The sequence below is a fragment of the Thamnophis sirtalis genome, unplaced genomic scaffold, assembly GCF_051295495.1.
Source record: "Thamnophis sirtalis isolate CommonGarterSnake01/CBP01778 unplaced genomic scaffold, rThaSir2_p1.2 scaffold_12, whole genome shotgun sequence".
Lineage (NCBI taxonomy): Eukaryota > Metazoa > Chordata > Lepidosauria > Squamata > Natricidae > Thamnophis > Thamnophis sirtalis.
Window position 1 is genome coordinate 60,456,675 of NW_028261392.1, and position 60,948 is coordinate 60,517,622.

General features: G+C 41.6%; 2 protein-coding genes and 2 long non-coding RNA genes across 7 annotated transcripts in view; 3 read left to right on the top strand and 1 right to left on the bottom strand.

The window, feature by feature from the left end:
- Positions 1–7,589, bottom strand: part of LOC106539546 (torsin-1A-interacting protein 2) — a 9,254-nt gene extending 1,665 nt beyond the window's left edge. Inside the window, exons 1-4 of the mRNA XM_087726851.1 lie at positions 7,361–7,589; positions 4,565–5,058; positions 1,942–2,079; positions 1–245 (exon numbers count right to left, since the gene is read on the bottom strand). The exon at positions 1–245 is cut by the window's left edge and continues 1,665 nt beyond it. Coding sequence (XP_087582977.1) covers positions 1–245; positions 1,942–2,079; positions 4,565–5,030 — 849 coding nt within the window. The 5' untranslated portion in view covers positions 5,031–5,058; positions 7,361–7,589. The remainder of the gene's footprint in view (positions 246–1,941; positions 2,080–4,564; positions 5,059–7,360) is intronic.
- A 1,780-nt stretch (positions 7,590–9,369) lies between these two features.
- LOC106539545 (uncharacterized) lies at positions 9,370–23,403 on the top strand. 2 transcript variants are annotated; one of them, XM_087726856.1, is made up of 8 exons: positions 9,371–9,512; positions 9,973–10,587; positions 14,149–14,220; positions 15,475–15,543; positions 17,935–17,982; positions 20,056–20,109; positions 20,679–20,771; positions 22,122–23,403. In XM_087726856.1, the coding sequence occupies exons 2-8, from the start codon at positions 10,125–10,127 to the stop codon at positions 22,916–22,918; spliced, it is 1,596 nt and encodes a 531-aa protein (XP_087582982.1). In that variant the 5' UTR covers positions 9,371–9,512; positions 9,973–10,124; the 3' UTR covers positions 22,919–23,403. The 2 variants fall into 2 exon arrangements, with proteins under 2 accessions (XP_087582983.1, XP_087582982.1); XM_087726857.1 differs by lacking the exon at positions 15,475–15,543 and having other exon boundaries at positions 9,370–9,512.
- Positions 23,404–27,645: 4,242 nt separating this feature from the next.
- On the top strand, positions 27,646–44,116 carry LOC148043376 (uncharacterized). Its single transcript, XR_015698219.1, has 4 exons — positions 27,646–27,696; positions 32,027–32,071; positions 32,451–32,592; positions 43,933–44,116. It is a non-coding gene; the product is annotated as an uncharacterized LOC148043376 (long non-coding RNA).
- A 9,498-nt stretch (positions 44,117–53,614) lies between these two features.
- LOC148043377 (uncharacterized) lies at positions 53,615–60,138 on the top strand. Of its 3 annotated transcripts, none has more exons than XR_015698243.1 (5): positions 53,615–53,630; positions 55,812–56,167; positions 59,079–59,219; positions 59,465–59,585; positions 59,924–60,138. It is a non-coding gene; the product is annotated as an uncharacterized LOC148043377 (long non-coding RNA). The 3 variants fall into 3 exon arrangements; XR_015698242.1 differs by lacking the exon at positions 53,615–53,630 and adding an exon at positions 54,949–55,456; XR_015698244.1 differs by lacking the exon at positions 53,615–53,630 and adding an exon at positions 55,154–55,456 and having other exon boundaries at positions 56,090–56,167.
- The last annotated feature ends 810 nt before the right edge of the window (positions 60,139–60,948 follow it).

The following is a 60,948-nucleotide window of genomic DNA, read 5'->3' on the forward strand; positions in this document are numbered from 1 at the left end:
GATCGCTGGTTCAGTGTGGTAGGATGCGTTAAGGTGCTTCTGCAATATTTTCCGTACTCGTCCCCACAGGTAAGGACTCTGACCTGGGAAGACGTCCTTCAGCGGATTGAACTTTGATAGGAAGACCTCCACCACTGGGTTTTTCGGCATACTTGGAGCGTGTGAAGGATAGTAACGACAGCAACTTGCGAAAATCGCGATCAACGCCACCATTATGGCTAGGAAAACTCCACGGCGGAGAAAGCCTGATAATTAAGGGCAGAGAGTGGAGAGGGAAGAAAGAGAAAACTATTCAGAAAACATCACACGAGGACAAAAGTCACACGCCAAAGACTTAAGTAATTTATTATTAATGGAAATATTTCATATCTCTGGCGCCCCCCCCCAGGGGGGAGGGCCTTCTCTGTAGCTGCGCCAGCCCTGTGGAACGATCTACCCGTAGAGATCCGGACCCTTACCACTCTCCCGGCCTTCCGTAAAGCCACCAAGACCTGGCTGTTCCGGCAGGCCTGGGGCTGTTGATCAATGTCCAGCCCCACTTAAGACTGAATGGATGGTGTGTAATTTTAACAATTGTATTTTTACTTTTAAATTCTTAAATGCTTTTTTATCTGTCTGTAAGCCGCCCAATAGCAATAGCAATAGCAGTTAGACTTATACACCGCTTCATAGGGCTTTCAGTCCTCTCTAAGCGGTTTACAGAGTCAGCATATTGCCCCCACAATCTGGGTCCTCATTTCACCCACCTCGGAAGGATGGAAGGCTGAGTCAACCTTGAGCCGGTGAGATTAGAACCGCTGAACTGCAGAACTGCAGTCAGCTGAAGTAGCCTGCAGTGCTGCATTTAACCACTGCGCCACCTCGGCTCTGTCCCAAGGGAGTGGGCGGCAGTCCCAAGGGGGTCCCAAGGGAGTGGGCGCCCAGAGTCCCAAGGGAGTGGGCGGCATACAAATTTTATTAAATTGAAATTGAAAAATCTCAAAGACAAAGTATCAATATCGAAACAGTAGTAGGAACCAATTCCCACCGCCAGGCATCAGGTCACCCCCCCCCCAATTATATCTGTCTGTCTGTTTATTATATAGATATAATAGATATAGATAGATACATAAATACAGTTCAGGTTCAATTCCCCCCTTATAGCATTAATATTCTTTTGTTTGGCTTTAAGACATTTTTTCCCACCAAACCCCTTAGTTTGTTATGTGAAGCCAGCCTTACTATCTTCTAAGAGAGCCGAGGTGGCGCAGTGGTTAGGGTGCAGTACTGCAGGCCACTTCAGCTGACTGTTATCTGCGGTTCTAATCTCACCGGCTCAAGGTTGACTCAGCCTTCCATCCTTCCGAGGTGGGTAAAATGAGGACCCGGATTGTTGTTGGGGGCAATATGCTGACTCTCTGTAAACCGCTTAGAGAGGGCTGAAAGCCCTATGAAGCGGTATATAAGTCTAACTGCTATTGCTATTGCTATAGTGGTGGCGAACTGGGAGTACTATTATGTGCCCCAGTCTTATTATCTTCTATAGTGGTGGCAAACTGGGAGCGTGTACACGTGGGAGGCCCATGTGTACAATGAAAGAGCAGTTAAGCTTCCGGTTTCCAGTATACACAACATGCACAATTTCATCAAAACAGCAGAGTAAATGAAGTATTGCTTTGTCTTACGATATTCCACAAAGAAGTTCTTTATACATTTGGACTACAAAGCTTCTAAGGTATTAAAATACGATGTTTAAGTGCAGATTTCATGTTCCCTTGTTACAGCAAGATATTGGTGTTTGTTTTTTCTTCATTTTACTTGATTTAGCAATAACATCCTTTTTTTACCCAGTAAAATAAGTCTATATAAGGGTTACTACAAATATTATCGGGACTTGAATTTCATTAATTATTGTATGATTTAGTTGATCAGTTTCATAAAAAAAATCAAGAATATTCTTACCATTATCTTGCGAAGACTGAGAATTATTTATTACCAGCTTTTTCACGGAGTTCTGTTGATTTACTTCTGATGTAAAGTATTCACTTGTCTTCCGAGAATAGATTTCGGGCACTAGTTTGGATGTCGTATGTTGTACATCTTTTAAGAAAAAAAGCATAGCAGTATTATGAGAAACAACCTGTCCAGTTATAAGAAGTCTAATTATACAATTTTACTAATCAGTACAGCAAGCTTTTTCAACCATTGGTCCCAGATCTCCTCACTAGCATGTCAATGGATATGAGTTATGAATATTACAGTCTAATAACTGAGGAATCAAAACCCAGAAACTTGGCCTAATCCAGAGTTCCCCAATCTTTCGGATATGGGGGGAGAGGAGGAAAGGGGGGATGGTTCTGTGTGAGTAGTCAGCAAGTGCATGCATGCAACTCCATTTGCACAAGCAGTGCGCATGCGCCAGAGGTGGGGTCCTACCAGTTCGCACCTATTCGGTAGAACCGGTTCGTCAAATCTACCGAACCAGTTAGAAGAAGTTCCACCAGTGGACCCGGAAAGCAGGCCACACCTACAGAAGAGGTTGCAAAATTTTATGAAACCCACCACTGGTCCTTGGATATGATTATTCTACACTATCATGCTCCTATTTATAAAACTCAGTGCCTCTGTGAAAGGGAAGGATGACTACTGCGTTTGTGGTGCAATCAGAACATTGCCTGTGTTGAAGTTGTTTTAACGCAAACCAAAGATGCCTTTTAAAAAACAAGTTTACATCCTATTCTTATGCATGCCAGTGCTGTATGAGAGGTAATTTAAGGTGGTTCTGACAAGTGTCGTTGGCATCTTCATATCCGCGGCAAGCCACTCCCATCCGGTCACATGGGCAGCAAGCCACTCCCACAAAGGAGGCCACACCCACAGAGTAGGTTCGAACAATTTTTGAAACCCACCACTGGCGTGCGCACAGGCCACTCACACAGATGGAAGCACACATGGGCGCGCCTGCTGCTTGTACAAATGGAAATGCGCATATGCGCCCTTGCCAGCTGCTTCTGTGGCCTGGTTCTCAACAGCTCATTGCCCAGTACTGGGCCACAGCCCAGAGGTTGGGGACCCCTGCCCTGCCTGTAAGTAATCAGTGGAAGTTCAGCAATAGATCAACCTTCTCATGCCTTGTGGCAATTCTATGTTCCTAGTTGAAACATCATACCAAACCATTCTATAATTTCTTTGGATTTGCTCCTAACTTTGTTGTGTGAAACCAGTCACCATAATTTATTTAGCAAGTCACAGCTTTGCAAATTATCTCGGTCTCCCAGTCTTACTGTTTTCTATAGATATGCAGCAGTTAAGAAGGCCAACATAGACGATTCCATTGAAAACAGCAGATGTAAGTGGAATCTTATGGTGTTTTACAATATTTCAATTTAGACATTTCCTGGATTGCAAAGTCTCTATTAAAATACCATTTTTAAATGAAGATTTTATGGTCCCTAGTTATATTAAAATAATGATTTTTTTTCCATTTTATTTGATTTAGGTGTAACACCCTTTGTTTTACACCACTGTTTCTCAACCTTGGCAACTTGAAGATGTCTGGACTTCAACTCCCAGAATTCCCCAGCCAGCGAATGCATTCGCTGGCTGGGGAATTCTGGGAGTTGAAGTCCAGACATCTTCAAGTTGCCAAGGTTGAGAAACACTGTTTTACACAGTAAATAAACAGTTATGATTACTACAAATGATATTATCAAGAATTTCATTAATTACTGTATGGTTTATTTGATCAGCTTGGTTTTGATTTTATAGTAAGTGTACCAGGGGTGGGTTCCTGCCAGTTCTAACCTCTTCTATAGAAGAGGTTACACAAATCTACAGTGCCGTTTAGAACCGGTTCCAGCTCCCTCCCCCCTACCCATCCGAACATCGTCAAGATGAAGAGTGGGAGGAGGAATTCTGGGAGTTGAAGTCCACAAGTCTTAAAGCTGTCAAGTTTGAACACCCCTGGGGTTTTTTTTTTCTAAAGGGTTAGGGATGCAAGGGTCTTGTAACTTGAGAGCTTTAAGACTTGCGTGCTTCAATGCCAGAGTTCCTGAGCCAATATTTTGGTTGCTAAGCAAGAGTGTTGTTAGGTGAGTTTCACCACGTTTTACAAGTTGGCCACACCCATCCAGTCACATGACTGCTGAGCCACTCCCACCGTCACGTGGCCATCAAGCCACTCCCACATAGCAGCCACACCTACAGAAGAGGTTCTAAAAAGTTTTGGAACCCACCACTGAAGTGTACAGAACTAAATAGGACAGTGATATGTCTTTCCTTAAAACGTGTGCTACCATAAAAGAGGGATTTTAGCAACTTTTACTCTTTATAGTTTATAAATCTTAGCAAAGTTCTCATCTGAAGAAACACTGCAACGAAAGTTTACTTATTTGCACCAACTGTAACTAGAAAAATGTAATCAGAATCATGTTTATGAAACTTGTACCAATGTCAAATATTTTATTCCACTTGTGTAACTTGACATGGGAGTTTGTCAACCCCATTTGTCTTATATGTTTACAGTTAAATATATATTTGATACATTTAATATAGAATATGTTGTTGTATTTTCTCATTGTTTTACCTGTAACCGGGTATGTCTTCTCTATGTCTTCAAGATTTTGAACTGTTTCACTTTCTTGGTCCAAATCACCTTCTTTTGTTTCTTCAGTATGTTTCGGAGAGTTCTGGCCCTGTGAATTGATTTCATCTTCTGGAACAGTCTCTGTTAAAGATGTTTCCTCTTTCTGAGAATCTAGGAGGTCAGCATGGGTGGAACATTCTGTCTTTTCATGTAAAGAATTCAACAAATTTGTATCTACACAACTATCAGGGAAATCAGCAGAATCAGATGGAAGTCTTACAATGCACCCCGTAGCGTCACTATCCTCTGTAGCGTCACTATCCTCTGTTCCGAGTGGGAGTCCATCGGAATCTGACAGTTTTTCTGCCAAAGAATCCTCTTTTCTTTCTTCGGCCTCATCCTGTTGAAGGCTGGCTGAGATATTTTCTACATTGGGGGGCTGAAGAGTCATCTGCCTTTCTGACATAAGACTTCTTTTTCTTCTTCAGGGGAGTCTGTCCGGGGGCAACATATAAAATATGGTTTCAGTAACTTTTAAGTTGTTATGTGCTCAAAACGATTTGCTTTCGATGGATTGACTATGCTCAAAATAAATATGGGACTAAGAAATTCCAGATAGTTTATGACTGAAGAAACAAGGAATGATATAATCTGCTTAGAGCTAGCCTAGCAAAGAGGAGTTAAAGCTCAAATGAAAGATCAGAACAATTAACTATGTTATATAGTTTATGGGCAGCCCAAAACCATTCCTCTTCAGTCAGCGCAGCCCAGGTAAGGTTGGAAAACTATGAACTAGATTATCACTATAATATAGAGAATAACACAGTTAATCCTGACCAGGCAGTTCCCCTGCAATTCTTTGCCCCAGGATGCAGGAAGCCTTCGTTATGTCCCTAGGTTATTCCCCTATTATGCAGAAGCCACACTTATTTGAAATTGGGGTGTGGCTTGTTTCTAGAGACGAAGACAGGATAATTAAAACAGTGTTGGAAGAAATGTCCTTCTGGGTTCGGCTCCAAGTGGGGAAAAAGACACTGGAGACATGGAGGCTGCTTGGAAAGATGGTTTTAATGGTGGACAGGACCACATGGCTTGAGCCCTGAACAGAAAAGGGGATCGCATGCTTCAATGTTGGTGGAGAAGAGAAGGGAAGCTGAGTCCCTGGTTTTATGCCCTCTCTGGCCTTTGATTTTGAGCTTGTATTCTGATTGGTTGTCGGACTCCCATGGGCCCATGCAGGGGCAACTCTCTAGGCTGCGTTTTGAATCCAAGTTTGGTTGATGCCATGTGGCGAGTTGGGTAAAGGGCCAATATTATTATGCCTTAATCCCATCACTCTGGAGCTGAAGGGGAGAACTCTTTATTATGTAAAGTGGACTAGCTCAGGCTTTAATGGCCCATTGACAAAGTGGGGATGGGCAGGAAGGGGCAGGCAGCTATTCTGTCTTTTAAAGCATGTTTCTTCCTTTTTCACACCCAGAGAAATATTCTGCCTTTTCAATATTTCCTAGGATATTTCATTTTTCTGGGAGAGGGCTGGGTTGATAACTTCCTACAACAGGATAACTATTACGGAAAGCAAGAGCAACATAGTTGGACACAGCATTTTAGGTTTGTCCAGTGATAAGTACTTGAATGGAAAAGAGAATGGTCTTCTCTTAGTTTTGGGAAATTAACCTGAAACAGGAATATAGGAATATAGGAATATAGGAATATATATAATCTATATCCCATAGATTAGGCCTCCTCCGAGTTCCATCAGCCGGTCAGTGTCGACTGGCAACCACGCGGAGGAGAGCCTTCTCGGTGGCAGCTCCGACCCTATGGAACGATCTCCCCGTGGAGATTCGTACCCTCACCACCCTTCAGACCTTCCGCATAGCCCTTAAAACCTGGCTGTCCCGACAGGCCTGGGGCTAAAGACCTCAACCCCACCCGAATTGTATGAATGTTGTGCTTTTAACGATGTATTGTCTTATGTGTTTAATCTGGTTTGTCCTCCCTTCCCTCTGAACTGTGAGCCGCCCTGAGTCCCCCCAGGGAAAAGGGCGGCATACAAATAAAGCACCTATACCTATACCTATACCTATACCTATATATATACATACATACATACATACATACATACATACATACATGTGTGTGTGTGTGTGTTTTTATTTGTGCTGATAAATAAAGGGAGACTAGTATAGATCTATTTCAAGCTAGCTGATGAGAGCTAAATAGCTTGAAATAGATCTATACTAGTCTCCCTTTATTTATTTATCAGCACAAATAAAAACACACACACACACATATGTATGTATGTATGTATGTATGTATATATGTGTATAGGTATAGGTATCAGCACAAATACAACATATATATATGCACTTTATATATATATATAAAGTGTCTTCCACGTATTATCGCCCAGGAACCCTCCAGGAAATCGCCTCCAATTCTCCCCTTGGACTCGCCCTGGCCACGTTAGCTTCTCGCCCTTCGGCGGGCGCTAAGTCCAAAACGCCTCTCTTACTGTCCGCTTCCTGGATCCGCTGATCTGCAGAGGATCCCAGTACTTTCGGTGCTACTTTTTCAGCTTTTAACTACTTGGAACTTAGGACTTACTAGTAGTCTAAGACTTGGAGCAGAAAAGCATCACGGCAAAGGCCATTCTTTTGCAACTGATCGTTAGATCATCGCAAGCAAATCTCTCCCTTGAACACAGCGGTGGGAATTTGGAAGCGCGTCCCTTCCTTCCCCTCCCCAACAACCATCACAACAACAACGAAAGTTAAAACAACCGAGACTTGCCTTTCCGCAAAAAGTTAATCATGCACGTTGTTCCGTCCGTCCGTCCGTCGTGTGAAAGGAGACAAGGATTAGGTTCAGATCCTCTCTTCCTAAAACTAAACCGAAACTCCTCCGATAACTTCCTAGAAGCCGAACATGCAACTATCCCAGAATCCGTAATTCCTACTAACGTCCGAATGATTTGTTCCGCAGTACAAGGCCTTGCAGAGGGATGCTGGGAGGTGTAGTTTCCTCCTCCTCCCCTTCTTCCATGACTATGAGAGAAAGCAATACAGCTGTGCAAAACAGCTGATTCGGTGACGTTTCTTTGTAAGGTTGTCGCCTCGGCCAATGTTCATTCCACTGTGGAAGGTCCTCTTTTATGGAGGGTTTTTCTCCTCGCTCAGCAGCTGTGCCTTATCTCTCGAGCTATAAAGTGCTGATGATAGCTTTCTTTGAAAAGACAACATATTGACTTAAAAATGATAAAGAGCAAAAAAAAAATAAAAGGTCTCCTGCCTTTTTAATACTTATTAAAATCAAAATGTTGCTGATTTTGGATGAATTAGAACTGTAGGGTTTTGAAAGCAAATATATTGCTAATTCTTTGTCCCAAGGTGATTCCTGTCCATAAAGAAAGGCGTGTTTGCAAGAGAAGTGAAATAAACTTTTGGATTTAGAATTCTGAATGATGATGGGACTTTGTACTCAGTTATGATGGGTCATAATTAAGGTCACCAAGATTTTCAGATTGGTAAAGAGGGACACCTTTGACCGGTGTGTGTGTGTGTGTGTGTGGATTAAAAATTTTATACGGAGCAACAAAAATTTTCATACAGTGCAAAAATAGTATTGTAATTTTTTTTTTAATTTCAACATAACTACAATTTACAAATATAAATTGTAACTGTTGCCAAACATCAAAATTTTGATCGCGTGACCATGAGGATGCTGCAATGGTCGCGAAGTGTGAAAATGGTCGCTAAGTGTGAAAAATGGTCATCAGTCACTTTTTTCAATGCCATTGTAACTTTGGTCACTATACCACCTTTCTGGCCACAGTTCTTAAGTGAATAACTGCAGCTGATAAGTTAGTAACATAAGTGAATCTGGTTTCCCCATTTGACTTTGTCAAAAGGTGATTATCTGAACAGAAGAGGTGATCACATGCTTCAATGTTGGTGGAGAAGAAGAGAAGGGCTGAGGGAGGGGCTTGCTAGGCTTTTTATAACCTGTTCAGTCCCACCTCTCTGTTTCCTGTTCCTGTGTAAGAAATGTATTCTGATTGGTTGTCAGACTCCCATAGGGCCATGCGGGGGCAACTCTCTAGGCTGCATTTTGAATCCAGGTTTGGTTGAGTTCTCAGATGCCATGTGGTCACTTGGGGCCAATATTATCATGCTTTAATCACACACACCCCCTGGAGCTGAAGTGGAGAAGCCTTTATTATGTAAAGTGGACTAGCTTGCCCTTCTTAACGGCCCATTGACAAAGTGGGGATGGGCAGGAAGCTGCAGGCAGCTATTCTGTCTTTTAAAACATGTTTCTTCCCTTTTCACATCCATCCGCCTTTTCAATATTTCCTAGGATATTTCATTTTTTCTGGGAGAGGGCTGGATGATAACTTTCCTACATTTGGAAATTGCAGCAATCTTCCAAAAGATTGTTATCTTTTGTTATCATATATACAAAGATGCAGAATTAAAGTTTATTTATTTATTTATTTGGTTTGGCTGAATCAATTGGGAGGTTTACTTTAAAAGAAACCTCCCCAGAAGGTTAAAAAAAAAAGTAAATAGGTCACTCCCGGTGACCTATTTACTTTTTTTAATCAGAAGCTGGGCTGAGCCAAATACTCTTTACTTGGCGATTGTGGACTAGGTACAGTGTGTGATACTTAATCTGGGCTAAATTTTCGGGGCAACCCATAAGAGGAGGAAGGGGGGGGGAATAAAATGTAGCTTATTATTTCTTGGTCTTATTCTTTTTTTGTTGCTGTCCTGTCTGTTCTCGGAAAAGGAAAAAAAAAAAAGGACAGATGAGCGAGCCAGGAGCGGCTGTCCGTCAAAAATTAAAGGACCTTGAAGAGGATCAAGTTAACTTCCACCAAGGGAAAGGATTAAATCGACTGCTTTGCTCCTGCTAAAGGGAAGAGGACGGCAAATTAAGAGGGGTAGGAAAAAAAAACACGTGGAAGAGTTGAGAAGGAACAAATGCAAAGGATTAAAAGCGCTACAATATAGAAATAGCAGTGACTTGTACTAATTAGGAAATTTTGAAATGTCATAACTTCCATATAAACTGTTAATTTCCATCAAGCTCATCATCGTCTGCTTGTTTTATGCTCTTTGTATTTGGTGATGGTGACCTAAATCTCTAGAGCAGTGTTTCTCAACCTTGTCAACTTGAAGATGTCCGGACTTCAACTCCCAGAATTCCCCAGCCAGCATTCGCTGGCTGGGGAATTCTGGGAGTTGAAGTCCAGACATCTTCAAGTTGACAAGGTTGAGAAACACTGCTCTAGAAACATCATATTGAGGTTGTTTATCGCTGGGATATGAATAATAAACCTAGTATTTCCAGGAAAAGAAAAAAAAGCGCTACAATATAGGCTTTCGTTTTCTCTTTGGCAGCCTGCGGCCTAGAATGAAAAGTTGGCCGGTGGAAATCGACGAAAAAAGAAAGACGGCGACGCTGACGGGAATAAAGCCCCGCGCGCATCGGCGATAGAAACAACCGGCCGGAAAAGATCGGCGAGGTGAGAAGGGAACGGAGACGACCACCAATGCCCGAAGGGAAGTTGGCGGCCTCCCCGGACTCCCCCCGCCGGAGCGAGGCCGAAGAGAGGCCGCCCCCGTGGCACGTGACGCCCAGGCGGCCTCTGAGGAGGACGGCCTCACAAAATGGCGGCGGCGGCGGCGGCGGCTTTCGAATTCGCGCCTCCTCCTCCTCCATCTCCCGGGGCGGCAGCGGCGGTCGTCGTCGGGAAGTGAGGTTTTCTGAGGAAGTCGTCGAGCACTCGATGTCGGGGGCTTCGCCGAGGCCTCACGGCTTGGATATGTCGGGAAGGCGGCTTACCAGGAAGGCTGCGAAAGATGAGAGAGATGCGGCGGCGGCGGCGGCTGCAGAAGAAGGGGAAGAAGGAGAAGGTAGCGTGGGGTTCCAACCGGAATGGCTGGCCGAGAAGGAAGCAAGGACCGAACAGCAGCAGCAGCCCAGAGAGGAGCTACTAGCTGGATCTTTTAGAGGTAAGAAATCAGCACTGGCTTCTTACACGCTCATTGATGCCAGTCCAGACCAGTCTCCTTCCAGTCAGTCTGGACTGCTGGTTTATTTAGCTGCTGTCTTAATTTTTATTTTATTTAGCTGCTGTCTTAATTTTTTATTATTATTTAGCTGCTGTCTTAATTTTTTTTTTATTTAGCTGCTGTCTTAATTTTTTTTTTATTTAGCTGCTGTCTTAATTTTTTTTTTATTTAGCTGCTGTCTTAATTTTTTATTTATTTAGCTGCTGTCTTAATTTTTTTTTATTTAGCTGCTGTCTTAATTTTTTATTTATTTAGCTGCTGTCTTAATTTTTTTTTATTTAGCTGCTGTCTTAATTTTTTATTTATTTAGCTGCTGTCTTAATTTTTTATTTATTTAGCTGCTGTCTTAATTTTTTATTTATTTAGCTGCTGTCTTAATTTTTTATTTATTTAGCTGCTGTCTTAATTTTTTATTTATTTAGCTGCTGTCTTAATTTTTTTTTATTTAGCTGCTGTCTTAATTTTTTATTTATTTAGCTGCTGTCTTAATTTTTTATTTATTTAGCTGCTGTCTTAATTTTTTATTTATTTAGCTGCTGTCTTAATTTTTATTTATTTAGCTGCTGTCTTAATTTTTTATTTATTTAGCTGTTGTCTTAATTTTTTATTTATTTAGCTGCTGTCTTAATTTTTATTTATTTAGCTGCTGTCTTAATTTTTTATTTATTTAGCTGCTGTCTTAATTTTTTTTTTTAGCTGCTGTCTTAATTTTTTTTTTTATTTAGCTGCTGTCTTAATTTTTTATTTATTTAGCTGCTGTCTTAATTTTTTATTTATTTAGCTGCTGTCTTAATTTTTTTTTATTTAGCTGCTGTCTTAATTTTTTTTTATTTAGCTGCTGTCTTAATTTTTTATTTATTTAGCTGCTGTCTTAATTTTTTATTTATTTAGCTGCTGTCTTAATTTTTTATTTATTTAGCTGCTGTCTTAATTTTTTATTTATTTAGCTGCTGTCTTAATTTTTTATTTATTTAGCTGCTGTCTTAATTTTTTTTTATTTAGCTGCTGTCTTAATTTTTTTTTATTTAGCTGCTGTCTTAATTTTTTATTTATTTAGCTGCTGTCTTAATTTTTTATTTATTTAGCTGCTGTCTTAATTTTTTATTTATTTAGCTGCTGTCTTAATTTTTTATTTATTTAGCTGCTGTCTTAATTTTTTTTTTAATTTAGCTGCTGTCTTAATTTTTTTTTAGCTGCTGTCTTAATTTTTTTTTATTTAGCTGCTGTCTTAATTTTTTTTTTTTAGCTGCTGTCTTAATTTTTTTTTTATTTAGCTGCTGTCTTAATTTTTTTTTTTTTATTTAGCTGCTGTCTTAATTTTAGGGGGGAAAAAATCTATTTCCCAGTCTGCTGCGCTCTACCAGGTAGTCCTCGACTTACGACCAATGTTGAAACCCCCCCTCCCCGTTTATGTTGCTAAGTGAGACAGTTAAGTGAATCGTTAGGTTAGTGGACACAGTTGTTAAGTGAATCTGGCTCCCCCCGGATTAGTCAGATCGTCTCAAAAGATGATCTCACAGGACCCCGCAACACTACAACCGTCATAAATGTTGAGTCGGTGACCAAATAGCTGATCGGGGGACTTCAAGAATGCTGCAGTGGTCGTAAGAGTGGGAAACGGTTGTGCCTTTTTTTCCCAATGCTGTTGTAACTGTAGGAAGTTATTAACCCAGCCCTCTCCCAGAAAAAAATGAAATATCCTAGGAAATAATTGAAAAGGCAGAATATTTCTCTGGATGGGAAAAGGAAGAAACGTGTTTTAAAAGACGGAATAGCTGCCTGCAGCTTCCTGCCCATCCCCACTTTGTCAATGGGCCATTAAAGCCTGAGCTAGTCCACTTTACATAATAAAGAGTTCTCCCCTTCAGGTCCAGAGTGATGGGATTAAGGCATGATAACATTGGCCCTTTTACCCAACTCGCCACATGGCATCTGAGAACTCAACCAAACCTGGATTCAAAACGCAGAGTTGCCCCTGCATGGGCCCATGGGAGTCTGACAACCAATCAGAATACAAGCTCAAAATCAAAGGCCAGAGAGGGCATAAAACCAGGGATTCAGCTTCTCTTCTCCCTTTTCCTTCTCTTCTTCTCCACCAACATTGAAGCATGTGATCACCTTTTCTGTTCAGGGCTCAAGCCATGTGGTCCTGTCCACCATTAAAACAATCTTTCCAAGCAGCCTCCATGTCTCCAGTGTCTTTTCCCCCACTTGGAGCCGAACCCAGAAGGACATTTCTTCCAACATCACTTTGAACAGTCAATAAATGAACTGTTGTAAGTTGAGGATTACCTGTATTTTCTGGGTGACCTCCCATTCAAGTAATGCAGGCCAAACAGCCTTAAAAAGGCATCCCTGACAGATGCTGCCATCTGCTGAAAACAGTGATGCTCAATTTCCGGTATATTAAAAGCTTGTGTTTTAACAGTGTGACATAATAGGCTACAGAGAACTGTGGGGCAGTTCTCCCTACAGTTAACTCCGTCCTTCTCCCTTTATGGGAATAGAAAATGCAAGCTAATTCTTTTGACTCCGTTTATTGCAGAACTGATATATAATAGTTCTGCTTTTTAGACATCCGCTCTAAGAATCTTGCATTGGTTTGAGAAAAATGTAAAAATAGCATTCTACTCATCTATATGAACTGTCCTATAGAATTCATATCTCCCATACAATAGTATGCATTGTTTAATTGTTCAAGTAGAAGAGACTTGATTTTTTAGTTGAATTACTTTACTTGAGAAAAAGCAGGTGACTAAGAAATATCTTTCTATTGTTTTTTTTTAACACATCCTAATTGTTAAAATGAAAAAATATCCCTGAAATGATATGGTGTAGGTTGCATTTTGCTAAATTGGTAAGATTTGGTGCAATGCAATTTGCGAAAAAGCCTGGAGAAACAGTTTAACTTTCCTTTGGGTTATCTTTTCAATTTTCATCATCACTTTTTGTCCGTGCAAAAGAATGAACTATTATTTTGAATCAGAATTAAATACCTAATAAGAAAAGGACATGTGAGAGAAGTTATTGTGAGGAAACCATTATTTTGTTTTAAGAAACATTTTTGAAGTATAGAAGCTATGCTTTATATTGTGAACCACGAACTAATTTTTCCCAGAGTCCCACAAACTTTTTAAGAGCCTGTTCAAAGATTTTGTAAGAGGCTTAGTTGTATATAAAATGGTTACTTTGGACATATTGGCACTCATTCAGAACGCAAAATACCAAGAATTTGGAGCCCTTTACTTCATATCACACTTATATGCAGGTTCTCTTTTAAACATTTCTGAAATATAAAAAAGTGAGGCATTGGTAGTAAGAATTGCAAGAGGAGTCCCAGAAATACTTTAGCACCTATTCATACAGCATTTCATAGGACTAGGAGTGATATAACAGTCACTTCTAGAAGAGATGGGTGGCACACAAATCAAATAAATAATACCTGGATGTTTGCTTGTTTATGCTGTATTTATTAAGGACTTTTCCCTCTTTATTTGGAAGATTGTTCCTCAACTGAAGCCAGAAACAGAGCGTCCAGCAAAAATTTTAATGGCAAAATGCAAACACAGACAGGTAATCTTGGATTTTCTTTATAATAATGAACATTTTGTTAATGATATCTCACTTAACAAACATCTCACTTAGGAAGATAAACTTTGGGCTCAAATGTGGTCGTAGCTCAAGAATTATCTGTACAAAGATCAGTTTTCATTTTCTAATATTAAACCTACTGAGTTTTTTTTTTCAATATATGTTTTATTTCATTTTCATTTTCAATTTATACAATCACTTATATACTGTGCGATTAAAGAAACAATAAACACAACTCTTCTTATATTCCAAAATACAAAACCAACATAACACTTCAACCCTCCATACACCCTTTCTTTCTCCCCCTCCAACTTTCGTTTCTCCCCTTCAGCATTCCCCTCCTCTACTTCCCCTCCCCCTCTAACGTTCCTTTCTCCCCCTCCCTCCATCTCACCCTCCTTCCATTCCCCTCTCACTCCCTCTCTACTCCTCCCTCTTCTTTCCCTCTACTCCTCGCTTTGGTGTATTTCTGCTATTCATTAGTATACTGAGTATACTTAGTATACCTACTGAGTTTTGAGGACAAAGATGTGCTATGAGTAAAATCTTTAAAAATGTTATTTATCTTACACATGTTGCATATCATTTAAAAGAGGCAATTTAAATGTTTTTTTACTGTTATTGATGGGAAGAGATACAAGTTTAATGCTAATAAAAGCTACTGGATGTTTTTTTTTTCTGATGGTATCTTCAGTCTGACTTGTTCTTACATTTTTTTAGATTTTTAAAAACATCTTTATTATTTTATAAGTGGTTCAGGATTGTAAACATTCATAATAGTTCTTCCTCTTAAACAAGCAGACTTAATATACAGGTAATCCTTGGCCTACAGCCATTCATTCTGTCTAGCCACCCTGATATAAAGCCCAGTTTGGGAGAAAGCTGCAGTGATAGTTGTCCTTCTGGAACTCCGTCCCATTTCCACACAGATCTCTTGAGCTCAGAGTGAACATCAGGTTCTTGGTCACCTCTCTTACTCAGGCCTTTCTCCCTTGATTGCTCCGTTTGTAAGCAAATATAACACACAAAAACACATGTACTATTTTTTTTTTACGTATGCACAAATTTGTAGGAAAAAGCACATTACAAAAAAGCCTAATGATTTTTTAATATATAAATACGTATATACTATTTATTTCTCATTTTGTCAAGTGGGAGCTAGAACTGTAGGTTGTTTTGTCAAATAGGTCTATCTGTAACCATTTTTTATTTCATTTATTCCTCTTTCTTTGACAGAAAATACAGATAACATCAAAATGTCGGGTGTCATACTCACTCGACCGCCTATTAGGACTTCAAGAGAAGGTAAATAAAACCTGTGGCAATTTAACAAAAAAACTCTGTCATTTAAAGGGTACAATTATTTAGGTTCTGTTTTGATTTGATAAATGCTTCCAAAGGTAATTCTGGAATATTTTAAAATATATATATCTATATCATATTGAATAAACTAAGCTGCACAGAATCATTGACTAAGATGGTGGGCATAGAAATTGAACAAATAAAATAAATAAAAAATATTGTAAAAGAAGAAAAACATGGTACAAATATGTTTAACCGTGTTATTAAAAGTTTTTTATTCAAGTTTCCACCAACCTTGTTTTATATTGCTCTATTTAAATAGTTTGAGAATTTGACTTTCATTTCACTCCCAGATACAAAATTCCCTAAAATGATGCCTTGAAATATTTTAGATTTCAACGTTTTTTCTTCAACAAGCAGTTTAATAATCCTGACATAATTCTTACATATATCAGACTTGTAAAATTCCATTCTAACTACAAAAGCTTCATTAAGTTTAAGTCTTTATAGCATAAAATCTTTTCTCTGGAATGTCTATCAAGTCTTTTTTTACCAAAGATTTCTCGACCTTGTTAGTATCCATTCAAAAAATTCCTCTTGAAAATTGTGGATTTGCTTAGAGCTCTTGTTTCAATTGTACTGAGATGATTATGTTTAATCCATCATCATAATAAAGATTGGTTAATTTTACATGTAACAGCAGCGAGAATTGTCTATGCACAAAATTGGAAAAGTGAAAATATACCTATAGAGGATAATATTAAAGAAAATACTAGAATGTGCTGAAATGGGTAGATTAATATTGAACATTAAGGATAAGGAAACAGAATACTTTTAAACTTGGGAATTATTCTATCAATGGTTAGAAAATAGAAGTCGAAGTTAGAAATTTAGAATTAAGGAGGGCAAGTAATTAAAAATGAAGTAAATGTGTAATTAAATAATGAATATTGAATAATGAATATAAGCAAACACTATGATTAATAGACCTGGATGATAATGATTACAAATGTGATATTTATATGATTTATAATGCTTGATATTATTAGCTAAATATAGATAAAGCCAAACAGAGCATTTAATTAAATAACGGAAAATGTTTTAATAAAGATAAGTGAAGATTATGGTGAATAGATTTTGAGAATAATTATAGTTATTGTGTGCATAAGATTTATTATTTGTATTTAAAAGAGATTGTACCCAGTCAGTACACTGCCCTTGTGGATATGGAAATTTTATATATACCAATGGAAATTGTATAATAAAAATAATAATAATAATAATAAAGATTGGTGTCAGGTTTGTATTCCAAAGTTGCAGTTAAGTCCTTTACATTGTCAGATATTTGTGAAATTGCCTCAGTGGTTTGATAACCTTCTACACATCATTGCATCACTTGCTCTTATTTTATATCATTTATAATATTCATGTCTTCAAATTCCATGCTTCCTTATTTTAGCTTGCTTCCTCTTTCTTGTCATTTAACTACAAAGTCTCAAAAATGGTGTAGAGCTTCAAAAAGGAATGACAGGCTGTGGCTAAAAAGAATCTCTTTTAGCCATTACAGATAATAATCCCATAAATTGATTAAGAAATGAAAAGCACAACCTATTTCCTGTTTGAAACATAAATTCCAAAATATCTGCTTTATCAACAATGAAATAATTGCAACGCCTCACCTGTTATAAGGACAAAAAAAATATTGTCCTTAAAGATGAAAGTAACTTTTATCACCTCATTATTTATTGGTCTATTAGTGGTCATAAATGCATAACAATTTCCCAATACAGGTAGGTCTCAGTGAGGTTAATGATTTCCATGAAATGGTGATGTTATTCAAATTCACACCCTTCATACCAGTATTTCTATGGAAAATATGGTAATTGGTTTCAGCTTGAGAAAAATAAATAATGAAAACTTTTTAAACATAATTTTTATATTAATATTAGTGAAATGTTACAGTAAAGGATAAAAAATAATATACCTAAAATTTAAATTTGTGGTTCACAAAATCACATAATAGTTATAGTAAACAAAGTTTTAAAAAAATCTACTGTAGATTCAGGCATTCCAACTTCTTCTCTTTTAAACTTTCTGTGACAATATTCATGTCATTCAATTACATCAAATTTTTTGCTCTAATGTAATAATGAGCCTCTTTTTTAAAACTTGTACTTGTTTTCCTCTAACAGGAATTTTCTTTTCTCCATTTTGCACAAATAAAGATTAGCTGCATCTAAAAATGTCACTATGCATGCACAAATGCACAAACACTAGACTCCCATTAACTGAAGTTGTTATCACATTAAATGTGACGATATCAATTTACAATTGTCCCTAAATCGAATTTTGTGGGGTTTTTTGAACTTGCACTAACTGTGACTTATTATCTAGGTAATCTTTCCCCGCCCCAAACTCCTGAGCTCAAGAGAACTTCGAGAGGTAAGCAAAAAAGAGGGCCTGGTGGGATGGGAAGCAGGCCTAAGGTCTGTGGGAACCCAGTGGGAAGAGGAACGTGCTCAAAGGTTGTGGGGATCCTGTCTTCCGGTGGCACCGTAGGCATTGAAGGACGTTCCTGTGGGAACGCCAGCCCCGTGATCGCGTTAAGCTGCTAGAACAGCGTAAATCAGCTGTCAAGCGGCTTGAAAGCACTCCCCTCGGGAAAAGAGGGGGAGGTGAGCAGCCGGGCAAGGGTAGAGCTCCCCATAGACCCCCAGGACCAAATCTGGGGCTCGAAGGGTGAAATGTTTATACTCTCTATTTTGCTCTGGGAAGCTGGGGGGAGGGAGGGGTGGCAGGGTTGGGTTGGAGGGAGGGAAGGGGAAGGGATGGCGCAGTGGTTAGGGTGCAGTACTGCAGGCCACTTCAGCTGACTGTTATCTGCAGTTCAGCGGTTCAAATCTCACCGGCTCAAAGGTTGACTCAGCCTTCCATCCTTCCGAGGTGGGTGAAATGAGGACCCAGACTGTGGGGGTGATATGCTGACTCTGTAAACCGCTTAGAGAGGGCTGAAAGCCCTATGAAGCGGTATATAAGTCTAACTGCTATTGCTACTGTAAAATTTATTAAAACTTTTCAGTAAAAAAAAAAGTTGTGGGGATCCTGCACAACAGGGGAAGTGAAGCACAGAAGAGCCTCAGGATGGGGAAGGCCTGGAGCAGAGGCTCCACATGTCCTGCTTAATGACTTGCGCAGTCATTTAACAACTGCATTGTTAAGAGAGCAGGGAGTGGTAGTTGTTAATCAGGTTCCATTATGGCCATCGGTCAAGGACTACCTCTACAGCCCATGTAATACTGCAATAGATGTAGAAATAATGCATCTCCCAGTATCTGTTTTAATCAGTGTGTATTTTATGAGATTGAAATTGGGTGACTTTGCAGTTACTTATTGAACTGATAACAAAGGTTGGTAATTTGCCTTTGATGCATAGTGGTGGGCTCTAGGAGATAGACAAATGGAGGAATCTATGGTTATATCAATAGTCTCTTGGCAACTGTTCCCAATTCCTCTCTGTTCCATGATCTTAATGCTGTTTTGGACCTGCCAATCAATACTCATGTCTCATAGCACAGCCTTTTTTTACTAACTCCATTTTCTTTTGTAAGCAAAGTATTGCTCAGGTTTTCCCCTTTAACGTCCTCTCATATACATAATTCATTTTACATCATATTTCTATTTCCAATTTCAGCCATATTTTCTTCCGTATTTTTCATCTTAAATTTAATTTCTTCTTAATAGGTAAACAATACCATTATTTGCCCCTTCCAAGTTAAACCTAATTATCATTTCATTTTCCATCTGTTATTCGATTTTGCTATAGGTAACATAACATCCTCAAACTCAATTTTGAATAACGTGGAAGGGAGAGGGATTGTAAAAGAAAACATTTAGATGATTTCACTGGGATTTACAGTGGCATACAAAAAGCAGACAAGGGGGAACGTCCCCCCAAAAAGAAAAAAACTAAACAGTAAAGGGAATAGTGGGGAAAGATTGGGAGAAACCCTGAATAAATTTACCATAGCAAAATTAAAAGGGAGAAAAAGGATTTTGAAGAAAAGATATAGTCATTATAAAAATAAGAAAAAGAAGAAGCCAGGAGAATGGGTGGAAAGAAGAGAATCTAAAAGTGGAAAATGTTTAGAAAAGGAGGCAGGGAAAGAAGGGATATATTAGTCGATTAAAGTGAAATGTGTTAACATTGTTAATGGTATGTAGCTAACTAAGATGTGAGGGAATTATAATAGCATTATTAATTGTGGATAATTAAGTTAAATGCTTATTATGTAAAGATATTTTTCATATCTTAAGAAAGCTGTTTTAAGTATCCATGGTTGTTATGTTTTGTCTTATTTTTTTCTGGTTTAATTAATTAGTGAATTAATTTTGGATGGAATTTTGTAATTGGTGAATAAATATTTGTTAATCAGTATCTATTCTTGCATTTAGACATACTGTAGTAATGAAGAGATGGATTATATCTCTAATATGATCATTTGTTCTCCTATTGAGGTTCTTTTTCAGATTCAGTGCAGAATTTGGAAGAATTAAGCCACAGAAAACAAGGTATTTATTAATGTTGTGCTCTGTCACATGTAGAATTATGTTATTTGGTTTAATGTTTCATATTTATATTAACTATGTGTTGTTTTATGATCTGCCATTATAAATGATAGCAGATATATAGCCAGATCATGCTGACTGTTGGATTATTTATGTAAAGCAGAGAGGAAAACATGGGATAAGGTCTGACAGGGATCTAGCACAGTCTTACAGAAGTCCAGCAATTCTCGTGGCATGTACAGTCAAAACTGGATAGTTTCTTTCCTGCTAGACAAAGTGGCAGCAAAATTTAGATTTTTCTAAAATTGCTGCTATAAAGAGCAAATATTAGCACAAAATATATGTGGAACCCAAAAGTAGAAGTGTCTGTCTAAGAATTAAAACACAGATTTTATAAATTATGTAAAAATGAACTCAAATTGCTTCAAATTAAAGTTACTACTGCTTGTTTGCAATGAAAACTTTTTACAGTATAAAGTTGCAAAGTTCTCTCATTTTGATATATAAATTAAAAGATAATTACTGAAAGTGATGTATTTATTTCTTGCTCTACCCAAATCCCGAATTATTAGCAAAGGCTGACATAATATTAGAGAATCACAGAATCATAAAGCGTGAAAAGTTTGATGCTCTACAGAAGAAGAAACTACAGACTCCTTTAAAAAGTAAGACTTATTTTTAATCATTTAGAACTATGTATGGTGGTAACCAATATAGTCTACTACACATGCACTCATGTCTGAAATATCTGAGGAATCTGGAACTCTCTGTAATAAGACAAATCCAGATGTGCTCGGTTATGCAGAATGACAACTTCCTTTTTTCTGTTTTGAAGACTAGAGATACAATCTAATAACTAGATTTCAACTGCCAGAGAGGCACCCAGTGACAAAATGAAGTACATATGGGAAAGCAAGGAGCATAAAAGAATGCAATTTCCAGTTAGCTCTTACTTGGCTTCTGGATGTAATTTTGGGTGGTTATCACCTATAAAGCCCTTTAATGGTATAGACTAGGGGTAGTCAACCTTTTTATACCTACCGCCCACTTTTGTATCTCTGTTAGTAGTAAAATTTTCTAACCGCCCACCGGTTCCACAATAATGGTGATTTATAAAGTAGGGAAGTAACTTTACTTTATAAAATTTATAAAGCAGAGTTACAGCAAACCCCTACTGCCCACCATGAGAGCTGGAACGCCCACTAGTGGGTGGTAGGAACCAGGTTGACTATCACTGGTATAGACCCTAAGGGAGGGGTTGTCTGATTGCCTGTAGTGTCCATCTGCTTTGTGTGCTCCCAACAGCATTGACCTGCTTCAGGTCCCATTGCCAAACTGTCATTAAGAGGAAACCGGGAACAATTTTTTCTGTTGCTCCATTTATGCTGTGGGATAACATCTCTCCCTCTCCGAGATCAAGATGTTCTCCATCATCCCATTTTCTTTAAAATCCCAGCTTTTTCCTAGGCCTTGGTTTAAGAGGGATTGGTAGGCTCTTTTGAACTGAAGAGAGACGATTTTGTTCTCTTGGGTAGCTATTTTATGAATGTTGCTTTTATGGAGTTGTTATTTTAACTTTGTGAAGCCACTTTGTTTATAGGGTTGGGTAATCTAGAAATTTAATAAATAATAAAACTGTATTTTCATATATTAATATTGTACATTGATTGTGGAGAGTATAGGTTTGAGTCACTTCATGACAGGTTCTTTGGTCAATATATTAGCAACAACCTAATATATAGTGATAAATAATGGGCTACATTCTAAATCAGTTTGGTTATTTGTGTAGGGTGTTAAAATATTCATTTAAAAATACATATATTTTGATTGAAATGTTTAGTTGACACTTTCCTAATGAATTAGAGTTCTTTGCAATCTGTTTTTGGAACACTTGAGTCCTTAAGTTCTTAGGGTAAATGTTTAGAAAGACTCAAGTAAGGATATACACTTAATGTAATAAAATATGAGTGCATTACTGATTTTTTCCCCCTTCCCTTCTTACATGTACGTACCAGTTTCTAAACCTGAAAGAAGATACTCACTTACAGCTATTGTGATATTTGTGGCAACTTGCATTGCTGCTGGTGGATGGTATGTATTTCGGCATTCATCAATTCACGTTTCGGAAATCGATTATAAAGTTCTACAAGCTTTTAAAAACCAAATGAAAGAGCTCAGGAACACCTACCCAAGTCAAGACACAATAGTGTGGAACAGAATCCAAAGTACTTTTGAGAAACGTCTAAATTCTTCTCACCCTCATTTGGAACCAGCTATCTTATTACTCACCGCTTCAAAAGAAGCTGAAGATGTGTTGAAGTGTTTAAGCAACCAGATTGCGGATGCTTTCTCCTCTTCTCAAGGTGCACTTACAATTAAAATTGATGGGGCCAGCACAAGAGCTGAAGATAGCGATGTTGTCAAACTTACTGTCGATGAGAAGCTGAGCTCTGGTTTTGAGAATGGTAACAAAGCAGCGGTAGTCCATCGGTTTGACTCATTACCCGCAGGTTCCACCCTGATTTTTTACAAGTACTGTGACCATGAAAATGCAGCATTTAAAGATGTGGCTTTACTATTGACCGTTCTTCTGGATGGGGAGTCCCTGAATAAGAGCTTTTCCTTGTTGGAAGTTGAGGAGAGAGTGAAAGATTTCCTCTGGGCTAAATTTACTAACACGGACGCACCAAAGTCTTATAATTACATGGATACAGATAAGTTGAGTGGTTTGTGGAGTCGCATAGCCCATCTAGTCTTACCTATATGGCCAGAAAATTTCCTCCCTCAGGAGAAATGCTTGCAGATGAAATAACTTAAGGTAAGGGAGCAAGAAGAAAATACAACACAACACAAATGCAACGCAACATGTATAAGTCTGTTAATGTTTATATAATGAGAAAATTGCAATTTACTAATCAGAATTACTGAAGTTATAGGTCATTCAATATCAATAAGAGTTCTCCTTTATAAGGAAGCTGGTAATTTATAAGAACTTTTAGACCTTTAACACAATTCTAGTGATTTATTGGAAATCAAGATTCTATACTAAGGGGAAAATATCTTATTGCTCGGGCTCAACCAACTTTGTGTAATATGATTTTTTTAAAGTATCAAAATCCTTTTGGAAAGTACTGTGAATGTGGGCAACAAGGTAAGGAATTGTAGTACTAGATTCTATCTTTCTGCTTGAAGTTTAATGGGACTGCAAAGTTGAAGTTGAGACCAGGTGTTTTTATAGCCTAAGAATAATTCTGTCTTACTCCATTTCCCAAAACTGCATTTTTTTAAAAAAATTGTAACCGTAGATTCTGTAAGGTGTAAGCCTATGTCAATTCAATGATAGACTGTTTTTCTCCTTTGAAAATGGCCTGTAGCTATGTAATGCAGTCTGTATGTTTTCAAATAATTATAATTGCATCAATCCAAAAACACAAGCCTCTTCAGTTTGTTCAGTTAGACTATCACTATTAGACAACCAAAGACTTCCTTCAGATTTATGAGAAATTTATGAGATTAATGAGAAACAGCAAAAGGAAATACAATCAGGATCAAGAAAGAAAAATAGATGCATTATATATTAGCAATTATAAAGGAAATCAAATATCATATACTTTGTAAACACTTTATTACAATAATACCCCGTTTATCTAACACTGGTAAAAGTGAGGGGTCCTTGGTGTTAACATCAGTACTACTGATGATGTTACCTAGTTAAGATAATGAAACATCTGCAAGAAAACAAGGAAGCTCAGAGAGTACCAAGGACCCCTCCTTTCAACCCTGAGATACAATAATTTTCCTTTATTAGTGCTGATAAAAGTAATACTGGTAGTCCTCAACTTTACTTACTGTTCAAAGTTACAATGGCACTGAAAAAAGGGACTTAAGATTGTTTTTCACTTATGACTATTGCAGCATCCCCATGGTCACCTGATCAAATTTGGAATGCTTGGCAACCGACTCATACTAATGACAGTTGCAGTGTCCTGTGGTCATGTGATCACCCTTTGTAACCTCCTCGTAAGCAAAGTCAATGGGAAAGCCAGATTCACTGCTGCTACTAATTTAATTACTAACGTGAGTCACTTAACAAATGTGGAAAGAAAAGGCATAACATGGGACAAAATTCAGTTAGCAACATAAATTTGGGACTCCATTGTGGTCAAATGTTAAGACCTACCTGTATAATAAAACTATACATTAAAATACATGTTCTCTAAAAATTACCAAAAAATAACTGAACAATGTATTAATAATAATAAGGATCTTTAGTGTTTTAACCAGTTTTTCCTTATCATTGCAGCAGTGCAAAAATTTGCTACTGCACCATTTGCTACTGAAGAAGTGGTTTGCAAAGAAATTATTTGATTTCCCTAGAAATCTCTCTATTAGGGGGAGAATGTACATTGATGTCCCTGTAAAATGTGCCCTAGCACATGTGATATATCAACTTCCCCGTTGTCACATGTACATACTCACTCAGCTATTGGGGCTGTATGCAAAGCAGAGAGGAAAACATGGTTTGACAAGGATCTAAGTCTTAAAGCAGTCCAACAATCCTCATGGCATGTACTGTACAGTCAAAACTGGATCATTTTTTTTCCTGCTAAACTGGTAGCAACATTGAGATTTTCTACAATTGCTGCTATAAATAGCAAGTATTAATACAAAATATAGATTGCAATAACCTTCTTTGTGAAGCTACTTTTTCATAGAGTTGGGCGATCAAGAAATTTAATAATACAACTATTTTAGATATTAACACTGTACATTGTGGAGAATATAGGCTCGAGTCACTTCATGAAAAGTTCTTTAGTCAATTCAAAGACTTTTTAATTTTTTTTAGCAAAAACCTAATAATATAGTGATAAATAATGGGCTACATATTTAATCAGTCTGGTTATTTATGTACATGTGCTAAAATCTTCATTAAAAATTACTATATTTTGACTGAAAATGTTTCGTTGTAATAAAGTTGACAATTTCCTAATGAGAGTTCTTTGCCGTCTGTTTTTTGGAATATTTAAGTACTTAGGATAAATGTTTAGAAAGACTCCAACTAAATAAAGCTATACACTTAATATAATGAAATGTGAGTGCGTTACCGAAACGTTTGTTTCTTCCTTACATGCATGTACCAGTTTTTACAGCAAGTGTGATATCTGCCAATTCTAACATCCAATTTCTTCGCTGCCAAGTTTGGGCCGATAGATCTGTGTGCTGTTGAATGGCTCACAGATGCTCCAAATTGGAAGCGGATAGTCTTGTCCTTTGAGCAGTCTACATTAAACCCACTAACATAATCATTCCCAAGGTCGCTGCTTCTTCACTCCCAATCTTAAGAGAGCAAGAGTGTGTGAGTCTGTCAGCCTTACTTGAGAAGATTTCTCAAGACTTCAGAAGCTGGCCTCATTAACGCTTTTGGCTCTTCAGCACGAAGAGAATAAGACAATATAGTGTTAAAGCTAGAAAATCTGAAGAAAACCTTGGCCACAATCACAACGAAGCCGCTTATAGACCTTGTATCAATGGTACAGAGTCAAATGCAGCATGATCTAACATCTCTGGAGGAGACCCCTCCCTCCCACAAGGCAAGTCCCTCAAGACTGGACTACTGCAATGCGCTCTACATGGAGCAGCCCTTGTAGAGTATTCGGAGACTTCAACTCATCCAGAACGCAGCCACGCGAGCGATTGTGGGTGCACCTCGCTTCAAGGTGCTAGTCGTAACTTATAAAGCCCTTCATGGTATTGGATCTGGGTACTTGAGAGACCGCCTGCTGCAAATTACCTGCCACAGACCCATTAGATCTCACAGGGTTGGCCTCCTCCGGGTGCCATCTACCAGCCAATGCCACCTGGCTATTACCCGGGGGAGGGCCTTCTCTGTGGCAGCTCCGGCCCTCTGGAATGAACTCCCCGCAGGGATTCGGACCCTCACCTCTCTCCAGGCCTTCCGAAAAGCCGTCAAAACCTGGCTTTGCCGGCAGGCCTGGGGGTGATGAGTTCCCTCCCCTCTCGACATGTATGGTTGTGCAACTGTTGCTTATTTTTATTATTTGTATTTCGTTTTTATGTTCCCCTTTCTCCCCTTTTGAATTGTTCGCTGCCCTGAGTCCTCCCGGAGAAGGGCGGCATATAAATAATAAAATTCCATTCCATTCCAAGTGTTGTTAAATGGTGTCAATGTCATCCATTCAGAACAAGACCCTCCCAGGAACTGGTGTAGGACTTATATGAGTCATCCCTTGGAGGAGGCTGTCATGGCTGCTGACGACCCCCCTGCCCAATGTAATAACCTCAGCTTCCTCTTAATCAAAACCATACCTGCTGACAGGCCTCAAATGACTCCATTTTGCCTTCTAATCTGGAATATCACTGGCTGGTCAGTCCCATCAAAAGACTCAAATTGTTTTAACTATATATCACAATTTGAATGTACTCTTCATGCAAGAATCCTGGGTGTCTTCAAAGGTGGAATTAGATGGCTACTGAATGAACTCTTATCCCGACTGCCCCAAGGAAAGGCGGATGAGAGATCCAAAGGTTGTATTGTGACCCCAGCTAGCGGAGCCTTCCAATTCAAATGTATTCATTGCCTTCTCTACAGCCTTGCTCTCACTCAAATAACTGGAGATTTAACTTTTTAACATTGATATTCCCCCTCTCAATAAGAACAATCATAACAATATTTGGGAGCATATAGAAAATGTCATCCGTAGCTGTTTAGATAAATATCCCGCAGCTGCAATAATTAAAGATGAGGATTTAAATGCTAGCATGGGATAAAATGACCACGCACTACTTAACCAATTTAAGATCCATTAGGAGGAGAACATACTAGAGGAAACCTTGTTTACTAAAGAATTAAAAAACTTAAAAGCTTACTGGGCAGGTCTATATGCAAGACAAATGATTGCACGTCTGGATCTATGAATTCTTAACGGCTCCATAAGCAGGGATCCAACAGACTATAACTATCATATTGGAATGCAGGAAGAAAATCTCCAGTTGATTATGGGATAAGTATCATTTGATCTTTTGAATTTTGTACGGAAGACGAAAGTAGCCTCACGACTAAAAATTGACCACTTTCCAGAAATTCTGACATTCCACTGGCAAATTCTGAGAGCTACGATAACTCAATCTGTCCACCAAAGCTTGATAACTAATACCCAGGTGAGAATTAAATGGACTGAGAAAAATGCAATTACGGTCACTAAATGGATGGAAGACTCGGAAACACCAGAATTGTATGCAAATCTCCTAGAAAGTAAATTTCAAGGATCATATCTAGATGATCCTTCTTAGAAACGTTAAGTTCTCACCAATGGAGCGCTGCCTCAGTCCAGAAAGCAGGTTATAAACAATAAGTGGTTTGATGGAGATTGTGTACAACTGAAGAGGGCATATAATGAGTACAGAAAAAGTAACAACTCCCCTTCTGAAGATCAAATTCATTACCTAAGGTGTAGAACTTCGCAAGATCTTTTTCTTTCATGAGAAGTTGGAATTGATTGGACTTTTTTTTTTAGCCCCAAACTCATTTCCCTGCACCCAATGGCGAGAAACAATGGAGCTGGAAATCAGGTAGGCAAAGAAATGCATGGGAATTTGGAGAAAGCGAGGGCACCTGAGCGGTGGTGGTGGTGGTGGTGGGAAACCTCTTCCCACAAAGAGAAGAGGGAAGAGAAGAGAAGCAGGAGGAGCTCCGTTTCGCTCCACGCATCCCAATGAGAGGCAGCGGCAGCCCAGCTGTTTCCCTTCCCTGCAAAGAAAGCAGGCAAGCATGGCGGGGCCATGTGCTGTGTGGAAGGGAGTAGGGAAGCACGTGGGCGGGGGGAAAGCTAGCTAGGCCGCCACTCACAGGCTTACTTACCAGGCAGGCAGATCAGGGCCAGTTTGGCTACAGACACTGTGGGAAGGCAGGCAAGCCGCAGAGACTGGTCAATGCAACCAAGGAGCCACACAGTGTGCTATGCTGGGGAGGAGTGACTAGGTGGGGCAAGGTGGGCTCGTGATCCGACAAAAGCGCGCACAACAAAACTGCGCCGACAAAACCACATCGCTAAAACCATGACATCATCAACACGCCGACAACAGCGCGTCAACAGAAGGGCGATTTACAACAGCGCGTCGACAGAAGGGTGATTTAAGTTAAGGTTAGGGTTAGGTTTAGGGTTAGCGTTACATTTAGTTTTAGGATTAGCGTTACGTTTAGGGTTAGGTTTACAGCGCGTTTCTGTCGCCGCGCTGTTGTCAGCGCGATTCAGTGCTCATTCGTCGGCGCGGTTTAGAACTTGCGGTTTTGTCACCGGAGTTTAGTCGGGCGCGGTTTTGTCGGTCGCCCTTTTGTCGGTGAACCAGGTGGGCTGGGCAAGCGGCCAGCCGGGGCTGCGCCAGCCAGAGGTCATATTTACCAGTTCTCCAAGCTACTCAAAATTTCTACTAACAGTTCACCCAAAGCGGTCCGAACTGGCTGAATGCCACCTCCGCTTGTGAATACTATAATAGGATCATATCATCACCATAGAGCAAGGTGTTACAATATCTATTTAGGGTTGTTGGCATGTGCATCATAAGGTCTTTCATTAATCCTGGCAAATCATTGATGTATAAATTAGTGAGGGGCTAAAAATGAACCTTACCTTACCTCTTTGCTTGTGTGAATCCTGTTAGGGCCCCATTAACCCCATACCACACTAAGAAAGTAAAAAAAAAAATATCCCATGATTGTGCGGCACAGCTGATTGTCACACAGCTGATCATTGGAACTTTAAAAAACTTTTTAAAGCATTTTTTACTACCGGTTCAGTCGAACTGGCCCAAACCGATAGCATCTCATCCCTGGCCTGCTGCTAGTGCTACTGCGCAATCCTCCCACGAGCCCCCCGAGGGAAAAAGCAAAGCAGTTGGCCATGGAGCTGCCAGCTTTGGAGAAGCGGCTCAAGAAGCAGAAGCCCCGTGCCCAGACAGAGTAGGGCAAAAGTCATGCTGCCAGCTGTGCAGTTTCTTCCATTGCCCCTCAGATGTGGATCTCAGCCAGGAAGGTTGAGGGCAGAGCTGTGTGCAGTGCCCTCAAAACCTTTCCCACCTCTCACTAGGTTAACATGCAGCTCCTTGCCTTTGCTCTTGCCCCCCACCCCACTTGCCGAGCCCTCGCTGCTCCCTCCCACCTGGTCCTCTGGAATGCTGTTGAGTCTGTGACAGTCATAAATTCATACCCACCATGAATCTGTTACAAGTAGCTGAGAGCCCACTACATATGAGCAATTGCCAAGTAAATCTGGATTTGATCCTGGGGCAGTTTCTATATTACTATCTATTTCATAAAATAATCTACTCCCTTAAGAAGAACCAAAGCATTTCGAGACTGCAACAAGGCCACCCTATAAGCATCAAGAAAATGTAGAGATCACTGAGCTCCCAGCCAAAGAAGAGTCCGAGCATTCAAAGAAAACGAGATTGCACAGTAAAGGTGACGATGCTAAAGCTGTCACATGATGTTGTGAATAATTAATTTATTACCCAGGGATGAAATGGCATCAATTTGACAACATAATGTGTGACGGAAAGACCAGGTCCACACGTAAAGGTCCAATTAAACTAATTTATTGCTAAACAGTCTATGCACAGAATCTTCTCCACCAACAATTAGCACTTGCTTGGAGTTAGACAATAGACAACAGAATTCAAGGCAGGTTGGACTTACAGCTTGAGCAGGCTACTCTGGCACTGCATAAGAGGGAACGTACGTATCTTATTCAGGGACAGTTGCATACGTGTTCCTTTTATAAAGCAGCAAATGTTAACATTCCACAGGTCAGCAGCCACTTGAGAACATTAACCAGTGTTGCGTTCCTGGCACAGATGTGTCCCAAGGATTTATTTGCTTATCTTTTTATGTTACTTGTGTTCAACACTTGTCCCAAAGGATCAGATTAGAGGAATTGGAAGGCAAATATAATGAACAAATCATGTGCTATTCTAGACATTGTCTCTCAAGTCTACATTGCAATTTTTAAAATAAAAATGTCAAAGCTATTCTGCATTATCACCTATTACTTTATCTTCTAGTTTCCATCACTGATTTTGTGGTGGAATCTCCATAGATCCGCTTTAATCCATTCTTTATATAAAGAGAACACGTGCAAACCAAAGGGGTAGATCAATTTTAGATGTACTTTTCAAAATTCTTCATCCAATTTTGCTGAGAAAGAAAATCAATGTTAAATTTACTTAGATGACTTAAGATGCCACAAAATGATTAGCAGGCTGTTCCCTTCTCCAACCCATCAGGCTCTAAAAGGTAGAGGTGAAAAGAGCCAAGACACGTTATGCCAGCAAAGACTGCAGTTACACCAGGGGTGGGTTCTAACCTCTTCTATCGAAGAGGTTCCACAAATCTACAGTGCTGTTTAGAACGGGTTCCAGCTCCCTCCCCCCAGCCCATCCGCATAGCATCAAGATGAAGAGCGAGAGGAGGAATTCTGGGAGTTGAAGTCCACAAGTCTGAAAGCTGTCAAGTTTGAACAATGGGGTTTTTTTTTCTAAAGAGTTAGGGCTGCAAGGGTCTTGTAACTTGACAGCTTCAAGACTTGCACACTTCAATGCCAGAGTTCCTGAGCCAACATGACTGGAGGAGGAATTCTGGGAGTTGAAGTCCACAAGTGTTAAAGCCGTCAAGTTTGAACACCCCTGGGGTTTTTTTCCTAAAGGGTTAGGGGTGCAAGAGTCTTGTAACTTGACAGCTTTAAGACTTACGTGCTTCAAATGCCAGAGTTTCTGAGCCAACGTTTTGGTTGCTAAGCAAGAGCGTTGTTAAGTGAGTTTCACTACATTTTACATGTTGGCTACTCCCACCCAGTCACATGGCTGGCAAGCCACTCCTACCCGGTCACATGGCCAGCAAGCCACTCCCACAAAGCAGGCCACACCTACAGAAGAGGTTCTAAAAAAATTTGAAACCCACCACTGAGTTACACTGTTTACCGCATATTAAATGCTGATATTACAGATAGAGGAATATCAAAATCTTCTTTTATTCAGTAGTGTGAACTTCTAGGCAAGGGTGCAAAGTTTAGATGCCAGTTGGCACCTAAGATTTGACGATGAAGAAACCATGTCACTTAAAGTGGTTAGAAAAATTAGTGTCTTTAATCACTGACAATGTCTTTTTAAAATAGGGCATATTGTTAATGCAGAAGAACGAACTAGATTTCCTCCTCTGTAATATACTACAGAATAACGGAGATGAGCTGATGTATATAATGTATAGTTTTTCACAATTGGTAATTGTTAATAATTCAAGTGCAGCATATTTTATAGAGAATATACGTTCCCTTTAAGTTTCTATTACACATATGAGATCCATACACACATATCTATTCAATGCAAACTAAATTCTATTAAAAATGGCAATTATCACAATTCATGCTAATTCTCGATTAGTTCCTCCTTTGCCACATAAGCTAGTTTCTTTTGCCACATGAAGTACCAGTAAGTGAAATTAAATTTAGATGGTTCATATCTTCTTTGAACCACCGTGTTTTACATTTCCTAAACGAATTAACTAAAATCAGGTCTTTCTTTTTCTATCCCAGCGTGAATACTCTTTATGCCTGTATTGATTATCTACAGCAATAAATTGGGAGTTGCACGTTTGTGCTCATCTTGACATGCATAATTTTAATATGCACAAATATGCTTGTCTAAACCCCACACTCTTTTCCTAAAGAAGACGTTTCAACTAATATCTTCTTTACACTGACATAGCAGAGAATTTATGGAAAACAAATTCATGTAATTCTTCTCATGATCATGAAATGTATCTCCTTGAAGAAATTTTCTTAATGAAAAAAATTATCAAGCAAACATCTGCAATTAATTTTCTGTTTTTCATTCTTCACGGAACTGCCAGGTTTCCAGGCGTCCAGATTTAAGTTTAAAGATACGTTCCCATCAGGTAAGCAATCATGTGAAGAATCTTTTGAGTGTACATTGCTGAGAAATAGTTCACATCATATTAAGAAGTAAAGAAGCCCAGTGTGAGTGATGAGATAGTGGAGGTAGTGAGTGTCAAAAACTTTGACTGAAAAAGAGGAGCTGGAATTAAAAAAATCAAGAGCTTGTGAATAAAAATCTCCAACTGGCCAAAAAAAAAAAAAGACGAACTCTGCGAAGAGTATGAAGAAAACTGAGCAGATGAGAAAATTTTAGATAGCAACCCGGAATTTCTCTTCCTTTCTCAGCTATTTTAATTAGTTTTAATTTTAAACAAGTTTTATCATTCAAATAAAAAAACCTAAGGGGGATAATTACACTTTGCTCTTCATATTTTACAGAAAAAAATAGTTCAGATGAGCATGGACGGCTAGAGAAACAGAGACGAGAGAATGAGAGTCTCAGCTGCAAGTTTCAGAAACATGCTGGAGAAAAAGCAGAGCTCCTACGAGAGAATAATGACCTTAAAGAAGCACTTTATAGGTGAGAAATATTTAGATAGCGATCTTGATTTTTCATTTCAAATTCAAATATATTTATTAGATCCCTTAGGCCAGATATACTGCATAAAAGAAGCATTCCATTCTTTCATATATATGTATAAGTGAATAAGAGAAGAGCAAGAGGTATAATGGAATGCAAAAATAATTAGGAATGTAGTTATGCTTAGTAATTCAAGTAACAAATTAAAAGGGCTAATATCTCTCTGGTCCTCATAATTTACAAAAAGATAGCAGTGATGTCGAAACTGACAGTAGAAAATGAAGAGCTGCGAAACAGAGATCCTGACATTCAAAAACATTGAACTAACTGATGAGAATGGGGTGTTGGTTCTTACCTGATACGCCCCTTCTCTGGGCAGGTGGAGACAGCGGTCATGCATGGGTTAACTCAGTCAGTAACCAAAATCATGTCTCGCCTCTGAGGAGCATGCTCCCGCTTTTCTTGATGAAGGAGATAAGTAGATTGCTGTGTGGTGAACAATCGCTTTCTGTCCCGTGACTACACAACATGCTCCCAGATCACCCCTGCGAGGTAGGCCAGGATCCCAAGGGTGGGGATGACTGCTGTCTCCACCTGCCCAGAGAAGGGGTGTATCAGGTAAGAACCAATGCCCCATTCTCCAAAGTTGGTGGAGACAGCGGTCATACATGGGATGCACCAAAGCTGGTGTGTCCCCAGGAGGGCAGGAGACTGGCCTAGGAGCTGGAAGAAGGGAGAACCTGTTGGAGGACTCGCCGTCCGAAAGCTGCATCTGCCGATGCATATCGATCCACCTTGTAATGTTGTATAAATGAATTAGGAGTAGACCAGGTCGCTGCCTTGCAGATCTCTTCCACCGAAGCCCGCCACGACCACGCCGCTGACGTAGCCGCGCTGCGCGTGGAATGAGCCATAATGTTGGGTGGAGGAGTGAGATGATGCGTGATGCAAGTTTGAGCAATGGCAGACCTGATCCATCGTCCAATCATGGATGGAGAAGCTTTCAGTCCTTTGTTGGTAGGGTGGAAAGAGACGAAGAGGGCTTCGCTGAGTCTGAAGACTGCCGTCTTGGCGATGTAGGTTTTAAGAGCACGCCTGAGGTCTAGCTTGTGCCATTTGCGCTCCAGACTGTGAGATGGAGTGGGTCAGAAATTTGGAAGAGAGATCCAGAGAGCGATGGAATGCTGAATTCACTTTCGGGACAAAAGTGGGGTCGATGCAAAGGACCACCCGGTTTGGGTGGAACATACACAGGTCAGACCGGATGGAAAGGGCCGCCAGCTCTGAAACTGGCGGCCCGTGCAGATGTTATGGCCACCAGAAAGGCAGTCTTGAGCGTGAGGTGATGCAAGGTTGCCGACCTGAGGGGTTCAAAGGACGGTTCAGTAAGGAAGTTGAGGACCTTGGTCAGATCCCAGGAGGGGAATCAGTGCATAACAGGAGGGCAGAGATTGGATGCCCCCTTAAGGAATCTGCAGATGTGAGGGTGCAATGAGAGAGGCTCATCTCAGTGAAGAGAGAGAACTGAGGAGAGAGCCGCCACCTGCCGCCACAAGGTATTCGGAGATAGTCCCTTATCAAGACCCTGTTGTAAAAAGTCCAGAAGCTGGGATATCGCAGCCTTCAGAGGATCCTCCCCTCGAGCCAGGCACCAAGCTACAAAGGTCTGCCACGTAGATTCATATATCCTGTTAGTAGCTGGGCGGCAGGAGGCCTGAATGGTATGGATTACAGTCTTGGAAAGGTTATCCGCTCTCAGGACTACCCGCTCAGCCTCCAAGCGGTTAGGCGTAGCCAGCGCAGGTCAGGGTAGTGAATGGAGCCCTGATGAAGGAGGGACAGAATCATTGGTAGAAGCCACGGAGGTTCCACAGAAAGATTGATCAGGTCTGCGTACCATGGACGGCACAGCCAATGGGGTGCGATTAGGATGAGCTTGGCCTCTTCCTCTATCACTTTCCGAATCACCCTCTGTATTAGGTGGAAGGGAGGGAAGGTGTACAGGAGACCGCGAGGCCACCTGTACCTTGGTGCGTCCGTCCCTTCCACGCCTGGTGTCGTGTATTGAGACAGGTACTTGGGCAGCTGGTTGTTGGATGATGTTGCGAAGAGATCCAGGATTGGAGTCCCGTACCTGGATGACAGCTGATGAAATATGCAGCGATTCAAGTTCCACTCCACAGGGTTGATCGTTGTACGGCTCAACCAGTCTGCTCTGGTGTTGTCTGACCCTGAGATGTGTTCGGCGTGTAGGGAGAGAAGGTTGGCTTCCACCCAAGTTCCTAGGCGAAAGGCAGACTCCATGAGAGACACCGCTCTCGTCCCCGTCCCCCCCGGCAGTTGACATGCACCTTGGTCGTAGTGTTGTCTGTCCAGATCAGCACGTGTGTTTTGAAGAGAGGACTGGAAATGAAGGAGGGCCAGATGGATGGCCCTCAACTCTAGCCAATTCATACTGTGGGATAGGCCCCTGAACTACCTGATCCTCCAGGTGAGCTCCCCAATCCATCAGACTCACATCCGTTGTTACTACGAGACGTGGAGGTTCCCTGAAAAGAGAGCCCTGAGCTATGGCTGAGGAGATCCACCAGTCCAGGGATAGCAGGACCTCTGGGGTCAGGCTGACCTTCACTAGGAAACAGGTGTTTTTGGTCTTCTGGAAAGGTAAAAGAAACCACTGGAGGCAGTGGCTGTGAAGCTGTGCCCAAGGGACGATGGAGAAGCAGGAGACAGCTGAAGAAGAGGGACCCGCTGTCTCCCTCATACCTCCTTGGGTAACTCCCTAAGACTGCTCTGGCGGTCCTGAGACAGGAAGACTTTCCCCTGGGAGGAATCTATGAAGGCTCCCAGGTGCACCAGGCAAGAAGTGGGGGTGAAGTGACTCTTCTCCACTGTTCCCTCTAAGATGCGCGCTTGCGTGGCCGCGCACATGGCTGCAATACGCCACGCAGTAGTTTCTAATTGCCGCACAGAGTCACGTTACGTATCTGGACACGAACTACAGAGCGGCTACGGAATTGCAATCAAAACCTCCTCCAGCTAAACCTTTTCTACTGCAGTACATTGCCGCCCGACTTCAGGATTCTCTAATCAGTGTAGGTCGAAAAGAAAAAAGGGAAAGGGGAGCTTAAAGGTTCAAAACACTGGAGCAAATGCTTCAGAGGCAACAGTTTTCACGGGGAATTAGAACAGAGAGACCTGGACTTTTGCTGCCCCCCCCCCCCGTCAGCCCTCGCTTTCCGCGCGTGCTGCATCATCGGCTAATTTGCTACTGCCTGGGCTGGCTCTTCCCAGTTACATTTTTTCTGGGAGGGGAAGCTCCTTGGTCTCCATCTCTTTTTCTCCCTCCTCAGCCCTGCCCGACTTCAGGATTCTCCCTAATCAGTGTGGGTCGAAAAGAAAAAAAAGAAAGGGGAGCTTAAAGGTTCAAAACACTGGAGCAAATGCTTCAGAGGCAACAGTTTTCACGGGGAATTAGAACAGTCAGAGAGCCCTGGAGTTTTGCTCCCCCCCCCTCAGACCTCGCTTTCCGCGCGTGTTGCGAGATCGGCTAATTTGCTATTGCCTGGGCTGGCTCTCCCCGGTTACATTTGTGCGTGACCCGTCAAAATCGCGCTCGACTAAACCGCGCCCGATTAAACCGCGTCGCTGATGTCATCAACAGGGCGACAACAGCCAGCGCGGAGAAAGAAGGGCGCTTTAAATAGCGCTTTGAAAGCAAGCCGATTCAACTTAAGGTAAGGGTTAGGTTTAGGGTTAGGTTAAGGGTTAGGGTTAGGTTTAGGATTAGGTTTAAGGTTAGGTTAAGGGTTAGGTTTAGGGTTAGGTTAAGGGTTAGGTTTAGGGTTAGGTTTGGGGGGTTAGGTTTAGGGGTTAATTTTAGTTTTAGGGTTTACAGCGTGCTTCTGTCTCCGCGCTGTTGTCGCCTTGTTGATGACGTCAGCGACGTGATGTCGAAACGTCAAGCTGGAGTAAATGTTGTTACGAAGAAAAAGTGCAGGTGGAAGTTTAAACCAGAATGGTTGGGAGAGACTGAACTGCCAACTTCGTCTAGAAAACAGTTAACAAAACTGGGTGACATCTTCACTTATCGTGAAATTAGTGACGACATTGTTTGCCAAATATGCCAAGAAGCTTGTACAGGTGGCACATTCGCCACTGGAAAACGATGGAACGATTGGAAAATTGATTATTTGAAGCGTCATATCAATCAGAAGATTCACCTGGATTCGATCACTAAACTATGATGCCAGAAATCTGGAGGGCTGCCAAGGCTACTGACTGAAAGTGCAGAAGACAAAGCGAACAGAAAAGAAGTTTCACTGCGCAGAAATGCTAATGCTGATGAAGTCAAAATTTTGATTGATAATGTGTTGCTGGCCATAAACATGAATGTGTCAATATTATCAGTCAAAGCCATACATGGCCATATAGGCAAGTATGTGTCCATTCCGGATAGCTGGCGCAGCAAGAATTATGGCTTTGAGTTTGTGGAGTGCATCAATGCAGTTGTTCAGAAAGAAGTCATGCATGATCTATGTAATGCCAGTTGTCATACTCTTATTGCTGATGAAAGCACCGATGTATCAGTCACCAAAATGTTGATTTTGTATGCGACATTCCGCCCGTCTAATGCTGCGATTTATAAGACCGTGTTTGCAGGAATTTTACAGTTGTCAACATGCGACAGCACAGCAATCACAGCAGCCATAAAAGCGTTCTATGCTACAAACAACATCAATCTTCAAAAGATGGTCATGTTTACGTCAGACGGTGCGTCTGTGATGCTGGGTAAGCATAATGGTGTGGCTGCTCAGCTTCGTCAAGATGTATCTCATTTGGTTGAACAGCACCGCGTGGCACATCGAGAAGACCTGGAGATTGATGATGCATGTAAGCAAGTCTCACTGATGAAAGACATTGAGACTTTACTGCGCACTGTGTACACTCTGTTCTGCCACTCTTCTGTGAAGAAAACAGCATTTGCAGAACTAGCAGAAGTTCTTGAGTGTGAAGCGGTAGCCTTCAGACCGTTGAATGAAGTACGATGGCTTTCCAGACATTTTGCATTGCGAGCATTAATGAAAAACATTAGTTTTGGTTGAGTACCGTATTTTCACGCATATATCCCGCCCACGCAAATAACCCGCCCACGCAAATAACCCACAGGTTTTCAAGATGTATGCAAAAAAGTTTTTATACACCCCGCCTTCTTATATAACCCGCAACGATTAAGCCATCGGACCTCCCCATTATAACCAATCGACGTTATATGTAAACTTTATTGCTAATTACAATGGTATTACGCGTTACCTTTACCAATATTTATCTTCAATAAACGTGAAATCTTTTTAAAATATAGGCCGTACTGGGAACAATCACGCTGTAGTGTGACACTAAGCCATCCAAATAAACCAAAGATCGAGACCGAGACTGGAACATTGTCGATCGAGTTTAGTTTGTTGTTTTTCAAAACCATTCGCGAATTTGTCTCTTATTGCCGATTGCGTTCAAGAAGTTCTTCGCAGAGCCACTGACTTCTAACAGGTATGTTTAGCATTCAGATTACTGTAAGTTCTAAGTTCACATTTTTTAGATCCGTTGCACTTGAATAAATAAAAATTCTAATGACAAATAATTTTGTCTTTATAGAACCATGCCTAAGCGAAAGTCATACACCGCCGATTAGAAAATTAACGTAGTAACACGTGCTGAAGCAACCAGCAACAGATCTGCTGCCCGAGAATTTGAAGTTGACGAAAAGTCAATAAGAGAATGGAGAAAAGGCTGCATTAGCTAAAATGAATCCTAGGAAACGCGCCAGACGAGATCCTAGAGCGAAATGGCCGCATTTAGAGGTAGACCTTAAGGACCGGGTTTTAGACAGGCGGGCGAATAACCAAGGAGTTTCTACATTGGCCATCCAAATGAAAGCTAGGCTTATTGCCGTTGAACGAAAAATATCCGATTTCAAATGTGGCTTAACCTGGGTGGGCAAATTTATGAAACGGAACAATTTATCCGTGCGTATGCGCACAACAGTTGGACAACGTTTACCGAATGATTGGGAGCAACTAGTCGCTAATTTTAGAGATTTCACCATTGAGAACATTAGAGAACGCGGAATTTTGCATTCTGAAATAATTAATATGGATGAAGTTCCGATGGCCTTTGACATTCCTGCTACGAGGTCAGTCGCTGAAAAAGGAATTAAAACGGTGGCCATATCGACTACCGGTCATTAGCGGACCTGCTTTACTGTGGTTCTGGCATGTACAGCAAATGGAATAAAACTTAAACCAATGGTTATATTTAAACGAATCACGATGCCCCGCGAAAAATTTCCACCCGGTGTCTTCGTACACTGCAACAAAAAAGGTTGGATGGACAATGAAGTCATGCTGTTATGGATAGATAAATGTTTCCGAACCCGACCAGGCGGATTTTTCTCAAAGAAATCGTTGGTAATATTTGACAGCATGGCTGCACATAAGTGCGAAAACGTTAAAAAGAAACTGAATGGCCTTGGGGCCCATGTTTCTGTTATCCCTGGTGGTTTAACTTCCAAACTTCAGCCACTTGATATTGCAGTAAATCATCCGTTTAAAACTTATGTTCGCGCTGAATGGGACGAATGGATGCAGTCTGGGACTCATACTTTTACACCTGGTCGTTTGCGTCGTGCAACCCATGGAGAAGCCTGCAATTGGGTGCTTAATGCGTGGAACAAAATCTCTCCTGATACTATCCTGAATGGATTTAAAAAGGCAGGCATCATTGCTGACGAAAAAGAAGGCGCTTCAGACCTAAGCGACAACTCGGCAGACGAAGATGACGATCTGCGACAAGACGCTGTCACCTCCGAACGCCTAGAGGCCGTTTTAGCGGCATTTAATGATTCGGGTGACGATGCCTTTGAGGGTTTTTCTTCATCTAGTGAAGAAGAGGACAATTAAAGTCTTTTAATTAATTTATAGTAATAGGACAAATATGTTTTAAAGTTTAATTTGGGTTGTATAGGGCTCTTTTATATTGATGTGAAAATATGGTAACTTTGTTTTAATAAATAAAAAATTCAAATAACGCAACAGGTTAGTTTATTCAAGTTTGTTTACTGCTATACTGGTATGTCTCCCTTTAGTTAATCTGTTAGTCGCTGTCGTGTAAAATATTTTCCGTATACCCCGCCCACTTTTATACCCCGCGGGGGGCATGCGGGGTAGGTAAAAACGCACATTGCCCGCGGGTTATATGCGTGAAAATATGGTACTGTAAAGAGCAAGCAGAATCACACAGTGACCCAGTTTGTAAATATTGTTACAAAAAGTTGACGGATCCACAGATTCGTGCTGCATTGATTGTGTTTGATGACGTTGTTCGAGAATTAGCCGAGTTGAACAAGCTTTTGCAGAGAAGCAACCTGACACCAATAGAAGCCGTTCAGTTTGTGAAGGCCAGAATAATAAAGCTTCGCCTGCAACATTTAGGTGAAATGGTTTACTGGAATAACGAAGCTCCGAATATATGGAGAGCAACGCAGACATTGACACGGCTCCTATACTCAGATTTATTGAACGTTTGTGCTTGCATCTTGACAGTCGTTTTCCAGATAATGAGCTGACAGATTGGAATATATTCAAAACTGCTGCTCTGTCGAATGTGAATTCTTTTAATTTTGGGAAAACTGAGATTGCAACTCTGGTTGGAAAATACCAGCATTTCTTTGACGATTTGGATGAAGTCAGCATCACATCAGCTGTACAGTCACAATATCATGACTTCAGATTTCTGGTGTCAGAGAAATTCAAGCCTGGATTAATGCACTCATTTGATGATGTAGTTCAGTTTGTACTAAGAGAGCAACAGTTTGGATTGCTGTCACGTCTGCTGGACATCTGCGTAACATTCCAAGCATCAAGCACCAATTGTGAGCGAGGTTTCAGCCTGATGAATGCCATCAAGACCAAAGCTCGCAATCAGCTACAAACTGAGCACTTGGATATGCTGATGCGAATCCTATCTTACCAGACTTCAGCGGCGCAGATTGATCTTGACAAAGTGTACTCGGAATGGTTGTTAAAGAAAGACAGACGTGAGAAACTTTAAGATGAGATAGACTTTCAGTGAATAACTGTACATTACTGTAAACACTATACATAATTTTAATATTTTAATAATATTATAAGTGATACTGATATATAACACTTTTAATTAAATGTGTATCTTGAATAAATATAACTTTGACTTTCAAATAACACTGATTTCGTTGTTGTCTTGGGTGACATCTGTGAAAAAAATTCAGGTGCTCAGGCATGAAAATGTCCCGCTCAAACACTATACTTTTTTGCCCACGCTGAAAAAAAATTAGAGGGAACGTTGCTCTTCTCCTGATTGATGGAGAACCACACTTCCTCTAACATACGAAGGGTGTCCTGGAGGTCCCTGAGGGCCTGGATGCGTGACCTGGACAACAAAAGGATGTCATCCAGGTAGCAGAAGATCCGAATGGGCCTGGCCCGCAGATGGGCTGCTACGACCGACAGAAGCTTCGTGAAAACCCTCAGGGCTGAGGACAGCTCGAAGGGAAGGGCCCAATATTGGAAGTGGAAGCCCGCTTGTACATAGCGTAGAAACCGCCTGTGCCGACTGTGAATTGGTACGTGGAGGTAAGCCTCCGTAAGGTCCACTAATGTGAGATTGTGTCTGCAAACACTCTCCAGAATTGATAGGAGAGAGTGCATCTTGAATCTCCTGTATCTGATGAATTGATTTAAACATTTTAGATTGAGGAATGCCCTCCAGCCCCCCGAAGACTTTGGCACGATAAAAAGATGAGAATAAAACCCTCATCCTTCCTGGCCTGGAGGCCCAGGTTGAATGGCCCGAATTTGGAGTAGATGGTGAATGGCCTGCTCTACCAGGAGCCTTTTTTGAAGGTCCCTGGAGATCGGATACATGACAAAGTGGTTCGGAGGGCTGGAGTGCAAATCCAGGAGAAGGCCGAATCTGATTGTGGACCTGACCCATGCATCATTGGTGATGTCATCCCAACGATCCACAAAGGCTGCCAGACGCCCCCCTATTGGGAGAATCTCCAGGCAGTCAAGAGCTGCTGAGGCCGTGTTGGGAGAGGAAAGGGCAATTATAGGCAAATCAATAGAAGGTACCTCCAAAGCCTTGGCAAGGTCAGGAGCGACATTATACAGGCACTTGTCCGAGGTATTGGGGAAGGTTCCGGTACCTGGAGAAGCCCATTGATTCTGGACAACATCTATGAAGAACCGTGGTGATGGGATCACCTCCTTTTCCACCATAGGCTGGATGAAGAGCAGATCAGTGGTGTCTGCTTCCAAACTCTGAGTCATCTTAGGAGAAGAAATGCCTGCGATCTTCTTGGCTTTAAAAAGGAGAGCGAAAACAGCAGGTTTAAATAAACCGACAAAGGGAGGCGGATCGGGAGGAAGACCCTCATCCTCCGAGAGATCTGAGTCTCTTGCAGGGCGTTCCTCTTCCCCAAAGACTGACGATTGATTGGAAGTGCTGGGTAGCTCGTGCAACGAAGAAGCCGAGAGATCACCATCCCTGCACCTGGAACTAGAGGAAGAAGCAGACCTGCGAGAAGCAGAACGATTAGAAGACCTGTGTTTAAGGCTGGCCGCAATACCACATTCTATGGCCTCAGAGATCATATCAGCCATGCCCGGTGAGTAAGAACGGTGTCAGCGGGGAGTGGGAGAAATATCTTCCTGGTACAGGGGATCCTCATCAGGAGTGATGCTCCTGCCACAATCTGAATCATCCCCACTTTTGGCCATCTGTGCCCCTAGCATCCTCGGGCTGCAGGATTGATGCAGCAGGGGAGAGGTCATCCTCCGAATCCGAAGATAAGTCAGGAGGGGGACTGGAATGAATAGGCATCTGGGCCTGGAATATAGGAGGCTCAGCGTGCTTGGTCTTGGACCTGGCCTTCTTAGCCGGGGCCTGAGGGGCCCTGTCATCCTCCTGAGAGGATGGATCCTCTACGGCCCCCTGACTAGGCCTTGGATCCCTCGGAGGGGGCTCGATGTTATCATCTGGAGCAGGCCTGCGCCTGCAGCCCCAAGGAGCAGGGGTTTCGGTGGTAGGGGCATGAGCCAAGGGGACTGGAGGCAGTTGAGGCTCCAGAGGAGGAGAGGAGGCCATAGCCAGTACTCACGATTCCCTGAATGCTCAAAATGGCCACCAGATGACTTTCGTGCCAAAACCAAATGGCCGCTGAGGCTACAGAGCCTATGGGCCAGCACCACGAGGTAGCCGAGGCCACACGGTGAACATGGGCGGTATAGGCCCTGTGGCAAGGCTATGGAGCCAAGGGTGAAGCCAGCGGTAGCTGGAGCGTTGAAAGAACGACAGTGAGGTGCGGCAGCGACAGCGGCGCTTCCCAGTGGCGGGTGCCTCTTTGTGGTTTTTTTGAGGCTCCCTGCAGCGTTTGGAGACTCCTGGAGGCGGAAGCAGCCGTCAGTGGCACAGGCGGCAAGGCAGAGGCCGGGAATTCCCCCGCTGAGGAAGAAGCGGTGAGCAGAGCCTCCCACGGCTATTGCAGCTAGCGCTGCTGAATTAGTAAGCCTCAGAAGCCCAGAGGCAATTCAAAGGCAAGCCTCGAACAAGACGCGGCAAACACTCTCCAGTCTCCAGGGGCTATTGAGAGTCTTAACAGGAGCCCAATCCAGAGTCCAATTTAGAAAAGTAATTTTCTTTCTTTGTTTGAGTGAAATCCAGTTAAATCCAATTAAAGTAATCAATTATTAAGTATTAGTTGAGGAGAAAGCGATTACCACAGCCAGTTCCAATCGAACTGAGCCTAAAAAGCAGGAGCATGTTCCTCAGAGGCGATGACATCACTTTGGTAGACTCAGTTCTATTGGCTACTGACTGAGTTAACCCATGCATGACCGCTGTCTCCACCAACTTTGGAGAAAGAGGAGTTCTGCAGAGAGTATGAAGAAATGTGCAGGTGAGAAATGTTTAGATAGCCACCATGAACTTCTTCTTCCAGAATTTCATATTAGGGCCTCCTTATCTTAGAAAGCTTGGAAAACCCTGAAAACCTCCTTACTTCAGAAAAAAATTAATGAATTATGGCTCATTATACTTTTACAAATACAAATCTAGGAGCTAGTCTCATGGAATGGGAAGATATGTATAGGAGAGACTTTTCAACCTCCATCCCCGCTGCCCAAAAATATTTATACACTTTCAGAGTGAGAGTTTCCTGACATCAAAGCAATTCCCATCATTTTTAAACTAAGTATACTTTTTTGTTGGCCCAGATTCACATCTAATCTTCTGATTTTTTTCTAGAAAGAAACAACTGAGGAAGGGCTTCTGCACATGAACAGAGACCAGATGGACCAGAGACCTCATAGTAGAGAGTACAAAAGAGGCTCAGTGAGTGTCTGGCAAACAAGGACAGAAAATGCAGAAAACAAGAAAGAAGCTCATGATAAAATGAAGCCACAAACTGTGGTATATCAATTAAACACGAAATGGCTTAAAGCTTTGGTAGATAACCTCGAAATCAAATCTAAGGAACCCGGGCCAAATATACTGAGGTGGTTTCAGTAATCTCTGAAAATCCTGAAAAAGGATTCTTCTGAACTGTCAAGATACACCCTGCCAGAACGGATTAAAGCATCTGCTACCAACCTCCCAAAGGAATGTGCTGAGGAATCCAGGGAGGATGTGAATGGTTGGCTGGATGTATCGCCAAGTCGTCTCCAAGAAGGGCCAGAAACATATGATTTAGATGTGCAGAAATAGGTTAGGGTTAGGAATCATCTAATTCACAGTTCATTTTATGTTTTGCATTCTTTATGGAACTGTCATGAAGGTTTCCTGGCATCCAGAAAACATTTGGATGCCTGTGGGCCATGAGGAACCAGCAGGCCATGATTTAAGTTATGAGATACTTTTCCATCAGGTAAACAATCTAGAATCTGAGGAATTTTTGAGTGGGTATTACCCCTTGTGACCTCTAGACTGGATTACTGCAACGTGCTCTACATGGGGCAGCCCTTGAAGAGCATTCGGTGACTTTAGCTTGTCCAGAATGCAGCCGCGCGAGTGATCGTGGGTGCACCTCGGTTCACCCACGTAACACCTATCCTCCGCGAGCTGCACTGGCTGCCTATTGGTCTCCGGATACGCTTCAAGGCGCTAGTCGTCACTTATAAAGCCCTTCATGGTATTGGACCTGGGTACTTGAGAGACCGCCTGCTGCCAATTACCTCCACCAGACCGATTAGATCCCACAGACTAGGCCTCCTCCGAATTCCATCCGCTGGCCAGTGTCGACTGGCGACTACCCGGAGGACAGCCTTATCTGTGGCTGCTCCGACCCTCTGGAATGAACTCCCCGTGGAGATTCGCACCCTCACCACCCTCCAGGCCTCCCGCAAAACCCTTAAAACCTGGCTGTTCCGACAGGCCTGGGGCTAAAGAACCGTTGCCCCTATCTCGAATGGTATGATTGTTGCGCTTTTAAATTATATATTGTTTTGTGTTGTTGTCAAATTGTTTGTATCCCCCCTTCCCTTGTTTTGAGTTGTGAGCCGCCCTGAGTCCCCCTCGGGGGGAAAAGGGCGGCATACAAATGAAATAAACACAACATAACATAACAACATAAAAATATTTCATGTCATATTAAAAGGTGAAGAAGCTTAGTGATTGGGTCAAGGTGGGAAGTGAGTGGGCTGATATAGAAATATATTCCTGACTTGTAATGTATTTTGGCTTCTTTAGATTGTTCAGACAAAAAAAAATCAATGAGTGGAAGTAGATCTGAAGGGAGCGAGGGCCCAGAAGTTATATGTAAGGCTTGGCATAGTTCATGGTATAAGTCATGCCTTTACGTGGTGCACAAACTTTTAAGATATCCTCTTGAGAATGACTTCTGAAAAGTATTTAGTCACAATTTGCTGCCATCAAGTCAGTGTTGACTCCTAATGCTCACCTAGTTTATTTTGTGGTTACGTAGCATAATAGCTTCCTAAAACAGAAGCACTCCTTCAAATCTTTGTATGATCCTATTAGTTCACCCTTTTACACAAAGTCATTTCTACATTGACAATGGGACTGGCCATTTTATCAAATATATAAATAAGTTTGTAAGTTATTTAGTAAGTAAATAAATAAATAACGCCATTTTGATAAATTTGACAACTTTCTGTTAAAAATTATAGGGAAATGATGCATATTACATTCTAGTAAAGCTTGGTATAATAAGCTGGGAGTAGCAAGAGTTGAATGTGTTTTTTTAACAGAGCCTCTCATAATGATGGCCAGTTCCATTAATACCCTTGTTATTGCATCCTCCCTCAAAAGCAAGGTACTGCCAAGGAAGCAACTTGTTGGGATATGTCGACAGTTACCCATTTGTGAGAAGTATTTTTAATGTGTTTTAATTGAAGAAAAAGGTTGATAATTCAAGTAAAAAAAAAACTAAGGGAGCTAATTTCTCTCCGGTCTTCATAATTTACAGAAAGACAATGGAAATTTCAAAACTCTTGACAGAAATAGAGGAGCTCGACAAAGATTCAGGAGCTTACAAATAAAAATTTCCAGCTGATCAAAGCAAAAGAGGAGCTCTGCTAAAAGTATGAAGGAAAGCTGAATAGGCAAGAAAATTTAGATAGCAATTCTGACTTTCTCTTCCAGAATTTCATATTATATTTTCCTAAGGTCCTTCCCCTGGACCAGTGGTGGGTTTTTGTTGGAATTCATTCCGGGTGTTTGCGTGCAGGGCAGCTTCTGCTGCCTGAAACACACATACACAGGGATGCAAAAACATCGCATCAGAAACATCTTTCTGGCCTAACGGTCATAACTCACTATGCAGCCTCATGTAACAAGAACTATTTGAGCCAGCTACTCTCACACATGCCCTTTCTCCCCCCTATGCTGTGCTATAACTTTCTATTCCCTCTCTCCCCCTCCCAATGCCATGCAGCTTGTAATCTTCTGTTCCCCCTTTGCTCACCCTTTGCCATGATGTGATTTTCTATTGGTTTATTTGTAGAATGCTGTGAACTTTTCATTAGTTTACTTGTGCCATGTGTGATTATATATGCCTTTTGATACGCTCCTTTTTGATGACGCTGTAACTAACTTTTTCTAATAAAAGAGCCCTTCGAGGATCATTCGAAGCTTTTGCTCATCCCAAGGAATTTCGTCTGGTGTTTTCCTTTTGATTAGGCAAGGACACATGAGCAGCCCACCAGTGTGGCGACAACACCACAGGTTTCAAAATTTTTTAGAACCTCTTCTGTAGGTGTGGCCTGCTTTATAGGAGTGACTTGCCAGCCATGTGACCGGGTGGGCGTGGCCAACTTGTAAAATGTGATGAAACTCACTTTAGCAATAGCAATAGCAATAGCAGTAGACTTATATACCGCTTCATAGGCCTTTCAGGCCTCTCTAAGCGGTTTACAGAGAGTCAGCATATTGCCCCCAACAATCTGGGTCCTCATTTTACCCACCTCGGAAGGATGGAAGGCTGAGTCAACCCTGAGCCAGTGAGATTTGAACCGCTGACCTGCTGATCTAGCAGTAGCCTGCAGTGCTGCTTTTAACCACTGCGCCACCTTGGCTCTTGCAACTTAACAACGCTCTTGCTTAGCAACCAAAATGTTGGCTCAGAAACTCTGGCATTTGAAGCACGCAAGTCTTAAAGCTGTCAACTTACAAGACCCTTGCACCCCTAACCCTTTAGGAAAAAAAACCCAGGGGTGTTCAAACTTGACAGCTTTAAGACTTGTGGACTGCAACTCCCAGGATTCCTCCTCTCGCTCTTCATCTTGATGATATGCGGACGGGCAGGTGAAGGGAGCTGGAACCGGTTCTAAACGGCACTGTAGATTTGTGGAACCTCTTCTATAGAAGAGGTTAGAACTGGCAGGAACCCACCCCTGCCCTGGACGTACTTAACATAATGTTCTGGATTGAATTACATTGCCCAGAACAAGGTTAGGGAAAAGAAAAGATGACTCTTTTCAACTTGTTCCAAACATTCTAGCTAGTGTGTTTTTCTGATCGCAGCGAAGCCTTGTTTCTTCAAAGACTTTCACTTCCAGAGGCTTTGTTTCTGATTAAAACAATTGCAAAAGAAAAGGAAAGAGCACTGGGTCCCAGATTGGTATTAGACATCACGAATCTCTTCAAAGGAAATCTTCATGGCCCAACCATGTATAGGTAGGTGATCCTCAGTTTTATCTCCTACCTACTACTGTCCTTTTCCATCACGCCAGATCTCAGCTTCCACTTTGTTCTTTAATTCTCACAAATTCAGTCTTACCCATCATTTTGTACACAGAAGAAACTTTGCTTCTGGGAATTGTTCTGAATTGGCTCGTGCCTGTTTTAGTATGTAAGAGAAAAAAGAAAAAAAAATGTTTTTAAACTCTGAAAATTTCATGGTGAAAATTAATTAAAGTAATGCTAAATACTGAAAATGACAAGCATTAACTTAGCTAATCAAATCCCTTTAGAATATAACAGAGGTAGAGTCTGATAGATTCACTGATTCATCACTTTTACTGAGCATTTCAAAAGTACCAGTGGTGGGTTTCAATTTATTTTACTACCAGTTTGCTCATGTGTGCTCACACCCTACTGTGCATGCGCAGAAGCGTCTGGGTGGGTAGGCGGAACCTCCCGCCGCTGCCACTACCAGTTCGCCCAATCTGGGGCGAACTGACAGAAACTCACCTCTGAAAAGTACTCAGTAAATCATTCCAGCATTGGTTCTTGTAAGAGCTTACTAATTATTGTAATAGAAATAGCAAAACTACATTAATTTAAATCTAAGAATATGTATAACAAACACAATATCAGCCATTTTAATTAATTTTAAACAGGTTTTATAATTGAAATTAAAAAAAACCTAAGGGGGCTAATTTCACTCTGCTCTTGATATTTTACAAGAAAAATAGGGCAGCTGGACAAACTCAGCTGTCACCAATGCATTTAAGCATTAGTTTAGAAATTACTGTATTTTTCGGAGTATAAGAGGCGCCTTTTTGCTTCAAAAAAGAGGCTGAAAATCTGGGTGCATTTTATACATCGAATATAGCAATTTTGCCTCCCGAAGCCCCACCCCCTTCACCAAAATGGCCATGCATACCCTTATGGGGGCTTTCAGAGAGCTCCTAGGGGCTGAGGAGGGCAGAAATGAGCAAAAAAGGGCCATTTTTCGCTCCACCCAGCAGCATTCCGTAAGCCTCCATAAGGCTATGCATGCAATTTTTTTGACAAAAAATGGCCCCGATTATTACAAATGAAGCAAACAGTTGAAGAGGAAAAACATGCACTGGCTGATTATTTAAAAGAAAGTCAAGAACATCTATTAATCGAAGTAAAGAACAAAAATCTACTGAAGGCCCAACAGACGAAACAAGAATACAGAAAAGATGTGATAAAATCAAGAATGGAGAGTTGGCAGAACAAAGCACTGCATGGCCAATTTCTGGAAAAAATAAAAGATAAAGTGGACAGTGAACAAACTTGGTTATGGTTAACAACAGGTACATTAAAGAAAGAAACAGAGTCACTAATCCTGGCTGCGCAAGAACAAGCTATCTGCACAAATGCCATTAAGGCCAAAATCGAAAAATCCTCTGATGATGCCAGGTGCAGACTTTGCAAAGAAGCTGATGAAACTGTTGATCACATACTCAGCTGCTGTAAAAAAATTGCGCAGACTGATTATAAATTGCGGCACAATTCAGTAGCACAAATGATCCATTGGAATTTGTGCAAAAATTATAATATTAAAACAGCAACAAACTGGTGGGAACATCAGCCTGAAAAAGTCACCGAAAATCAGATGGTCAAGATCTTGTGGGATTTCCATATACAAACGGACAATATACTGGTGCATAATACACCAGACATCACACTGGTTGAGAAAAATAAGGTCACAATCATAGACATCGGTCGCCGAGAAGGAACATGAAAATATCGCAAAATACCAGGACTTAAAAATCAAAATTCAACGACTATGGCACAAACTAGCAGTGGTAATTCCAGTGGTAATTGACACACTGGGTGCTATTCCAAAAGCACTGGAATTACATTTGAAACAGTTAAAAATTGACAAAATCACCATCAGTCAAATGCAAAAAGCCGCACTGCTTGGATCTGCACGCATATTACGAAAATACGTTACGATGTCCTAGGCCCCTGGGTGGGGCCCGACTAGTAACCAATGCCAAATCCGGCGAAACAATTATACAATTGTATAATAATAAAAAAGAATTGAGTTCTGCAATGGGTTGGAGCACTCAAGAGCACCTGGCTGTTGCCACCTAATACTTAGCTAAAAACACACACACAGAGACACACATAAACATATCAGATTTATCCCAACAGATTTATTTACTTTGAATAACAAAGTAAATTTACAGGAGCCACGCAAAGAAATTTGTTATTCGGAAGCAATTGTGCAGAGACCAAGATCACTAGCAAACCCGCATGTCACCAGAAATCAATTGTATCCCTCAGATATCTGGGGCAGAATGAGTCTAGCTTCGTATAGGTAGCCCAAAGCATGCTGCAGCACTGCCAAACCATCAAGCCACACTGTGGCACATATCAAGGATATGAAGCTTTGCTTGCTTTTCTACACAGTGATCTCCCAGCTGATTAAAGAGACTGGAGAGGAGCATGAGCCCATTGCCACTTTGTCTGTAAGGGGATGTAAGCCATGCTTTGCTCACCCCATGTGAAATGGAGCACATCATCTCCATGCCAGGAGCAGCCTTCCTCCCAAGACATTTTCTAGAAATCAGAGTTCTGGCCAGGCTCACTGATACTGGAGCAAAGACAGCTAGTATTTGGGCACCAACAAAGAAAGCCTTCCATTCTTTCCATTCTAGGTGAAGCTGAAAGAAAGGAGCTTGCAAAGGACCACATAATACTGTACTCACCATGTTCTGCCAAATAATCTCACCTAATGGTTTCATCTACTGCAGGCATCAAAAAGGAGCAGCAACAAACCCTGATCACTCAGACCAGGCTATTCATGTGCTTTCACAGTGCTTGAAGGCTATCAATTTCGGAGTAGGGAGGAACACGGCCTACCTCAACCCTGATTCTCAATGGGGTAAGTGCTCTCCAAGAGACAGCTGGTATGCAATTTGGGTTCCTCTGGACTCACAACTGTTGCTCGAGGAGCAATTTTTAGCTCTGGCTAGCTGGCTTTGCACAGAGCCATCTCCCCCCACTCCTTGACTGAGAGGGTTTGTTGAGTCCCTCACTACTTGGTCCCTTCATAGCTGGATTCATGCAATGGGCTATATGGCTAGTCTTCCTTTGGCCATCATGCTGCATGGACTTTCAGTTTTTTCTCAGGTTTAATACAAAGTTATCACTTTTCAAGCCACGAATAGCACAGAACAAGGATACTTACAAGAAGGCCTCTCTCTGAGGGTACATGCCTACCCAATCAAGCCAAATAAGAATGGGTGACTCCAGGTCTGCTTGCTTAGATCTTGTCACCCAACGAGACCTAGTTGGCGCACCTTTCTCATAGCTGTCCCTGTCAAATGAAAGAGAATTTTCTGAGTTCCAGCATTCTTTCTCCATCGCACGATTGGGTGATAAGGACCCCGCAAACAACCATTTTTTCCCCCTCCAATGCAAGGGGTAGTTGAGACTAGAGTTTAGAAGGTGTGAGGGGAGAATGGTTTTGCTGGTACAATACGCTGCAGAGTTTGTGGTTATTATAATTTTGTTGTCTTTTATATTTTATTGTTATGCACTGACCCACCCAGGGATGTTGTGTATGATTGGTATCCACATGAGTCTCTTAAATACTGTGTCACTACCATGTGATGGTTCACCGACAAATGCGCGCCGACAAAACCACCGCGACAAAACGATGAAGTCGAAAGCGCGCCCACTAAAGCACGTTGACAAATGCGTGCCGACAAAAGTGCGCCATCAAAAACAACGGAAAAACACGTGACCTGTCAAAATCGCGGAGGACAAAATCGCGCTCGACGAAAGCGCACATGTGACGTCATCACAGCGCGAAGAAAAAAATTAAAAATTGAAATAAAATTAAAATTAAACCAAACCGATTCACATAAAGGTAAGGGTTAGGTTTAGGTTTAGGTTTAGAGCGTTAGCATTAGGTTTAGCGTTAGGTTAAGGGTTAGCGTTAGGTTTAGCGTTACGTTAACGGTTAGGTTTAGGGTTAGATTTAGGGTTAGGTTTAGGGTTAGGTTTGGGGGGGTTAGGGTAAGGTTTTAGCTTTATTTTTACATTTTTCGATCACAGCGCGATGTTTTCGTCGTGCTGTGATGACGTCAAATGCGCGCTTTCGTCGAGCGTGATTTTGTGGTGGAACCGGAAAAACAACGGTAACAACCCTAACCCTTACCCTAACCTAAAAACCCTAATCGCGCTTTTGTGGGCATGGTTTTGTCGGCACGCTTTAGTGGGCGCGCTTTCGACTTCACCGTTTTGTCGCGATTTTGTCGGCGCGCATTTGTCGGGTCACACCATGTGATCTGCTGTCCAACAACAAAATCAAGCTGATCCCAATAAATGAAAAATTCGCATTAATTCGGTGTGAGCCAACTGGGAAAGGGAATCTCTTTGATTCTAAGTTTCTCGGTTTCTTATTCACCACCAGGAGAGCCTGCAAATTTTATATTGGAGTTTAGGGGCACATATACATACCTTTCCATAGAAGTGCTAAAGAAACCCTTCATCATTCACGCTCGCAGCCTCTGAAATTATTCCAAAGGTATCCGGCTGAAAGAAGTGGATGCGTCTGAAGGCAAAGATGTCTCGCTCCCAGTTGAGGAAGGCAGTGCTAGAACCAAAGGTTTCAGCTGTTGCAAGAAAGGGCAAACATATAACTTAGCAGACAATGTCACATCAAGGGCTCTTGCACACTGAAACTGTAAAACCACCCCCAGTTTGATAATCAGGGTCTCTTGTTGAGACAGGTGACCTGCCAGTGGATGTGCAAAAATCTAACTGATCTCCAAAGGGAAAAACTGCCGACTTGTTTAGGAGTCCCAAAAGACATTTTTATGAGGGGGGGGGAACTCTCTCAGGAATGATGCCCTTCTCTGTCTAATGAATCCTCCCCGCCTTATTTTATGTAAGCCGCCCTGAGTCCCCTCAGGGAAAAGGGCGGCCTATAAATTCTAATAAATACAAATACAAATACAAATAATGAAGGCAACCTTTGAACGCAGCCACAGCACCAAGGCCAACCCCAACGGATAACCGGGGATTTTAGGCATCTGAAGGCCACGCAAACTGAGCCTAGGAAAGACGAGGGCTTTGGAAACTGAGGAGCGAGCCGACGAGAGTCCATCCTTCCCCGCCAATCGATATCGCGCAAGGAAGGCGAACCCTCCCGATTCAACCGTTTTGACGGTTTGCCGCACATGCGCGCGCGACCCTCCAGCTTGCCTCGCGCATGGAGGGAGCGAGGAGGTTCTTCAGCGGCGCATGCGTCGGAGTGCTTGTGTTTGTGTTAGAAAAGCGGGAGGCATTTTCCCGCTCCTTTTTGCCTTCGGGTGGGAGGAGGAGAGGCTGAGGGAGTCCGGGAACCAATCAGATGCGACGTACTGGCTTCCCTGAGGCGGGGCGACAGCGAGAGTTTTTATTTTCTCCGTAGAAGCCTCTCTCCCCTCAGTTGGTCGGCGTTGCGGCGGGTGAGGGGTAAGCGAGGAGGAAAGGCCCTTCGCCGCCGCCGTAGCTGCCTGAGGCAGGACTCGGCAATGGCCACCGGGCTCCTCCTCAGCCTCTTCGCTCACCACCTCGGCCTGCTTGGGCACCGCCATGGCGACGGGCTCCTCAGCGGTCCCCTCGCGACCCGTGGTGGTGGCGGCCGCCGTGTCCGGATCCTCCTCCTCCTGCGGCGGCGGCCTGGCGGGGACCCGAGGCGGCAGCGGCGGCACCGGGAAGAAGCCGCTTCTGACCCCGCTTTGCAACGGCCTTCTGAATTCCTACGAGGACAAAAGCAGCGATTTCGTCTGGTGAGTTGGCCCTGGAGCGAGGGGGAAGCGGCTGCTATTCCCGTGTTTTGGGGGTCAGAGCTGTGGGGAGCTGGGGGTATCACGGGGTTAGGTTAGGCTGGCGCTGGTGGAGACCTAGGCGTCTCTCAACGTTGCTCTTCCAAGCTCCACACCCCCTCACTGGTTCATAATGCCGCCCTCCGGTTGTGCCTTATAGCAGTGTTTCCCAACCTTGGCTACTTGAAGATGTCTGGACTTCAACTCCCAGAATTCCCCAGCCAGCGAATGCTGGCTGGGGAATTCTGGGAGTTGAAGTCCAGACATCTTCAAGTTGCCAAGGTTGGGAAACACTGCCTTATCGCTCAGGGCTCTCGCTGGCTTGCTAGGAGGAGCGTTAGCTCATCTAAGTGCCTGGGAACTGCGACCGCATCAAAGCGTTGGCCATGGAAGAAAGAAGGGAATTGAACTCATGGCTGACCGTAAGATTTAAGCTGTGGATTTGGTAGCTTGTGATTTTTCTCACACACACACACGCACACCTGTGATTAAAGAATAAGTTCTGTGGAGCTAAGTGGGGTTTACTACCGCAGTCATTCTGAAAAGTAGATGATGAGGTTTCAGCTGCCCTGCATTTGCCTAAACTCAGATTATTATTAAATTAACCAGGATTGAAATATCCGTGTTGGCAGCAGGATTCCGTTTTGATGACTGAGTAACAGGAAGAAAAAATTGTGTTTTGGGGCATTTCAATTTTCCATTCTCTTTTCTGAATTGTGGGTTCATAGGGCTTCACCAATTAATTCACTGTGTTTACCTTGGAGCACTATTCCAGCAGAACCAGTCAGCAGGATTTCTTTTAAGTGCCCCAGACAAAAGAGGCTTTAATCCACAGTTCTTACAGAAGATGCTTGTGCAAGGAATGTGACTCAAATGTCTGTCTTTTCTTCTAAAAGAGTATCTGTAAGTTGGGCAATACAAATTTGATATATTATTAGCCTTTTAATTCATAGAATAGACATTTTAATTTAGGTCCCCAAGTGCCTGATCAGCAAACATGCTTACTGCCTTCTAGGGATTAGTGGAGGAAGGATAGACAAGGCTAAACACTATTTTACGGTATATAAACCAGCTGTCTACTTGGTTTCTGTGCTTCATACATTTATGTAAACTCCTCTAAAAACATGTAGATTGCTGGCTATCCTTTCTTATTGTGATATCCAATTTCACAGCCATGACATAAATGAAGAATATATGGTTTCATTGGATGGTCTGGATTTTAGTATTATAGGAGTGAAATAAAAAAAGAGTAACCCTATGTAATTTCTCTTCAACATACAAGATTCTGTGTATCTGTACTACGTATTTAGTCTTTTTCTCCCCATTTATTTTCTTCCTTGGATAGTAGTTCTGCCTAAACTGTGGGAAAGCAACTTGTTGGGCTACCTTTGCAGATTGTCATTTGGGGAAAAAGTGAAAACTTTCCTCATACACTAAATCGAACATTTTCCCTCTGGAAATTGTTTGCGTCTGTTATGGTGTGAAAGAGAAAAAAGTTCATTGAATTAAAAGATTCTTCATGGGGAATATTCACATCCAGTTATGTAGATCATTCTAGAGGGTGGGCAAGGATAATTGACGCGCAAAATACAGCCTCTCATTATCAAGACAACCCCTGCCTTCTCGAGGTGCCCACCGTTTTTCCAACAGAAGGGGCTCTGTCGACTCTTGGGCCCGGCGAGCTGAAGTAGTACTCAGCCTAGAATCATGGATCCCGTTGATTCGGGATGCATGCGACTCTACAGCGAAGGGATTGGCGAGGCCGTACCGACGCTAAAGACTTAAGTCGAGTAAGTCAAGATCATTCTAGAGAGTTTAGCAGATCCATGGTTGTAACCCTTACATAGTAGGATTAACGTTTTCAAAACAAAGCTAGTGTTGATATTTCTAGTTATAATGTGGAAAGGAAAACTGCTGGAGAGGGATGGGCAACCAGGTGCTATCCAGGAAGATTAGACTGTTTCCCTCAGTTATTAGGGGAAGCAATGGGAGTTGCCTTTTCAAGCACTTGGAGCCTGATGCGCGCATGCACACACACACACACGAAGGCATTTTTAATGTGTTTTAATTGAAGAAAAATATTGATAATTCAAGAAAGCTATTTTTTTTAAACTAAGGGAGCTAATTTCTTTCCGATCTTCATAGTTTTCAGAATGACGGTAGAAATGTCAAAACTGCTGACAGAAAAAGAGGAGCTGGAATCAAAGATTCAGGAGCTTATAAATAAAAACCTCCAAAGAAAAAGTGGAACTCTGCGAAGAGTAGGAAGAAAAGCGGAAAGTTTTAGATAGCAACCCTGACTTTCTCTTCCTTTCTTGGCTATTTCACATCACAGAGAATTTATGGAAAACAAATGCATGTAATTCTTATGACCACGAAATGAAGAAAAGCAAAAATCTACAATTCGTTTTCAATCTTCACAGAACTTCCAGGTTTCCAGGCATCCAGAAAATATAATGCACGTGGGCCAGGATTTAAGTTTAAAGATACATTCCCATCAGGTAAGCAATCTAGCATGTGAGGAATCTTTTGACTGTGCTTTACTGAGAAATTGTTCACGTCATATTAAGAGGTAAAGAAACCCAGTGTGATGGATGGGGTGGTGGAGGTAGTGAGTATCAAAACCCTTGATTGAAAAAAAAGGAGCTGGAATTAAAAATTCAAGAGCTTGTGAATAAAAATCTCCAACTGGCCAAAGAAAAAAAGGAGCTCTGCAAAGAGCTCCTTGAATGCATTTGGGTCAATATTAAAGGTTGGGGGGGAAACGACATTGCCATAGGTCTATACTACAGGCCTCCCAACCAAGCAGAGGAAGTAGATGAACTTTTTGCTAGTCAGCTAACTAAGGTATGTAGGAAGTACACCACAATAGTAATGGGGGATTTTAACTACCCTGACATCAACTGGGAAACAAACTCTGCACCAAGTGGAAGATCCAACAGGTTCCAACAAACCTAGCAGACAACTTTGTTTCACAGAAAGTAGAGAAGGGAACAAGGAGATCAGCCATATTGGACTTAATTCTCACTAACAGAGAGGAAATTATAGAAGGTGTGGAAGCCACAGGAACTCTAGGGGCAAATGACCATGCAGTATTGGAATTCAACGTTATTCAAACACAAGTAGTAGAATAAAGTGAAACTAGATTCTTGGACTTTAAGAGAGCTAATTTCAATAAACTTAGAGAGAGCTTGGGAAAAATTCCATGGATGAGAATCCTCAAGGGGAAAACAACTCAAGAAGCTTGGGAAATTTTGAAAAATGAGATTACAAAAGCCCAGTCTAGTACAATACCAATGTAGAAGAAAAATAACAGCTGCATAGATGCATAAAGAATTATCTGACAAATTGAAAGACAAAAAAGGTAAGTATAAAAAGTGGAAAGGGAGAGACATAACTAAGGCAGAATATCAGCAAATAGCCCGAGCATGTAAAGATGAAGTGAGGAAAGCTAAGGCTCACAATGAAGAAAGGCTTGCCACAAAAGTAAAAAATAACAAAAAAGCTTCTTCCAACATGTTAAAAACAAGAAAAAGGTTAAGGAAACAATTGGTCCATTGCTGGGAGAAAGTGGCAAGAAGGTGACAAGCAACAGGGAGAAAGCAGAACTATTTAACTCATGTTTTGCATCTGTCTTTACACAAAGGGATAAAACAGTCCAACCTATCAAAAACAGCACCACAAAAATCATATTAGGAACACAAGTTGAAATAGGGAAGAAAATGGTATGTGAGCACATGTCTATCCTAGATGAGTTCAAATCACCAGGACCTGATGCATTACACCCCAGGGTTCTGAAGCAACTGGCAGACAAGCTCAGAACCACTGAACTATATCTTTCAGAGATCCTGGAGCACAGGGGAACTACCAGAGGTCTGGAAAAGAGCTGATGTGGTTCCCATCTTCAAAAAAGGGGGGGAAAAACAGATCCAGGAAAATACAGACCTATCAGCCTGACCTCAATACCAGGAAAGATTCTGGAAAAGATAATGAATTAGTGAACACCTAGCAGCAAACAAAGTAATAGCCAAAAGCCAACATGGGTTTGTCAAAAACAGATCATGCCAGACTAATCTTTTTGCATTCTTTGATAATGTGACAAACTTAGTGGACCAGAGGAATGCCGTCGATATAGTTTACTTGGACTTCAGTAAGGCATTTGATAAGGTAAACCATAATCTACTACTAGATAAAGTAGAAGAATGTGGGTTAGACAGCATCACCACCAGATGGATTCGTAACTGGCTGACCAACCGCACTCAACGTATAGTCCTCAATGGAACTGCATCTTCATGGAGGGAAGGCTCTGTTTTGGGTCCGATACTCTTCAATATATTCATCAATGATTTGGATGAATAAATGGGGAACTCATCCAATTTGCAGATGACACCAAGCTGGCAGGAATAGCCAACGGTCCAAAAGATAGGCTAAAGATACAGATGGATCTTGACAAACTTGAACATTGGGCACTATCTAATAAAATGAAATTCAATGGTGAAAAGAGTAAGGTTCCACATTTAGGCAAGAAAAACGAAATGCACAGGTACAGTATAGGTGGTACCTTGCTCAACAGTAGTAACTGTGAGAGGGATCTTGGGAGTCCTAATGGACACTCATTTAAATATGAACCAGCAGTGTGCTACAGGTGCCAAAAAAGCCAACAGAGTTCTAGGCTGCATAAACAGGGACAGAATCAAGATCACGTGAAGTGTTAATACCACTTTATAATGCCTTGGGAAGGCCAGAGTTGGAATACTGCATTCAGTTTTGGTCACCACGATGTAGAAAAGATGTGGAGACTCTGGAAAGAGTGCAGACAAGAGCAACAAAGATGATTAGGGGACTGGAGACTAAAACATATGAAGAACGGTTGCAGGAACTGGGTATGTCTAGTTGAGTGAAAAGAAGGACTAGGGGAGACATGATAGCAGTGTTCCAATATCTCAGGGGTTGCCACAAAGAAGAGGGAGTCAAACTATTCTCCAAGGCACCTGAGGGTAGAACAAGAAGCAATGGGTGGAAACTAATCAAGGAGAGAAGCAACTTAGAACTGAGGAGAAATTTCCTGACAGTTAGAACAATTAATCAGTGGAACAGCTTGCCTCCAGAAGTTGTGAATGCCCCACACTAGAAGTCTTTAAGAAGATGTTGGATAGCCATTTGTCTGAAACGGTATAGGGTTTCCTGCCTAGACGGGGTTGGACTAGAAGACCTCCAAGGTCCCTTCCAACTCTGCTATTGTATTGTATTAAGAGTATGAAGAAAAGCTGAGCATGTGAGAAAATTTTAAATAGCAAGAATTTCTCTTCCTTTCTCGTCTATTATAATTAGTTTTAATTTTAAACAAGTTTTATAATTCAAATAAAAAAAACCTAAGGAGGCTAATTACATTTTGCTCTTCATATTTTACAGAAAAAATAGTTCCGAGGAGCCTGGGCAACTGGAGAAACTCAGACAAGATAATGAGAGACTCAGCTGTAAGGCTCAGAAACACTCTGGAGAAAAAGCAGAGCTCGTACAAGAAAATAATGACCTTAAAGAAGAACTTTATAGGTGAGAAATATTTAGATAGCGATTTGATTTTTTTCTTTCAAATTCAGATTTATTTATTAGATCCCTTAGGCCAGATATACTGGATAAAAGAAGTATTCCGTTCTTTTATATATATATGGATAAGTGAATAAGAGAAGAGCAATAGATATAATGGAATGCAGAAACAATTAGGAATGTAGGTATGCTTAGTAATTCAAGTAACAAATTAAGAGGGCTAATATCTCTCTCGTCCTCTTAATTTACAGACAGATAGCAGTAGTATCCAAACTGACACTAGAAAATGAAGAGCTCCGAAACAAAAACGAGTTGCTGACATTCAAAAACATTGAAGTAACGGATGAGAGAGTACGAAGAAATACTGTGCAGGTGAGAAATTTTTAGATAGCCACCACAAACAACAACTTCCAGAATTTCATATTAGGGTCTCCTTATCTTAGAAAGCTTGGAAAACAGTGAAAATCTCCTTAGAAAGACATTGATGAATTATGGCTCATTACACTTTTACATAAACAAATCTAGGAGTTAATCTCAAGGAAGTGAATGGAAAGATATGTATAGGAGAGATCTTTCAACCTCCATACCCCCACTGCCCAACAATATTTATACATTTTTAAGAGGAAGAGGTTCCTGACATCACTGCAGTTCCCATCAGTTTTTAAGTAAGAATATTCAGATTCACATCTAACCACCTGGTTTTTTTCTAGAAACAACTGAGGAAGGGCTGCTGCACCTTGTTGATGGACAGAGACCAAGTGGACCAGAGACCTAGTGCAAAAGAGGCTCTGTGAGTGTTTGCCAAACAAGGACAGCCATTACAGAAGACAAGATAGAAGTTCATGGTGAAATATCAATTAAATGAGAAATGGCTTAAAGTTTCAGTAGACAGCCTGAAAATAAAAATAAAAAAACACTTAAGGAACCCGAGCCCAATATACTGAGTTGGCTTCAGTAATCTCTGAAAATCCTGAAAAAAGGATTCTTCTAAACTAGTGATGGCTAACCTTTTTGTCGTGGCTTCCCAAAAGTGTGCAGGTGCAACAGGATGCCCGCACCCATAATGTAATGTGCAGCGACCCCCACCCTTGCACGCCCCACCCACATGCACACACGACCCCACCCTTGCGCTCCCCCCCTTTTCAAGCCGTTCTTGAAAAATGGCTTCGACAATCCTTGAAAAACCTATAAGAGCCAGGTCCTGAAATATCTAAACAAGATGCCAAAACACCACACCTAGATACTCAGGAATGACTTGAAGCTTCTATTAAAGGCATACAGAAGTCCATGGCAGAAATTACAAGAAGGCCAAGGGAGAGATGGTTTGAAAAATCAAGAGAACCTCAAGAAGCAATGTTCTGAAGGACCAGTAGAAAATACATTACCATGGCTTGAAGGATCCTTAGAAAGCTTTTCATTTTCTGAAGAACCTATACCATTCCCCCCGTCCCTGCACATGCGGGTGCGACCCATGCCATCCTGTACACTTGCACATATCTCCATACGCCCTGTCCCTACACATGCGCAGCAGACCCCAAAATCAGCTGGCTGGTATGAGGCACACATGCGCGGTGCAGCTGCACTGAGCGACAACTCACATGCTCACAGAGAGGGCTCTACGTGCCACAGGTTCGCCATCACGGCTCTTGACTCACAACTGTTGCTTGAGGAGTGATTGTTAGCTGCAGCTAGCTGGCTTGTGGTTGGAACTTGGTCTGCAAACTATCTCTTCAAC

Excerpts from the sequence above, each read along its gene's own strand:
- LOC106539545 (XM_087726856.1), top strand. The coding sequence starts at position 10,125 with ATGCCCGAAGGGAAGTTGGCGGCCTCCCCGGACTCCCCCCGCCGGAGC. Across the intron at positions 20,110-20,678 it reads ATTAAGCCACAGAAAACAAG|CAAAGGCTGACATAATATTA; the intron begins GTATTTATTAAT and ends CCGAATTATTAG. Across the intron at positions 20,772-22,121 it reads ACTACAGACTCCTTTAAAAA|TTTCTAAACCTGAAAGAAGA; the intron begins GTAAGACTTATT and ends TGTACGTACCAG.